The sequence below is a fragment of the Triticum aestivum genome, chromosome 1A (genome assembly GCF_018294505.1).
Source record: "Triticum aestivum cultivar Chinese Spring chromosome 1A, IWGSC CS RefSeq v2.1, whole genome shotgun sequence".
NCBI lineage: Eukaryota > Viridiplantae > Streptophyta > Magnoliopsida > Poales > Poaceae > Triticum > Triticum aestivum.
In genome coordinates this window covers 534,323,384-534,395,472 of record NC_057794.1, presented here as the reverse complement: position 1 = coordinate 534,395,472, position 72,089 = coordinate 534,323,384, and the positions used below count along the sequence as shown (strand labels likewise).

The 72,089-nt window shown below is 44.0% G+C and overlaps 3 protein-coding genes across 3 annotated transcripts; 1 reads left to right on the top strand and 2 right to left on the bottom strand.

The window, feature by feature from the left end:
- Nucleotides 1–20,292: 20,292 nt before the first annotated feature.
- Nucleotides 20,293–21,299, bottom strand: LOC123179748 (transcription factor BHLH133-like). The gene is made up of 5 exons (XM_044591624.1): nt 21,030–21,299; nt 20,887–20,949; nt 20,635–20,700; nt 20,492–20,557; nt 20,293–20,388 (listed from the first exon to the last, which is right to left on the bottom strand). Exons 1-5 carry the CDS (start codon nt 21,297–21,299, stop codon nt 20,293–20,295), a joined length of 561 nt encoding a protein of 186 aa, XP_044447559.1.
- Nucleotides 21,300–22,877: 1,578 nt separating this feature from the next.
- Nucleotides 22,878–48,204, bottom strand: LOC123043851 (uncharacterized). The gene is made up of 7 exons (XM_044466473.1): nt 47,703–48,204; nt 47,397–47,607; nt 47,229–47,309; nt 24,022–24,123; nt 23,912–23,943; nt 23,286–23,532; nt 22,878–22,973 (listed from the first exon to the last, which is right to left on the bottom strand). The coding sequence occupies exons 1-7, from the start codon at nt 48,158–48,160 to the stop codon at nt 22,878–22,880; spliced, it is 1,227 nt and encodes a 408-aa protein (XP_044322408.1). The 5' UTR covers nt 48,161–48,204.
- A 5,035-nt stretch (nt 48,205–53,239) lies between these two features.
- Nucleotides 53,240–66,783, top strand: LOC123179738 (probable LRR receptor-like serine/threonine-protein kinase At1g05700). The gene is made up of 13 exons (XM_044591613.1): nt 53,240–53,342; nt 53,422–53,983; nt 63,305–63,795; nt 63,905–64,043; nt 64,217–64,288; nt 64,384–64,455; nt 64,549–64,629; nt 64,729–64,889; nt 64,984–65,255; nt 65,500–65,626; nt 65,859–65,927; nt 66,004–66,196; nt 66,285–66,783. The coding sequence occupies exons 1-13, from the start codon at nt 53,240–53,242 to the stop codon at nt 66,781–66,783; spliced, it is 2,841 nt and encodes a 946-aa protein (XP_044447548.1).
- Nucleotides 66,784–72,089: the final 5,306 nt, after the last annotated feature.

Below are 72,089 nucleotides of genomic sequence, written 5' to 3'. Positions count from 1 at the left end.
GATGCTTCTTCCCATATTTCACAAATATTCCAAAAATATTCTTCGTCCATTTTTATTCCGTTTGGACTCCGTTTGGTATGGGGTTTCTGCGAAACATAAAACATGCAACAAACAGGAACTGACACTGGGCACTAGATCAATATGTTAGTCCCAAAAATAGTATAAAAAGTTGCCAAAAGTATATGAAAGTTGTATAATATTGGCATGGAACAATCAAAAATTATAGATATGACGGAGACGTATCAGCATCCCCAAGCTTAATTCCTGCTCGTCCTCGAGTAGGTAAATGATAAAAAAATAATTTTTGATGTCGAATGCTACCTACCATAATCTTGATCATATATCTAATCATGGCATGAATATTAAGACACGAGTGATTCAAAGCAATAGTCTATCATTTGACATTAAGACAATAATACTTCAAACATACTAACCAAGCAATTCTGTCTTATCAAAATAACATAGCCAAAGAAATCTCATCCCTACAAAATCATATAGTCTGGCTATGCTCCATCTTCACCACACAAAGCATTCAAATCATGCACAACCCCGATGACAAGCCAAGGTTCATACTTTTTAATGCGCTTCAGCCTTTTCAACCCTCACGCAATACATGAGCGCAAGCCATGGACATAGCACTATGGGTGGAATATAATATGATGATGGAGGTTTGTGTGAAGAAGGCAAAAAGGGAGAAAGTCTCACATCGACGCGGATAATCAACGGGCTATGGAGATGCCCATCAATTCATGTCAACGTGAGGAGTAGGGATTGCCATGCAACGGATGCACTAAGAGCTATAAGTGTATGAAATCTCAAACTGGAAACTAAGTGGGTGTGCATCCAACTTGCTTGCTCATGAAGACCTCGGACATTTGAGGAAGCCCATCATCGGAATATACAAGCAAAGTTCTATAATGAAAATCCTCACTAGTATATAAAAGTGATAAGTCAAGAGACTCTCTATATGAAGAACATGGTGCTACTCTGAAGCATAAGTGTGGTAAAAGGATAGTAACATTGCCCCTTCTCTCTTTTTCTCTCATTTTTTTCTTTCTTTTTTTGTTTTGGTGGGCTTCTTTGGCCTCTTTTTTTATTTGGGCTTCTTTGGCCTCTTTTATTTATTTTTAAAGTCCGGAGTCTCATCCCGACTTGTGGGGGAATCATAGTCTCCATCATCCTTTCCTCACCGGGGCAATGATCTAATAATGATGATCATCACACTTTTATTTACTTACAACTCAATATTACAACTCGATACTAGAACAAAGATATGACTCTATATGAATGCTTCCGGCGTTGTACCGGGATGTGCAATGATCTAGCATAGCAATGACATCAAAAAACGGACAAGCCATGAAAACATCATGCTAGCTATCTTACGATCATGAAAAGCAATATGACAATAAATGCTCAAGTCATGTATATGATGATGATGGAAGTTGCATGGCAATATATCTCGGAATGGCTATGGAAATGCCATGATAGGTAGGTATGGTGGCTGTTTTGAAGAAGATATAGGGAGGCTTATGTGTGATAGAGTGTATCATATCACGGGGTTTGGATGTACCGGCGAAGTTTGCACCAACTCTCAAGGTGAGAAAGGGCAATGCACGGTACCGAAGAGGGTAGAAGTGATGGAAGGGTGAGAGTGCGTATAATCCATGGACTCACATTAGTCATAAAGAACTCATATACTTATTGCAAAAGTTTATTATCCCTCGAAGAAAAGTACTACTATGCATGCCCCTAGGGGGATAGATTGGTAGGGAAAGACCATCGCTCGTCCCCGACCGCCACTCATAAGGAAGACAATCAATAAATACCTCATGCCCCAACTTCGTTACATAACGGTTCACCATACATGCATGCTACGAGACCTGCAAACCTCAACACAAGTATTTCTCAATTTCAAAATTACTCAACTAGCATGACTCTAATATCACCACCTTTATATCGCAAAACTATTGCAAGGAATCAAACATATCATATTTGGTGATCTACAAGTTTTATGTAGGATTTTTTGACTAACCATGTGAATGACCAATTCCCGTCAACTCTCTAAATGGATATAAGTGAAGAAAGAGAGTTTAATTCTTTCTACAAAAGATATGCCCACGCTGTAACAAATATAAGTGAAGCAAAAGAGCATTCTACAAATGGCGGTTTTCTATGTGAAGAGAAATAGGCAATCCAAACTTCAAATGATATAAGCGAAGCACATGAAGCATTCTATAAAGCCATACTCAAAAGATATAAGTGAAGTGCAATGGGCATTCTATAAATCAAATAAGGACTATCTCATACCAGCATGGTGCATAAAATAAAAGTGAAAACTAAATGCAAAAGACGCTCCAAGATTGCACATATCGCATGAACGAAACGAATCCGAAAACATACCGATACTTGTTGAAGAAAGATGGGATGCCTTTCGGGGCATCCCCCAGCTTAGACGCTAGAGTCTCCTTGAATATTTACTGGGGGTGCCTTGGGCATCCCCAAGGTTGAGCTCTTGCCTCTACTTCTTCTCCTCACATCAAGACATCCTCGATCTTCGAACACTTCATCCACACAAAACTCAACAGAAAGCTCGGTAAGATCCGTTAGTATAATAAAGCAAATCACTACTCTAAGTAATATTGCAATCCAATTCATATTTTGTTTTTGCATTGTAGCTACTGTAATATAACTTTTCCATGGCTTAATCCACTGATAGAAATCGATAGTTTCATCAAAACAAGCAAACTATGCATCAAAAACAGAATCTGTCTTAAACAGGACAGTCTGTAGTAATCTGAACATTCACCATACTTCTGATACTCTAAAAATTCCACCAAAATTATTAAAAATAAAAAACATTGTATAGAAAGACAGTGCAAAAAGTTTCGGAACCGTTTGACGTTCCAGTAAAAAATGTAAAATCATGCACTACAGCCAAAGTTTCTGTCCTGCACCGCACAAACCACCAAGCATTGTAAACATCCTAAAGGCAAACCTTGGCTCATTATTTTTATTTTTAAACCTTATAAAAGCACACAATAGAAATAAACGACTCTCTAAAACTTCCGGGTTGTCTCCCTGGCAGCGTTGTCTTTAAAGCCATTAAGGTAGGCATATAGTGCTCAAGTAATGGATCCACCCGGATCCCAAGGTATATCAAAGCCAATTTTAATTAACAATGATTTGTAATTTATTAGTGAGCACAAAGTAACATATATCATGTAATGACGAAGTCTCACTCTCTTTCTATGCATCGGCATGTCATAAAAGAACAATTCATGCACACAAAGTATAGGCCAATGCATAGTATAAACAGTTTGTTGCAATTTTTTCATGTTGGAAACATAAAGAGGCGGAGATGTAGTTCCTCTCTCATAATAATTGCAAGTAGGAGCAGCAAGCACATGCATATTATATCTATCAAAATCATCATGTGTAATAGTAAAACTCAACCCATCAATATAATCCTTAATAAGGGTAAACTTCTCCGATATAGTGTAGTTGGGAGAATTCAAAAAGATAATAGGACTATCATGCGTGGGTGCAATAGCAACAATTTCATGTTTAACATAAGGAACTATAGCAAGTTCATCTCCATAAGAATAATTCATATTGGCATCTTGGCCACAAGCATAGCAAGCATCATCAAAAAGGGATATTTCAAGAGAATCAACGGGATCATAACAGTCATCATAGCAATCATCCTTCGGTAAGCACGAAGGGAAATTAAACAATGTATGAGTTGAAGAGTTACTCTCATTAGAAGGTGGGCACGGGTGATCAATCAGCTCTTCCTCCTTTTGTTCTTCGCTCTCCTCCTCATCTTTTTCATCCAATGAGCTCACAATGTCCTTAATTTCTTCTTCCATAGACTGCTCCAAAACATTAGTCTCTTCTTGGACAGCGGAGACTCTATCAATAAAATCATAAATATCGTAATTGAATTCATAATTCTCATAGCAATATTTAAGTATAGCAAAATTTCTAGGTGTGTAAACAGGATCATCAAGATTTTCACACTCTTTAAACAAAGATTTGATTTCATAAGCACCCATAAAAGCAACAAATTCTTCTATTTGTTTCACATCATAGTAATCATATATACTATTAGCATAAGATGCCAAGGTTTTATCATCATTAATTTTGCATGAAAAGGGAAGGTGTGGAGCCTTCATCCTAGAGCAACAAGTATAGTAATATCTCAAGCATAGTTCCCGAGCATACCAATGCAACATATGAATTTGATCCCATAATAGTTTCCCTTTTTGAGTCAAGCGATAATCCCTAAAGTATTCACATTGATCCAACGTGTCTCCCATTACATAATTGAATGGGGTTTCCTCAGGATTATCAAAGTAGTACATAATATTTTTCACATAACCAGCATCGAGGGTTTTAGGAGGTTCCCCATCTCCATGAGTAGCAAGTAAACCTAACTTTTTGGTATTGCGTGTTGCATATCCATAACTAAAGATAAAGAACAACTTAGAACAACAAATAAAAATTACTTAGTGATAAAGCAAACAAGCATACACGAGAATATTCACCCCACGCTATAACTCCCCGGTAACGGCGCCAGAAAAAGGTCTTGATAACCCACAAGTATAGGGGATCAATTGTAGCCTCTTTCGATAAGTAAGAGTGTCGAACCCAACGAGGAGCTAAAGGTAGAACAAATATTCCCTCAAGTTTTATCGACCACCGATACAACTCTACGCACGCTTGACATTCGCTTTACCTAGAACAAGTATAAAACTAGAAGTACTTTGTAGGTGCAACGAGATAGGTTTGCAAGAATATAAAGAGCACGTAAATAAAAACTAGGGGCTGTTTTAGGTAAAGAAGCAATAAAGTTAGTATAGCGAGTGTGGAAAAGCGGTGGTAGGAGTTGCGAAATTGTCCCTAAGCAATTGACTACTTTACTAGACCAATAGCAAGTTTTATGTGGGAGAGGCCACTGCTAGCATGTCATCCCTGACTTGGAATTCTATGCACTTATGATTGGAACTATTAGCAAGCATCCGCAACTACTAACATTCACTAAGGTAAAACCCAACCATAGCATTAAGATATATTGGTCCCCCTTCAATCCCGCATGCATCAATTTCTATGCTAGGTTGAAGCTTCTGTTACTCTTGCCCTCCAATACATAGTCCTATCAACATACAACTAACCCTAAATGGTGTGATCCACGCGCGCGCTCATATGATGGCACCAATGGACAGCAACATAACCACAAGCAAATTAAACCAATCGCAGCAATTCACGAATTACCGATAGGACAACGAGAATCTACTCAGACATCATAGGATGGCAACACATCATTGGATAATAATATGAAGCATAAAGCACCATGTTCAAGTAGATGGTATAGCGGGTTGTGGGAGAGTGGACCGTTGTAGATAGATGGGGGAAGGTGATGAAGATGTTGGTGAAGATGACGGAGGTGTTGGTGTAGATCGCCGTCACATGATGATGGCCCCGGCGGTGTTCCGGCGCCACCGGGAGAGAGGGGGAGAGAGCCCCCCTTCTTCTTCTTCTTCCTTGACCTTCTCCCTAGATGGGAGAAGGGTTTCCCCTCTGGTCCATGGCCCCCGTGGCGGTAGAGGGGCGAGAGCCCCTCCGAGATTGGATCTGTCTCTCTGTCTCTCTGTCTCTCTCTGTTTCTGCGCTCTGGGATTTTGCCCTTTCACCGGTTCTTATATATAAGGAGATCCGTAACTCCGATTGGATTGAAACCTTCGCCCAGATTTTTCTCCGAAAATTAGCTTTCTTGCGGCCAAAGAAGAGCAGCAACCGCCTTACGGGGGCTCCACAAGGGTCAGTGGCATGCCTAGGGGGCAGGTGCGCGCCCTGCCTCATGGCCCCCTCCGGCACCTTCTCGTGTTGATTCTTCTTCCCATATTTCAAAAATATTCTCTGTCCGTTTTTATTCCATTTGGACTCCGTTTGGTATGGGGTTTCTACGAAACATAAAACATGCAACAAACAAGAACTGGCACTAGGCACTGGATCAATATGTTAGTCCCAAAAATAGTATAAAAAGTTGCCAAAATTATATGAAAGTTGTATAATATTGGCATGGAACAATCAAAAATTATAGATACGACGGAGACGTATCAGTATGCGATGTATGTCAGAGAGTGAAGGAAGAACATCAGAAGCCAGCAAGATTACTGCAGCCTATGCCGATACTCGAATAGAAGTGGGAAAAGCTTGGCAGGGATTTCATTACCGGATTACCCAGCACCCGATCGGGATATGATTCTATTTGGGTAGTAGTGGATCGTTTGACCAAAGTGGCTCACTTTATCTCGGTGAAAACCACTTATACGAGTGCAAAGTTGGACAAGATATATGACCAGGATCGTATGTCTGCACGGAGTTCCAAGGACCATCTTATCAGATAGAGGAACCGAGTTTACCTCAAAGTTTTGGCACCAGCTGCACCAGACTTTGGGTACCAGGCTAGAGTTCAGTACAACCTTTCATCCGCAGATAGATGGATAGACCGAGAGAGTCAATCAGATTCTGGAGGACATGTTGAGAGCTTGTGCGCTAGATTATGGATCTAGTTGGGATGATAATTTGCCTTACGTAGAGTTCTCATACAACAACAGCTACCAGGCCAGTTTGAAGATGACACCTTTCGAATCGTTGTATGGAAGGAGGTGCAGGACACTGTTGATGTGGGATGAAGTTGGAGACCGTCAGTTATTTGGACCAGATCTGATCAAAGAATCCGAAGAGAAAGTAAAGTTGATTCGAGACGGACTGAAGGTAGCTTAGTCGAGACAGCAGAGTTATGCAGACTCAAAACGCAAGGAGGTAGTCTATGAAATCGGAGACAGAGCATATCTCCGAGTGTCGCCTCTGCCAGCAGTTAAATGTTTTGGAGTTAAGGGAAAGTTAGCCCCGAGATGTGTAGGACCATAGCGAGTTCTGGAGCGTATGAGAGAAGTGGCCTACAAGTTGGAGTTACCCGAAGGATTGTCCGGAGTTCATGATGTGTTTCACGTTTCCCAGTTGAAGAAGTGCCATGCTGAGATGGCCGATATTCCTCTGAGAGATACAGTGCCCATGGAAGCAATTTAGTTGGATAGTGATCTGACCTACGAGGAGAAACCTCTCAAGATTATCGAATATGCCACCTGAGTCACACACAACAAGGATATCAAGTTTTGACAAGTTCAGTGGAGCCACCATACTGAGGATGAAGCCACCTGGGAACAAGAGGAAGATCTACGGAAAGACCACCCACACCTATTCTCTAGCCAACCCAAATCTTGAGGGCGAGATTCATCTTAAGAGGGGTAGGTTTGTAACATCCCAAATTTTCAATTTGGAATGTTATACATAGGTCATCATATGCATATCATATTTTATTTGCATTTTGGTTTTGATCCTATAAATTGTAAGCAACTCAAGGACGCAAGGAGAGAGTTGGGGATTTCATTTATTTTCATATTTGAATTCTTTTCTCAAATATTGAAAACATGATAAGTTTGGTTTTAATTATATTTCCTCTCCGAAAATATTTCCAATATTAAAAATAAAAGAGAGGAGATAATATGACTTATCCAAAACAAAAGAAATATGTGTGGGGGATGTTAAAATCAAACAATTATTTTATTTGTTATTTATTTGAATTGGAAAAAAATTATGCATTTTTTACATTGCATTTTAGGCCAAGAAAATGTTCACTATGTTCTAAATATTTAATTTAGACGGTGAAAATTGTTTTTAACATTTTTAGAATTTTTTAATATTATTTAGGATTTTTCCTTTTCGGCGGAATTATTAATAAAAAAATTGCGCCCAACTAGGCCAACGGCCCAACCGAGCGGGCCTAAGCCCAGCTGCCACCGCCGCCTTCCCTGCGCGGGAGCGCGCCGCCGCCGGACTCGTCCCCGAGCCGGACTCCGCCTCGCCCCGCCGCCTTGCCCCCTCCCCCAAGCCGCCTCGGACCCCCTGCCTCCTATAAGTACGCCGCCACCCCGCCGCCTCCCACCTCGTCCCACCTCGCCACCTTAGCCCCGCCACCGAGCACCCGCCGCCGCCCGTGCTGCCTGTGTCGCGCTGCGCCGCCGCCCGCGCCATCCCGTAGCCGTCCCGGAGCCCCGCCGCCTCGCCGCCTTGGACTTGCACCGCCGCTTTTTGAACCCCGGCCGCCGCCGCCGGTTTTTCCGATCCGTCCCGGTTTTTTTAGAAACCCTAGTTTTTTTTTGGATCAGTTCAGTTTTTCTCCGGTTTTCTCGGATTAGGTTAAATAACGAACGTCCGTTCGTTAGTTCGTTTTAACGAACAAATTTCACCCGTTTGCCTCTGTTAGCGAACGTTCACGCCGTAATCTTTTTCTTTTTATTTAATTTTTTGGCCAGGGACCTATCTGTGATTATTGTTATCGCAGATTAGCCCCTGTTCTTCAAACCCTCACAACTTTTTAACCATTCGTCCAAATCTAGTGAAACCAACGCCAAAATCTTCGTCTCGAGCCTCGCTTTCCGGTTAATCAACTTGAAAATGGTTTTAACAATTTAAATTTGGTTTCAAGCAGATTTGAATTCGAAACTCTTTTGACCGTAGTTTCAGTTCCGTAGCTCCGATTTGACCGATTCTTTTTGGAAATCGAATCTCTTCAGTTGAACTTTCAGATTGGATCTTCTTATTTGAGTTTTACCCTTACATCTATGCTTGAGTGCTTATGTATGATATTGTTTGTTTGCGATAGAATTCTCGGAGTGCGAAGCGTGCTACTACGAGTCTCTAGGGTTTGCGGATCGTCAACAAGGCAAGTAACACATTCATCATACCCTTTATTACCCAGTTTTTATGCATTAGTTACAACCCTCAAACATTGCATGATTAGGATGTGGTTAACATGTGGGTATTGGGAAGTAGATGATGAGGTAGAACATGTTGCCCTTTTATTCTCAAACCCTTGGGAGTTACTTCTACGTTATGCTTATATTGCTACGCTATGCTCGTAGACGGGGATTGGGTTTGAGTGTATCCATGACAGATATGAGATTGTTAATTAATGGTTAACTTAAGGTGGCTAGTTAAACACACATCTGGGTGGATTGGTTACCGGGCACCTGGAGAATCCAGTGTTGTCCTAGGATATCCCAGAGTACCCATGTGATCATCCTATGGTTCGCCACCCAGGCTCGAAGAGATCATAAGATTATTCATGCTAGAAACTTCTGTGTGTAGCCACAAGCTATTATGGGCTCTAGCATAGTTGAGTAGGTTGCATGACCTCTTTCAGTGGTGGGCTCGCGGATGTAGGGGAAAGTAGGTGTAACTGTCCATCCAAAGTAAAGAGTTAATGTTTCTGAAAGGCTGTCTCGGCCATCCGTTTCTCAAACACCATGAAGTGCGAGAAATCCAACAGAGGAGATCGAGTCTTGTGCGGAAAAGTGCCCAAACCTCTGCAGAGTGTACAAACTAATCATGGTTAGCCGTGTCCCTGGTTATGGACATCTTGAGTATCTGGTTCTTGGATTATCATGTTGATCTCATCACTCTAAATTAATTTGTTGGGTTTTCATACTGCTTAATTGGGATTGAGTTGGAGGAACCTTCTCAATCTTTAACAACTACCATGATAGTTAAACAAAATATATTCCTTTGTTGTAGGAAAAAATTGGCTTTTCGCAAAACATTATAACCATAGAGCCTCCATCGGCGTCATATGCATGTAGTTATAGCATTTATTCTGTTCATTGCTCTACTTTGTTATATTGCCAGCATATTCCATGTGCTGACCCGTTTTGGGCTGCAACATATCATATTGCAGACTTTTCAGACGAAGAGTAAGGTGTGCTAGGTCGTTTTCGTGCACTCAGCTATGCCGTTGGAGTTGATGGACTCACTTTATCTTCCAAGCCTTCCGCTGTTGTCTTTTAGATCGCCTTAAGCCATATTATTTGTAATAAGTTCTCCTTTGAGACATTCGATGTAATAAGTGTGTGATTGCACTCTGTTATAAATCCCTCGAAGTACTGTGTGTGTCGGCATTACCGATCCAGGGATGACACTTATGCACAGAGATTTGACTATTTGAGGTCAGATCGCTACATGCATGCTCTAGCATCGTAAGCATATACACTTCTATTTTTTTTGGAAATGGAGGCGTAGCCTCGGCCGCTGCATCATAATGATGCACGCATCCATCTTATTAAAAAATCCACGAAGTATCACAAAGTCCTAAAAGTATTACAGCTCGCAAGTGGAGCGAAGCAAATGAATAAAAGAAAAGTACATGCTGACAATCACAACCGGTACGACAATATGAAGGATAAACTTCCTAGACTCCTATCCTGTTATGCGACCGCCATCCGAACCGGTTGAATATAGCCCATGCTACCATCTCCCACTGGTTGCACCCAGTAACCAAAGGCTCCCTGGAGTCCATAGGAGTGAGCAAGGACCACGTACGGATCCATGCGGTAGCTCTGAAGATGACCTACAAGAAAGTTAAAGTGTGTTATCTGTTAAAAATTAAATCATTCCTACAGTTGCATATAGCCCATTGAAGCGCACATATTCCAATCCGAATACGAGCCGCAGTAGTATGTTCAACCCCAGCTAACCACGTTCCAAACAACGACTCAATGTCAAATGGAGGATTAATGTTGAAGGCTATATGAATCGTTCTCCAAACCAATTTGATGAGTGGGCATTCAAGGAATAAATGTTGTATTGTTTCATCATGATCACAAAAACAACAACGTGAATTACCTACCCATCTATTCTGTAAAAAAATCACATACACTTTCTATTCTTATCTTCCTCTAGAAAAGGAGAAAGAAGTATATCATGATATATTTTGGCAAACGAGAGCATCCACACGACACAATGATGAAGAGAGTTCAGGGTTGTAATATGGGTTTCTCTCGATTTTGAACGATGTGCAATAGAGAGCTAAGGGAGGAAGAGGATGAGTCCATCTGTCAGAATACAATCAATCTGTTCCCACTTAAATAGCTGCTAATAGACAGACCGTGTCGCGCACAGTGCCGGGGTACGTGTCATGAACGCACATGTGGCTGGGTGCAATCAACAGGGAGGTTGAGCAGCACACGTTGGAGGCCAAGACGCAGCAGGAGGCGCGGTGCAGGAGATTCAATAACAGCATCAGACGGCGCACTAGGATGCGGGCCAGTAGGCGGCAGGGTTGGCAACCTTCCAGCTGGCATTCCCGTGGAGTTTGACGCCGGCCTTCGTCAACCTGACCAAGGAGGAGGAGGACGACGACGCCTAGATCTACCGCTACTGGCTGGCTGTTTATTTTAATATATTTTTAGTTTTAGTTAATGTAAGACTAGATTTCTTGCTGTTCCAAAATCCGGTATAAAATGTGAAATGCATCCGCCCGTGTTGGACGCACCTACAGGCTGACGGACAAAGCCTGACATCGGTGTCCTCCTGGCCGACCCAAACAGACAAAAGACTGAGAAAATCCTTATTCGTTTGGGTCGGTGAGTTGGAGTTGCCCTTACTACAATGGACTTTTTCACTAAGAATGGAGAAAAATACAGACATTTCTCAGGATGTTATGAGCATTAGATACAAGGCCGTTGGAAAATTTGGTATTTGGAGCATCTAGACAAATTCCTGTAGAAACCACCCTGTAAAAATGGTTTTATTGGTTGTTTGTATAATTTAGAGAGAATTCACAAGTGAGATGTTTTCTCAATCCCCATGAAAACTTCCCCTAAAAGTTTTTTTATGGTGGCGCGGCTGTGGCGGATAACAGATGGTGGTTGAAGGCAGTGGAGGGCGGGTGGCGGTGTCAAAACCGACGGATCTCGGGTAGGGGGTCCCGAACTGTGCATCTAAGGTCGATGGTAACAGGAGGCAGGGGACACGATGTTTTAACTAGGTTCGGGCCCTCTTGATGAAGGTTACCCTACGTCCTACTTGATTGATATTGATGAGTATGAGGATTACAAGAGTTGATCTACCACGAGATCGTTGTTGCTAAAACCCTAGAAGTCTAGCCTATACGATTATGATTTCTCCTATGGACTAAAACCCTTCGGTTTATATAGACATCGGAGGAGCCTAGGGTTGTACAAAGTCGGTTACAGAGAAAGGAAATAATACATCCGGACGCCTAGCTTGCCTTCCATGCAAAGGAGAGTCCCATCCAGACACGGGGAGAAGTCTTCTCTCTTGTATCTTCATAGCCCATTAGTCCGGCCCATGTCACGCAGGCCGGACGCCCGAGGACCCCTTAATCCAGGACTCCCTCAGTAGCCCCTGAACCAGGCTTCAATGACGATGTGTCCGGCGCACAGATTGTCTTCGGCATTGTAAGGTGGGTTCCTCCTCCGAATACTCCAAAACAGCCTTCGAACACAGAAAACATGTCTGGCTTTGCAAAATGAGTATCACACACACATGTAGAGAGTATAATATTTTATGAGTCCAATCCACTGACAACTTTTGTGGTGTGACATCATGTCACAGCCCGATCATCATTTCGAACCGTTTTTAGCCTCCCGCTCCACCTTTCAAGATGCGGCTTTATCGGCACGTCTTGTCGAAGCAGAGATCGTGTCCCCTTATTGCGGGATTCTCATTAATACGAGCATGGGTAACCCAACTTTAAGGCCTATGAGGAGGCATTTGATATTCATCGCCTTTATAAAGGGGCACAAACCCGTCTTTCTCCTCTACGCCTAGATCCTCCTCAACCTTTCCAACCTCGAGTTCCAGCACCCAGGTTTCTACTTAATTGCTCCAAGCCTCCCAGTCATGTCCGGACCTAGCCCTCAAGGCCGATGGGTGGCCTCCTCTGTCACAGAGGAGGATATCGCGAAGCTCCGGGCGGCAAGATACCTGACCACGGAAATCCTCCACAGGCTCCCCGCTAAAGGATAGGTTATTCCTACTCCCAGATCCGATGAGAGGGTCATATTCATCTCCCACTTCCTCTGGCGGCTAGGGTTCGCTCTCCATCCCTTCGTTCGTGGACTCATGTTCTATTACGGGCTAGATTTTCACGATCTAGCTCCAGACTCCTTTCTTCACATCTCAGCGTTCATTGTCATGTGCGAGTCCTTTCTCCGCATTCCCCCACACTTCGTCTTATGGCTCAAGACCTTTACTGTGAAGCCGAAGGTAATCGAGGGGAAGCAAGTAGAGTGTGGTGGTGCTACGGTGAACAAGCTCACCAATACTCTTTGGCCCAAAGGCTCTTTCACGGAAACTTCCAACCTATGGCAGCGGAAGTGGTTTTACATCATTGAACCCCGTGGTACCAAGTGGGCAGCTACACCTGTGTTCCGATCTGGCCCTCCATTACGGCTCGCATCATGGGTTAATAAGGGGCTGGACTGGGGATCAATTGACGAAGTGCAGACGCTACAAAGCCGCATCCGGAGCCTCCTCGAAAAGGACACCGACCTCATCAATGTAATCCAGGTAATGCTAGTCCGTCGGGTCCTGCCGTGCTAGCGACAGCCCCTCCGCATGTGGGAGTTCAATCCGGAAGGACCACGGACCCTTCAGCACAAAGGAATGTGGAAGTTATTCTTCGGGACACGAAAACAGTGGCCGGATATCACCGAAGACATCGGCCTCGACTGCAACCATCCGAGTACCTCGGTAAGCACTCGACTCCCGAACACAGTTTAGTTAAATATCCCGTAATACTGAGAAAACAATCTTCAAACAAGGCTAGATAAAGAAGGTAGAACGAATTAGTTGTTCGGCCCCTCTTCCCGAAGACTCAGCTAATCCTGTGTTAACAAGGATGCTGGCTCCGGCACCATATCAAGTGCCGGCGAAGGAGGACAAGGAGGAGACCAAGGAGGCCAAAGGTGGCCTCCATTCTAAAGGTATGCCAGACACTATGTCCGGGGAGATTGGAACCCCCTCTTCCGAAGACAAAAGAGAAGGAGAAGCTGACATCCCTTTCCCCCATGGGAAGAAAAGGACCGTCTCCGAAGATTTGGAGGTAAAGGCTCCTAAGAGAGGGAAGATGTCCCTGTCAGGCGGTTCGGGTTCGGAAGACGACGTTGTCACACAGTTCCTCCGTAAGGACAATCCCTTAGCCGAATCGTAAGTGAAAAAAGGTGTCCTAAACATATCCCGTTCCTTTCTGGTTACAAGGGTAACATCTAAAATATATGTTTGCAGTCCCGCACGCAGTCTTCCTCAATAGTCCTCCTCCTCGGGGGATCTTCTTCCGGAGATGATGGAAAGCGAGACGCCTCCACAGACCTTCTCGCCCGATAGGACAGACGACTTCAAGGTGTCGTCCCGGAGGATCTCTCTCAATAAACAAGTGGTGCGAGGGACAATGAAGACCACGCCCGAAGGTGATACTTCGGTAGTCCATGGTCCGGGGCGTGCGGCCCCTTCGGGGACCAACAATAAAGGCCCCGGACTATCCGGTTTACAGCCGGAGATGACTCTAGGGTCGAGTAAACATATCCCTTCGAAGGGAGTCCGTACTCCCACAACCACTTCTAGGAATTGTGAAGCGTCGGATACATTGATGGACATGTTGCAACATGTGTCCATCTCAGAGGAACATCGTACCTTAATGGGTACAGTAGTTGGGAGGATTCTGTCCGTGAGAAGCGGATTGAATGAAGCCTTCATGGGCCTGCTAAGAGGCTTCGAGGTATGCAATGTAATATCTTCAATTGCACTCTACGTGCAAAATGCACCTGTGTATAGGTAGTAGCCCCTGAGACTCTGGTTGGCGTCCAAAGGGAGGCGATCAGAGGATAAAAAAAGATATGCCCAGGAAATAATCTAATTAATTGGAACACAGGCTGTTACATCCATGGCGACTGCCCATGCCACAGAGGTTGCAGGTCTGAAGCAGAAACTTGATGTGGCGGATGACGACATCATGCTTATTAACAGGCGGCTCGACGAGGCGCAAGGTATGTTTTGGGGCCGCCAGTATATGTATGTATAATATTATGAGCACGAAGCTGAGAATTATATACTAAGATATGCATAACTGCAGATAGTGCTACCGCGGTTGAGACCCTTCGGGCTGAGCTCGTCCGGGCCAAGGACCAAGTCAGGATGAATAATGCGGTTGCCAAGAAGGCAACTGCTGAGTTATAGGCCGAATAGGCTGCTCGACGTCAGTGCGAGGAGAGAATATCTACCATGATGCGCGAGCTAAAGGATGCCATTGTCCGATGTGAATTTCTCGAGAAGGATAACAAAGCCAAAATGGCCGATCTCGACAAGGCCTTACAAGAGGCGAGAGAAACACGGTCTGAGTCTAGAGCGTCTCAGGAGGAGATCTGGCAAGCTGGGGAGATAGCGGCCGGTAAGCCCTTCTTATTACAGACTAAATTCGGCGACCCAAAGTATGCCCCGCTTAATCAAATGTGGAGTTCTCCAGATGCATTCTTGGACTTGCCGAAGAGTGTCTCCGATGCAGCGCAGTTTTTCCAAGCGCAAGAAGGACATGCAACGGAGAAGCTTTCCTGGTCGCAATTCAGCATGCCAAAGCGTCCGCTGTTGCTGAACGAACAGATGGCCTAGTGGGCCGAGCTCCACAAAATATACGGATCTGCCATGAAGGACGTCATGGTCCGGCTATGGCCGACTGAGACAATTCTGAATAGTTATTTTGGTTGGTGCATCGACTTGTTGATGCGGTGCAGCGTATCGACACTGTTAAGCGGTCAACGTGCATTGAAGGTGCACGGATGGCCCTTGCCCGCGTCAAGACGTACTGGGGGAAGATGAAGGCCACCGATATTGCAGCGAAAAGTCCACCCGGGGGCAAGGACCATGACACGCCGGAGCATTATTTTGAGGATGTCCTAGAGGGCACCCGCTTGGTAGAGGGTCAGTGCTCGAAGGATATGATATTCGAGTGACTGTATCGAAATTGTAAAAATAATATTATCATATATTATAGGCTATGCTTTTTGCCTGAAAGTTTTGGTTCCTCCTGTACAGCCATTTTTTGTATAATCTGAAAGTTTACCAGTCGTCGGCTTCGGCCCCCTCGCATATAATACGGGGGTGTTCGGAAAAGCACTTGATCACTCTTGACCCAATGTCTTGGTCCATGAAGGGGGTGTCAATGCAGCGAACTAGGTAGTAGGACTATAGGGCTTTAACACTTTCACTTAGCCATAGGAGTTTGACAGTGGGTCTACGATATAGCCCCTGGTATATACGCGGTTATCCGAATATTGTGCGTTACATAGGTGACCAGAAGAATGGTCCTTCGTGTAATACGGAAGGAATCGTGAAAGATTCTGATAAGTCACCGAGTGGTTGACCAGCTCTCGCCGCACATGACAGTCAGTTTTCGACTTTCTCTACTGAGGGGCTTGACCAGATGAATTGGAAACACAATCGCAGTAGTTCTCTCTTTACTACCTTAGCCGATAGGACGGAACATAAGGTAGTAAGCACAGGAGCCGGGCAATCCAACTATTGACCAAAGACACGATTCGGAGCTGATGCATATAAGGCCAAACTCGTGAAGTTTGCTGTAAAGCTATTCGGACTTGTCGGCAACTCATACGTTGCCATATCGAGCCCCTGGCAATTTGTGCCGAGGTGCATGCGGGAAACAACCGAAGAAGCAAAATTCAGTTCTTAGAAAAAAGCAAATACCGAATACAGACTATGTTCACTGGAATCTGATTGACACGTCAAACGCAATCTTGCAGATTACAACGCCACTACCCGGGCTATTTAACATGCCGGGGGTCGAAGGCTGAGGAAAAAAGGCACTTTACAGGTTTGAAATAAAGAGTGCGGTCTACAAAAAATCATTTGGACCTCCTGTCGCACGTCTGCGTTGCCTTGCCTCAGCGAAAGGACTCCTTGGTAGGAATGGCCTTTGGTTATCTATACGAAGCCGAACTCAGAAAGAGTCCATAAGATGACTAGGCTTTGAGTCACCTGTGGTAAAATATAAAAAATAGTTAGAAAAAGGGAAAAAGGCTATGGGAGTGCGGACCGCATTGTAGGCATGTTCGTATTGTGCCTCCGTCGATGACCAGGGTATTTTAAGTGCATAATTATGTATGCACGGTACAAACTTCGCGGCTATATGAGGCGAACGACGGAGGCCGAATTGCTAATCCAACTCTGAGATTGATCGGTCCTGTTTAATAGAGACCGGCGGCTTGATGGCCGATGAGATATGCGGCTTGATGAGGCCGCTTTGTACTTCAGCTGCAATAGCCGTAGTATGCTCCTCTGTACGGAGGGTGCGTTCCGTATTTCCGTTTATCGTGATGACGCCGTGTGGACCGGGCATCTTAAGCTTTAGATAGCCGTAGCGTGGGACCACATTAAAATGAGAAAAAGCAGTATGCCCGAGCAGTGCATGGTAGCTGCTGTGGAACGGGACAATATCGAAGGTCAAGCCTTCGCTTGGAAAGTTGTTCAGTGAGCCGAAAACAATTTCCAATGTAATTGAGCTGGTCTAGTGAGCTTTTATGTCGGGTAATGCTCCCTTGAAGGTAGTTGTGGTGGGCTTGATTCTTGAAGGATCAATGCCCATTTTGCGGATAGTGTCTTGATAGAGTAGATTAAGGCTACTGCCGCCGTCCATAAGGACTTTCGTCAGATGGAACCCGTCGACAATTAGGTCGAGGACCAGAGCTGCCGAACCTTCGTGACGGATACTGGCTGGGTGGTCTTTGCGATCAAAAGTGATCGGGCATGCCGCCCATTGGCTAAATTTTGGGGCGACCGACTCTATGGCGTAGGCGTCCCGTAGTGCGTGCTTGCGCTTCCTTGTAGGGATGTGTGTCACGTATACCATGTTTAGTGTTTTTACTTCGGGGGGAAATTGCTTCTGACCCCCGGTGTTTGGTGGTCGAGTCTCTTCGTCGTCGCTGTCACTGGGTGGCCCCTTCCCCTTGTGTTCGGCATTAAGCTTGCCGGCTTGTTTAAAGACCCAACAACTTCTATTGGTATGATTGGCTGGTTTATCGGGGGTGCCATGAATTTGGCAGGGCCAATCCAGTATCTTGTCTAAATTGGATGGTCCGTCTCTATTTGCCTTGAATGCCTTTTTCCGTTGACCGGGTTTGGAGCTGCTGAATCCGGCGTTGACTGCCGTGTCTTGCGTTCCTTCATTATTATTTCGACGCTTGTGTTTATTGTGTCGTGGCTTGCCGTTGCCGTCTCGAACTTCGAAAGTGCCCAGATAACTGGTGTTGTTGCTTCTATGAGCGAGTCAGCTGTCCTCTCCCACGCAAAAGCGGGTCATCAAAGCGTTAAGGGCTGCCATGGATTTTGGTTTTTCTTGACTGAGGTGGCGGGCGATTCACTTGTCTCGGACGCTATGTTTAAAGGCTGCAAGGGCTTCGGCGTCCGGACAATCGACAATTTGGTTCTTTTTAATTAAGAACCTAGTCCAGAGCTTCCTGGCTGACTCCCCGGACTGCTGGATAATGTGACTTAGGTCATCGGCATCCAGAGGCCGGACATATGTACCTTGGAAGTTATCACGGAAGGCGTCTTCCAATTCTTCCCAGCTGCCAATGGAGTTCTTTGGGAGGCTATTTAACCAGTGCCACACTGGTCCCTTTAGTTTTAGTGGGAGGTATTTGATGGCATGAAGATCATCACCGCGGGCCATATGAATATGGAGAAGAAAATCCTCAATCCATACCGCGCGGTCTGTTGTCCCGTCATATGATTCGATATTCACGGGTTTAAACCCTTCTGAGAATTCGTGTTCCATTACTTCATCAGTGAAGTAGTTTGTTTCCTTGAATTCCTTAGAAGATAAAGAATTTATTTGGAGAGTTTTGATTCACCTTGGCATCGTTGGATCAAAGGAGTGAATGGAGATCAATTGTTGAGGGAGTAGTCTTGTGATGTAAAGTCTTCATCCATGTGTTAGTCGGTCCTAGAAAGTGGTAGAGGGAATTTCCAACGTTAATTACCTTCCATACTCCATCAACAACGTCACGAGATTGCCAACGTTAATTCCCATGAAGGGAAGGGAATCACCGCCGTCATCAATCACCACCACCATGGCCTCCTTCTTATACTCAACTTGTTCACCATGGTGGGTGATAATGACCTCCTAACCTCTGCATTATTTAACATTATATTAATTAAGTCGTTTGTTGGTCAATGGTAGTGATTGGTTTTCTTCCGGTTATCTTGTGTGATGTTTATGCATAGATGATTATTGGTGTTGGTAGTGGCTCAAGACGTCTACAAAGTACTTCCTCTGTAAATTAATATAAGAGCATTTAGATAACTACTTTAGTGATCTAAACGCTCTTATATTAGTTAACGGAGGGAGTAGAACATATAGGATTTAAAGTGAGTAGATGTGGCGGGGCTTCAGGTTACCGTGGTAACTTAAAGCTAACCCTTTGTCCTAGATCATAGACCGGGGAGTAACGAAAGACCCATCCACTCTTTGTCGCACCACGAGGAAGCCCTTAATGACCACCGTAGACCGACGTAATGTTAGGTGGGTTTGTAGTGGTGTGAGGGGTATGTGCATGCGGCAACATGGCTTGCCTAGCATTGGCTTGGCCCTCTTATCTATCGCACTAGTTAACCATTGTGCCTACAAACTAATAATTACTAGATCTTGTTAGTTTAGTTAGTCTTTTACTTCTTGCTTTCAGCTTACTTGTTCTTAGTTTAGTTTACTCTACAGTTCCATGCCTCGATAGAATATAGCACGAGTAGACTACTAATTCCAAGCTCTGGTTTGCATGCGAACGCGACTAGATGCCGTGACAACTCTAATTCTGTTAAGAGGGAGACGACTCTTCTTAACTCCTCACGTTCGATAAATACTTGGTTAATACATCCGTGAAAGGTAATACGTTTATTCGTGCACTTGCGGTCATCACTACAACATAGTAGAAGGTACTCCTATTCCATATTATTTAAATTTCTAGTTTTATCATTTGGACGGATGCGTTAATTGGCTGATTGTGTGGTATTAGTAAAGGGTAAAACTACTTTTTTTTCTAAAGAATAAGTTATATAAATTGCCACTCTTGATTCTGTCCCCTTGTATAAGTACAAAGTAAGAAGTCAATTCAAAATTAAAATCAATATACAACAAACCCGGTTTAAAATAGAATTTATTATTGACACTGTTCAAGCAATCAAGAATAGAAAAAAATATAATCCTGGATAAGGAGCTACAATACTGAATAGAATGGAAATTCAGGTTAAAGTCCACGAGACAGATGACAATGCTACGACAAATGATTCAGAAAACTTGAGCCGCAGGTCCTTCCAACAAATTATGTACCATCCGCTGAGCCAGCAGTTTGTTTGGGGTAGTCATTCATGAGCCAGAGAATCCAGATGGGGGAGCCTGATGTTGACGCCATCGTAGGCGAGAGGAGCGTACCTCCACATTTCATCGGAGCTCAAGAGCTGTGCATGAAAAAGATGAGAAGAAGTAAGGGCGCGCACTTGCACACTGACAACTGAAACATTTGTTCACCTGTTGGCTGTTGCTTCGTAAGTGAATACATACCTTGATCTGCAGATGCAGAAACTTGACATACTGGACTGCTTCCTCCAACATTGTGCTTATGTCAACCTGAAAAAGAAAACGATCAACACAATTGGCATTGGCAAGTGCAAATGACCAATGAATGGCAAATAGTAAGAACTCACCTTTGTGCCGTTAGGGATCAGGTGCTGCAGTACTCTCAGCCTCTCATTGATCTTATGCCTTCTTCTCTGTTCCAAAATTGCGCATTGTGATAAAATGTTTAATACTCCCTGCGTCCCAAAATAAGTGTCTCAACTTTGTACTAACTTTAGTACAAAGTTATACTAAGATTGAGACACTTATTTTGGGATGGAGGGAGTAAGAGATTCCCCTAAAGCGAAACAAAACTAATAATATGTAAGTAACTATCAAACCTTTGCATAGTTACTTTGTGAGTCCATTGCAGCTCTTGACTTGTTACCGCTCTTCCTTGCAGTCTATAGAATCAATTGCAACAAAAATAAATAAGAAGAAGAATTATAATGTCAAAATGGACGAAATGCAGGACTTCACTTACCGAGAGAGCCACAGGGACTTCATTGTGATGATCGCTCTGTTCATCCACTTGCATCTTTCTCTTGATACCAGTGTTCCTCTCATTCGCTGAACCGAGGTCATCCACTAGGAGATCAAAAGAAGCTGTTGTGCTATCATTTTCGGAGGAGCAGAGGTTTGCATCAGAATCACTGCCGCACCAGAGCACTGACTGCAAATGCGCAATCATCTCCGACTCGTCACAGATTGCATCGAGAGAACCCCAAATTGATGAACATTCTGCCGCCTCCATTTCTTCTGATCTCTGAATTATCTGGCGTGGTATGGCTCTGAGGAATCCTTTGGCTAGTACTAAGCATACCTAGCAGCTCGTTTATATATACCCTGAGGAGTAGAAAGTCTTTGTTATTGACATTACATGGATTTGACTTGAGAATACCAGCAATCTTTCAAGAGTTAAAATGCAGAAACATCTTGTCAGAAAGATGGAGAGGATAGATAATATTTGATTCAACGTGTTGGGAAGTGGTAGCCCCCTGGGAAGTCATAAATGCTACGGTGCAGAATATATTTGGTGTGATACATGAATCATAAGTACTTGGGGTTAGTCAACGATGCTTATGGATTACAATTAGGAGGCTACAACAGCAGCAGCGCAGACTAATGGAACTTTGGCGTATCGCATGAATCATGACGCCACAGTTCTGCTTTTATGTCTTATATTGTGATGCCAGCTAGTTGTTTATCACAAGGTCAGAAGAATCCAATTGATCAGGACGGTGCAGATCATGCAGCAGTCCTCAAGCGCATAGATACAAACTGACTTCTTACCCGAGGAAGGAGATGAATTTGCTTTCTGTTAAGATTTGTAAGGCCATCTACAACGCCGGGTGCCTGACTTGGCACTTACAGAGGAAAAATAAAATTAATATTAGAAAATTAGAAAATATCTAAGAGCTGTACCTTTCCAACGCCAGACGCTAATGGTAACTAAACTGCATATGCGACACACGCGGGGAAGAAAATCCTGACACCTTCCCAAGCGCCCCATGTTGGACATGGCCTAAGACCTAGGAAAATCGTATATATTTGGTTTGTTTCTTGCAGTGCAACCAGGATGAGCCTCCCTGATTTTGTAAGGCAATTCCATGCTTGTGGACTGGAATTGTACTAGAAGCAAAGGCGCACTTTGCCGTGCTGTTTGTTTTCTGCCTGTGGATGAGTTTTCTTTTCTTTTTTCTTTTTATGTTTGTTCTATGCTTGAAATCTCACATCTAATCAAAAGGAAAACAGCAAGACATCCCCATCAACATCACAGCTTCTTCTAACCAGTCCCAAAATTTCAACATGTATGCTGCATATGCACCAGCGAGAAATTCAACGATAAACAACCAGCCCATTTCAATCAGGTCTTTGGTTGTATCACTAACTTCAGCAAATTTTTATGTACACTGATCACAAGATAACCCACTAACTTTGATTCTGTACAATGCTCTGCAAATAGTAGCGCCATACGCTCACTCGGTCAGTCCCTTGCAAACATTCACTACCACCTAATTTAGAGTGTCATATTGCAGGGTCTGTCAACGATGACATGAGATTGTATTGTTCCTTGACTTCCACGCATGTAGGATTTTCAACGACGTCGAAGAGAGAAGGGAGGATGAGGTTCCCACTTAAATCACTGCTTATAGACACCCGTTGTGGATAGTTCGATAGTAGAGTATGTCGCTATTTCATTGGGTTCACCCATGTCATGGTCCATGAAGCTCCTAGACTTACTCTAGAGTCTAGAGACAACCCATTACAGGAGGTTTGTACATGCTGTCTAGAGACAACCTATTGTACCTGCCCTTGGTTATATAGCATGCTAAGATTTATGATAACTCAAAGCATAGTCCCAGATCATCCGCACCGCAGACTCTAGCATCCCTTTTAGAGTGTCCCCTTCTTGATTGCCGCCGTCCTGGTAAATGGTTAAGGAGACATTGTCATTGTGCTGTTCAATCCACTCAATTAGAAAACACGACGGTAATAATTCTAATTCCGAGTAGCCATATGTTGGTAGAAAAACAGAATATTAGGTCTGCAGATGACATGATAATTCCAATTCAGAGTTTCCATATGTCAGTACTAAAACAGGATATTAGGTGTGCGCATCAATGCAGAGAATTGTTGTTTGGACATCAGGTCAAGCAAAGCAAGCATACAATGCAGGTACGTTACACATGTAACCAAATAATTGGCTCACGAACATCACACATTATCGTGTACTAACCTGCAGTCTCTTGGATATGCCAGCTAATTTGAAGCTAACTTCATTGGAAACCTCTCCAGTGGAGCTCCCTTGGACAAACCGGCCAGTATGCCTTAGATACATCTTGGAGGATTTATTCCCAAAAGTCTTGTAGTTTGTACGCCACACTCCAGCTATGCTGAACCTCTCATCTATCAACTTATTCCCAAGTGGCCGTCTAAACCCCCCTCTGGCATTAGGATCTACAAGAGCTGAAGAGACTAAGGGCCTGTTCGGAAATGGCCCAGCTCCTCTGAATCCTCAACTCCCGCTCCTCCACCCAAAATGCTGCTCCTTCTAAAAAATAGCACTAAAAAAAACTGTTCGGCAACAGCTTCGCTCCCGATCCAGGAGGAGAGGCAGAACTGCATAAACGAGCGACTCAGGCGCGGCCGCTCCAACCGTTTTCCACTTGGCGGTGGCAATTCTTCCGTAAATCTTATCAACTCTGTGATTTTCCAGATCTGAGATCCTGAAAACTGTAGCTCCGTGGAATTGCACTGTAGCCTGCTCCGCTCCAGATTTTCAACTCCGCAGAGTTCGGGCGTTCGGCGCCGCTCCACCGGCTCCACAAGCGGAGTTGAGGAGTGGAGGGAATCCAAACACACCCTAAGCTCTTGATGGCATTTTCCACTTCAGGCTGCAAGCGTTATCCAGATGAGTCTGCAGAAGATATGTTGCAACAGAAAGGACAGAGGTAGTTCCAATATGAACTCACGTCTATTAGGATCCTATTCGTATTCAACATCAGCCTTAAATCAAGATCTTTCGACAGGCAGGATACGTCTTCCAATAAGGGTTGTATCTGGTTCAATTCAATCTGCACGAGAAGTAACAATGGAGACGAAAGAGAAAGAAAACTATTTTTAGCTAGTAGTGGCTTGTATAATGAATAGTACTATATTTGAACAATTTAGCAAAAGCCACAGTACTTAAGTCACATATTAGAATCTAACCAACTGACACTATACATGGTATAAATGAAAATTTACCAAGGAAAATGCTAAGCCCAGAAATATCTGCAGTAGAATGAAAAAACAAGGAAAAATGAATACTAATCACATCGAGCTACAGAAAACATCAGCCAGTGAAATAATCTCGCTTTAAAACAATTTCAAGCAAACATAGTTGCTTTTCCATAACAATGCTATGAGGCTGAGCTTTATTGCTGCAGTTTCTTTAGTTAGAGAACATAATGAGTTTAGAGCTAACTGCCCAAGTGATAGACTACAAACAAGAGACACGGATGGTTTAGAGAAACAAGGAACCACCGGCCACTTGAGGAGCAATCAGAAGACTACATATAGTGGGCGACTTGTGTGTAAAGACTGGATACATATTTACACATGCATTCATCTTAATGACGATAAAGGGTTTCCCCCCGCTTTATATTATAAAGCAACAGTCCGAGCATACAACCGGCCATACAACAAAGGGAAAACAAAAGAGCAACAACAGTAAAGATACAAGACACCGAACGAGCCACTAACGTCGTCAAATGCAACAAGCACAAGCCTGAGCATCGAGGCCCTCGGTGAACCCGATCCTGCACACGACACGACAAAGACAAGGTAGTGCCCTGCAGCAGGAGGAGGCCACGCTCCGTCAACTCCGCCGAGGCCCATAGTCGATCAGCCAGCCGTCTCTACCTTCGAAGAAGGCCCCCTGCCCTCTCGCCCCGGACCATAGGACGCCACGCCGTCGGCAGGTAAAGCCGCTCACCCCGAGCGGAAGGCCGAGACCAACGGATGCCGGGGAGAAGACTACGGGCACAGCCACCTCTCCTCGCAGCGCCACACCCCATACATCGCCACCGCCGTTGCCGGATGAACGTCAACCGAAAGCAGCCGGGCAGGAACATCACTGAAGAAGACAGCCCCCCTCCTGCACCGAAGCCACAACCACCCCTCTGCCGACCAAAGGTGGTGCCTTCAAGAAGAATAATGACGCCGGCGCGCCATCACCACCCAACTGGAGAGTTTGCGCTTTCGCACAGGTCACGGAGGTGGGAGGTGTGGGAGGGACCTCGATGCCGCCCCCCAGAGGAGAACGACGCCGGAGCGCCACTGACATCGTGGCTGCAGCAGCCAGCCAAGGGTTTCCCCCGATCCAAGCCCATCCAACCCTCCATCCCCAACTGACCGCCTGAGCCAGGCGCACGGGTACCGGCAACACAAACCAGCGGGGCAGGAAGAGGCACAAGGGAGGAGGCCATCACTTCAGATCCGCTCAAGGGGCCAACGGGGAGACCCTAGGAGCCAGCTCCATGTCCACCACCGGCCCGCCGCCCACGTGGCCAGGCACGGCCACTACTAGGAAAATGCTTATAGATAGAAGTTTACCAGTAGCGCCTGTTTATGACCCCATGCTACTAGTATTTAGTAGTAGCGCTGGGCATAAAACACGCTACTACTAATATATAACAACAGCGTTTGTTTGCTTGGGCCGCGCTACTGTTACATGGGCCGCAGGGCAAAAGCAGTAGCCCACTTAGTTGTAGCGTTTGTTTTGAACGGGCGCTACAGCTGGTGGGCTTAGCAGTAGCGCCAGCCTCTAAACAGCTACTACTAGAGCAAAAGAAAACCGGCCCGAGCGCCCGCGTACCCCCACACCCCCTCACACTCTCACAGTCGATCCCCTCCGCCTGACGACGCAGCCGCGGTTAGGGTTCGTCCCCGGCCGCCTCACCCCCGTCGACGGTGTCGTGCGCCGCCACCACGCACGGTCACCTCTCGCCTACTCCGACGCTCCAGCCCCGTAAGCCCCCCTCGATCTCCTCCTCCCTGCGCGTGCCACACTAGCTAGGCTCCAATCGATTTGTCGCGGCGGCTCGCCATGTTTTGGGATTTAGGGATTGCACGGTGGCTCCGCGCTTCGATGCGACATGCTCCTCGCGTGATTGGGGAGAGAGTAGAGAGAGGGGTTAGGTGAGAGAAGTAGAGGCTTTTTGTTGCTCACCGAAACTTAGGAGAGAGTAGAGAGAAGTAGCTAGAGAAGTAGAGGCTTTTAGCACATATAATTGAAACTTGGGTTTTAATTCTTGGCTGCTACCCCTGGAGGAGTGGTGGCGGCGGCGGTGCCTAGTGTTCTAGGGTTTAGAGAGGGGGCGTCCATGTCGTGACTATTGTTTCCGACATTTAGGATCATTGATGTAGTACTTGTAACTACTTGTCATTCCTTCGCTGGAACAACCATAGTGCTCGACCGTAGAATCGTGAGCATTTTTTTAGCTCTGATATGACAACAACGGTTACGGTTTCAATTCTTGGCTACTACCACTAGCTTCTTTGTTGATGCACATAAAGATATAACCAAGAAGCCCTCACTACTGTTATGTGGTTTCATGGAAAAATCAATGCTTGATTCGATACTCTCTTTCAGGTTGAAGAGAGTATCTGTATGTGGTGATGCTCAAATTGCTAAGTTCTTATGATGCTGTTAGTGAGCCCATTTTTGGTAAATTTCAGAAAAAGAAAACACAGATAGATAGAGAGTTGCATCTGATTAAAAAGGGGGGTGTTTGCCTTTTATAGTTTTAATTATTGTGCATCTGATGCCAAAGGTGGAATGGATGTTTACTTATTGTGTTCTAGAAGATTCTAAGCTGGTTCAACTTTTGGATGTGGGAATAGATAAAGTGTTCCCCTGGACTGAACTTTACGTTTACTTTTTAGTTGTTATTTTGCTTGCCATGTGAACTCTAGCTATGAAAACTTTATGTTTACTTTTTGGATCGTTAATCCTTTAATCATATTGCTTTAGGGAAATGGAGCCACCACCACCACCACCACCATGTCAACGGTTCAAGTCAAGGTGCGCCAGCAGCCTTGCAACTGGCATGCTATTTGGCATCTACTTCGAGTCTAGTTTTCTTCATGCGGCGGTAATAAATTATATGAACCTAATAACTACTATTTTGTTTTTAGTGTTATTGGCAATAATGCATCGTGTATATATCATTTTGTACACAGATCATCCCATGCAATGTGAGGTCAGAATTCAACAATCTGACTGGAGACTCTGTGACCTTTGAGGCTCCTGGGGGCCCCTACACTATGGAGATCGAGAAAGGACAAAAGATGACGCAGGTGGGAGGAGATGGATGGGTCCGTTTCATCGACCACATGTGTATCACCGGTGGTGAGTTGATCAGCTTCTCCTTCAGAGCTGAAAGATCCAAGCTAGTCGTGATTTATGTCAACAAAGCAGAAGATTATGAGGATGATGAGGATGATGACGACCCACTCGGTGACGCTATCGTAGCTCAAAGAATGAAGTTGAGCGAGGAGGAGGTGTGCGACCTATGGGACATCATTCCGCCACGTGCTGACTTCGTCGGGGTGCCATTCGTGACCCGCTTGACAAGTACCATGGTCGATCGACATATCATGGTATGTTGCATTTACTGTAGTTTTTAGAGTAATTTGATGATATGCTTTATTGTTATACTTAGTTTAGAGTCCGATGATATATATGCTTAGTGAATCTTATATGCTTTATTGTTATACTTAGTTGTAGGTGCATCTAGTGCCCCATAGTGATTTTGGTGTATTGAAGACTTATAGGTTAAGGGACTAATGCATTTGTGAGTGTACACAGGTCTATAAGTCTATGAGGAGTTTGATATTTATAGGAAAAGTCGACCCCTAAAAATGAATATCTTCGACTGAAGATTTTGGTATTTCTGTAGACTTTCATGAAGACTTTGAAAGTGAAGAAATTGGTGTGTCCGTGAAGACTTGATATTCATGCGAGGAATATGAAGCTTGAAGACTTTCGTTTTCATAGTTTTGTTTCTTTCTTTCTTGAGTCATAGGAAACACCGTACTGTTAAAGGGGGTCGAGGAAATACTAAGGAAAATTTTCCATGTGATGCTCAACTCAAAATCCTACACCTACCAATCCCTTCGAGTGAAGCCATTGGAAATCTCATACAGTTCAGTCAATTTCTTTAGTGACAGAGACGAAGTTCTTCTGGTCTCTGAGGAATTTGTCCTGACTGAGGAGTTAGGAATTCGCCAGTGCGGATTTCCTACACAGTGAGGAACATGATAGCCCTGAGGATTTTGCTACTCAAAATTCCGACCGTTGCTGTGCTATGCGCCAGCTGTCCCAAAATATCTATCCATCTAACGGTCATATCATTGAAGGGCATTTATATCTTATCATGTCGGGCTGCTCCCTAGGCTATAAATAGCCGCCCCCTACAACCACTAGCTGGTTGGCTGCTCCGAGAGAAACCGACACTTGTCATTTGAGAGCAACCCATCCTCTGAGGACTTTGAGCGAAAATCATCAAGTGAGGAAAAACCAAAAACCCAAAACCCAAACACCTACAAACCCCAAGTGATTGAGCATCACTGAAGAGGTTGATCCTGAGTGGATCCGACGCTTGTTACCTTTGAAGATTGTGCTTCTTCCAGACGCTTAGGCGTCATGGTCTAGAGCATCCAGACACTTGTCTCTGTGAATTGTTTGTGTGCCAAATATATGTTGATGATATTATCTTTGGCTGTACTGACCAATGTTATAGTGATGAATTTGCCTATATGATGAGTGAAGAATATCAAATGTCTAGGATGGGAGAGTTGAAATTCTTCTTAGGTCTTCAAATTTGTCAACAACACAATGGCATATTCATATCTCAGGAGAAATACCTCAAGGATGTACTGAGGAAATTCGGCATGCAAGATTGCAAAGGCGTCAAAATTCCTATGCCCACAAATGGCCATCTGTGCACTGATGAAAATGGTATTGACTTCGATCATAAGGTATACCGCTCCTTGATAGGTTCCTTATTGTACTTATGTGCATCTAGGCCAGATATAATGCTTATTGTTTGTATGTGTGCCTGATTTCAAGCTACACCGAAGGAATCACGCCATAAGGCTGTGAAGCATATTCTTCGATATCTAGCTCACACACCAACACTTGGATTATGGTACCCCAAGGGCTCGGCTTTTGATCTTGTTGGATATTCTGACTCTGACTATGTTGGTAATCGTGTGGATCGCAAGTCAACATTTGGTACATGTCATTTCCTCGGACGATCTTTGGTCTGTTGGTCGTCGAAGAAACAGAGCTGCGTATCACTATCTACTACTGAAGCTGAATACATTGCCGCTAGTTCTTGCTGTGCCTAATTGCTATGGATGAAGCAAACCCTCAAGGGCTATGGCGTCAACATGAAGAATGTGCCTCTCTTCTGTGACAATGAGAGTGCCATCAAGATTGCTCACAACCCAGTTCAACACTCGAAGATAAAGCACATTCAGATTCATCATCATTTTCTTCGTGATCATGTGTTGAAGAACGACATTTCTATTGAGCATGTGAAGACTGAAGAACAACTAGCCGATATCTTCACAAAGCCCATGGATGAGAAGAGATTTAGCAAGTTGCGGTGTGAGCTAAATATCCTAGAATCTTTGAATGTTCTTTGAAAAGGACACTCATCCTAACACTTATGCAAAATTGATGACTTAGATGTGCAACACATGAAGAAACGTTTTTCTTCAATCAATGAAGAATAACACTCTTAGTGTGAAGAAATTAACGAAGAATTTGATTCTCAGAACCCTACGATAATTGTACGCGGTGTCTGAAATCATCATTCTTATACGGTGGGTCACGCCACCACCAAAAGTTGAAATTCCTCAATTATTCATATTCTTCAACTTTGCATAGTCTTCACTGGTTCCGTCATTTTTCTTCATTGGCTATATATATATATATATATATATATATATATATATATATATATATGAGTTTATGTCCTCTACAGCATTCATTTATTGCTATTTCTTCAAGTTGGTTTTCTACTAAGTGAATGTGATCGGACCCTTCCCCTCTATGCTTTACTCAACCCAATTTGTTTATAAATTCTTCATGTGCGTTCTATTTGAAACTCGTTCAAAATCTTCACCATGTCCTTGTCAGCTGAAGAAATTGCAAACGGAACTTTAAAACCTATCTTATCTAAGTTTTCGGCTTTGCCGCTCAAACCGTTCCGCATCCCACGATACACTTATCCACTCACCCACGATCTAACACGATCTCCACCTCTCACTACATGGGTGACACATGTCATGCGAATGAGAAGGGTCAGGGGCACGTTCTTCCAATTTCTTCGGGCGAGCAGTTTTTCACTGTGGCTATAAATACCCCTACTTCCCTTCCTCACTTCTTTTACTCCGCTCGACCTCTCTCTCCAGCTCGAGCTTCTCAAACCCTAGCGTCGCCGCTACTTCATCGCCGCCGGTGAGGAAGAGCTTCACTGCCTCGACCTCGTCGCCGATGTACTCGCGCCGACCGCGGAAATCTTCACTCCGCCGCCGAGTAGCCGTCTTCCTCTGCCAAGTTAGGGCGTGGAAGATCTCCACAGACGAACTTCACATCTCCTCACTTCAGTTCATCGTGTTCTTCGTCCAGGGTAATTAAAAGTTACTTTTAACTGCCCTCGTTGATTCGAATGATTATCTACAAAATCTTCAAATGTGTTTTTCTTCACATCTGCACACACTGAACACCTCACAAGTCATCTGTTCTTGATTCGTTTCTCTAAGCATTATTTTTCTTCAAGATTCCTCAATTGTGTGGATCTTCGATCTATTCAACTCTACACCTAAGACAAAGAACGCTTAGTGAAAATCTTCAAGACTCATCTGGTCAAATTCCTCAAACTTGTTCTTTTTGAAAAACCTTCTAAGAACGCATATGACCTCTCCAAATTCCTCGCAACTATACTCTATTCACAGGTACACATGTCAGCTGCTGAATCACTAGGTTTTCATCAACTTAACTCATTTGCAGCGTTCTTCAAAGAAAAGTTGCATACTTCTTCAGAGAATTCGATTGTTCAAATTCCTCAACTGAAGAAAATGGCTGATGGTAAAAGGCCACAGAAGGGAGGAAAGAGGCCTGAGGTAAATACAGCGTTTGAGATCCCTGATGACATATATGATGGGTACTGCACACCTACTGAGGAAACCAAGAATGAGCGCAAAGTGCGCAAACAGAGTATAGAGAGGAGATGGGCAAGAGAATGGAGGGAGTACAGATATGTCACTCCTAAGTACATGAAGAAATTCGCACTCAATCCTCCATGCCCAAGAGCTCCATTGGCACCTGGCCAAATAGCAGATCCCACCAGCCTCAAGCGCGGTGAGGACTATCCTGATGAATGGGCCAAGCGCCAAACCAAGTTGGCTAAGCAAGCCAGAGAAGCAGTGAGGAAATTCAATGAAGACTCTGCCGCTGCTGATGCCTCTGCTGAGGCCTCTGCTGTCAAGCCAAAGAAGGCTATGTCTAAGAAGCCTGCACGCAGGCCAAGTTCCTCAGAAATGCCCTCACGGACAGAATCATCAAAGCCCTCACGGCCAATTCCTCTGCTGCTCATGTTCCTCCAAAGTCCTCAGCTCCTCCACCAAACCCTTCAGCTGTTTCGACCAAATCCTCAGCACCTGTGCATCTCGCTTCGTGCCAAAGGACTGCCGGCATCTCCATTACCTCAGGTGTCTCAGCTAGTTCCTCAGCTGCACCAAGTTCCTCAGCTGGCCCCTCACTGCTGAAGACAAAGGCCACTGTTGGACGAGGTCCTCGCCCAAGTCCTCAAAAAAGCAAGTCTCTTCCGAAGTGCCGTCTGATGAAGACGAAGCTGATGATGATGAACTTGCATAAATCATTAGAGACAGGCAAGTCAGAGCCGCTAGAGTCAAAGGATCAGAAGTGCAACTGCTTTTGGATCCCAAGCTGATCCTCGACTACATTGATGATTGGCACATTGACCCCAACACTCCCTTGCCTGACTTCAAGCTGACTCCTGGCCAGAGTCACATGCTGACCCACTTCATTCAAGAAGAAAAGTGGAAATTTAAGAAGGCCAGGCAGATCAAGAAAGCGCAGTACAAGAAAGAGCGCTATCTGAAGAAAAACGTTGTCTCTATGACAACTGAAGAACTTGTCGCAATTCAGACTGAGATTAAGAAACTCAGTGATAACTTTGACGCATATCGCTCTGATTAGCTTGGAGCCAAGGTTCGTTTTGTGAAACTTGCGAATAACTTACTTCCAATGTTGCAGCCCCAACGCAACAGGAAAATCCTCAGGCTACTGAAGAAAATGCCAGCACCGCTGATGAAAATCAGGCTGCTGAAGATAATGTGAGTTCCAGGGCTGATGACTGCATTTCAGCCGCTGAAGAAATTGCCAGGGCACCAACTTGTGGTGTGCCTGAAGAAACTGAAGAACTCAGGGCAACTACATCAGCTGTGCCTGAAGAAAATCAACCAGATTCCTCAGCTGCTTCTGCACCAACTTCAACTCCAATCCTTCCATCTGCATCAGATGTGAAGAAGACCAAGGCTACAGCGTGCTGTAGTGAAGAAAAGGAAAGCCTCAGCTGCTTCAGATTCTTCAGCTCCGAAGAAAATGAAGCCTATGACAAGTTCATTTGCAAATCCGATTGATGTTGTTCCCACCTCAACCAGACCATCAAAGGACCTTGTTCCTTTTGATGAAGAATATGTGATCCCCAGCGGATCTGATGAAGAAACTCCTTTTGCTGCTTCGTCTGAACCATCGGATAAAGAAATTGAAGTGGATGTGATCCCTTCAACACCTATCATCTCCTCGCCTATGCCTCAGTTCATAGCTGAAGAGGCTGGCGTTGAAGAAATGAAAGATGAAGATGTGGACATTGGCTGCTCCACACCCATAATCAGTGATGAATTCTGGGAAAGTCAGCATGCAAACTCACTAATGTTCACCCCTCTACAGCAAATTCCTCAGTCCCCCACACAAACTGTACACATGGGCTCTGAAGAAACTCATCCCAATGCATCTGTCCATGAGGAAATTCCAGCCACTAGCGTTGAAGAAACTGCTGCTGCTGAACACCAACGACGCAGACTGCCACTGAGGAGGAACCAGAAATTCCTCAGCCTGAAGAACCTGCGATTGAGATTCCTGAGGTCGTGATGCAACTCACTGACACTCCTCTGCCGAAGCCAAAGGATCCTTTCTCACGCAAGCAAAAGTTCAAGGATGATGATTTCTTCGGCGAGCATGTATTCTTCGAAGATTACAACCCATATGACTCTGCTCGCATTAGGAAGAGGCGTTTCTGGACTGCTAGTCAAGCCAATTTCTATTCCTCAGTGCTGTTCAACAAGGAGAAGATCTTCTACCATGAGCATATTCCTCACGTGGATATCGAATCTCTGCCGTGCTTCGCAACAGTCCTTAGTGTTCTTCACGATGCAGGACTGCTCAACTTTTGCTCTGACATCTGCGATTGGAATGAAGAACTGATTCTTCAATTCTATGCAACGTTGCACATCACCGGATATGCTGAAGATGTGAATTCATGGGTGCTGGACTGAATGTCTGAAAACACTCACTACACTGCACCAGCCTCTGAATTGCTTCGTGCTCTACCACTCAGTCCTCCCCTTGAAGAAGCTCGCTGCATCTATAGTGAAGTTGAGCTCACACATCATTACATGCAGGTGCTGATGAAGCCTTTGAAACCAGGTCAGGCACCTCGAACCAAATTCCTCGTGAAGGAATTGTTGTACGTGCCCAGAACTGTCTATCGTATTCTTACGAGGACAATCAGTCCCATCAAAGGCCATGACTCATCTGATGAGGAAATTTTTGGCATCATGAAGAATCTAGTATTCAACATCGTTCATGGTATTCCTGTCAATTATCACGATTTCTTCATGAGGACTATGGCCAATGTTGCACTGTCTCCGTTTGAGCTGAAGCCTTATGCACCTTGGATTATGAGATTCCTCAGGACAAGGTCATCACTCAACTACAAAGCTGATTTCCAGAATCACCTCAGCTACTTGCCCACAATTGAAGTCCTCAAGCAGACATATTCCTCAGTTGATGGAAAGGGCAAGGCACCAGCTGTAATAGATGAAGGCATTCATCCATTGGATGGTCAGTTTCGCAAAGCTGCATCTTATTCCACCAATGATGACTCTACCACACATGACTCCGCCAATGCACCTAAGTCCACTCCTCAAGCCACTGCTCCGTGCGTGATGACTGACCGTGAACTTCTGCTTAGTCTTCACCAGAAGGTGGATCGAAATCACAAAAGGGTTAAGTGTTAATTTGGTTCATTTCTTCACAACATGACTGCCACACACAATGCAGTGAAGAAAAACCACTACTGCCTCCATCAAGTCTTCGGTCGCACCTGGGCAATCCTGTCACATCTGTATGGTGAAGAATATCTGAAGAACATTGGTCTCAAAGAAGATTTTGACTGGTCTGCACCTCCACTGAAGAAATTCAAGAAGGTCCAAGTTCCTTCTTTGTTGGCCAGCTCATTTTCTTCATCGCGCGACACTGATGAACATGAAGATTTGGACGACACTCCGGCAGGCCCTACATCAACAAACGACCCCAACAACGCTGGTGCTCCTTCATCAACATGATTATCTTCAGGGCGTTAGTCCTCATTTTCGATCCTTTTGGTCATTCGATGACAAAGGGGGAGAAATATGAGTTAGTCTTCAAGCGGGTCTACTATATGGGCGTTTTTTTATTTGCTAAGTTACAACTCTCATTCTTCTGAAACTTTATTGGATCGAGTTGTAATCTTAAACCCGATGGTGCTCTGATACTTTTGATGCACTGTGCTCTGATACTTTTGATGCACTATTTTGCATGCTTATTCCTCATTAATATTATTGCACGCATCCTGAATTTCATCTGGCACCATATTTCATCATGCATTTCAAATTCTTCATATTATATGTTAAATGCGTGTATGAATTATAAGATATAGGGGGAGATCCCCATAATTCAACTCTTCAAGTGTGCATTGCTTCAAAGGCAAATTCCTCACTGTGCACATCTTCAAGGGGAGTTCTTCTATATCTTGGAATCTAATTCCTCAATATCAGTAGTTACACTTCATATGTTTATTCCCGTTGAAAACTTAACCTATATTGTCATCAATCACCAAAAAGGGGGAGATTGTAAGTGCATCTAGTACCCCTTAGTGATTTTGGTGTATTGAAGACTTATAGGTTAAGGGACTAATGCGTTTGTGAGTGTACACAGGTCTATAAGTCTATGAGGAGTTTGATATTTACAGGAAAAGTCAACCCCTAAAAATGAATATCTTCGACTGAAGATTTTGGTATTTCTGTAGACTTTCATGAAGACTTTGAAAGTGAAGAAATTGGTGTGTCCGTGAAGACTTGATATTCATTCGAGGAATATGAAGCTTGAGGACTTTCGTTTTCATAGTTTTGTTTCTCTCTTTCTTGAGCCATAGGAAACATCGTACTGTTAAAGGGGGTCAAGGAAATACTAAGGAAAAATTTCCATGTGATGCTCAACTCAAAATCCTACACCTACCAATCCCTTCGAGTGAAGCCATTGGAAATCTCATACAGTTCAGTGAATTTCTTCAGTGACAGAGACAAAGTTCTTCTGGTCTCTGAGGAATTTGTCCTGACTGAGGAGTTAGGAATTCGCCAGTGCGGATTGCCTACACAGTGAGGAACATGATAGCCCTGAGGATTTTGCTACTCAAAATTCCGACCGTTGCTGTGCTATGCGCCAGCTGTCCCAAAATATCTATCCACCTAACGGTCATATCATTGAAGGGCATTTATGTCTTATCATGTCGGGCTACTCCCTAGGCTATAAATAGCCGCCCCCTACAACCACTAGCTGGTTGGCTGCTCCGAGAGAAACCGACACTTGTCATTTGAGAGCAACCCATCCTCTAAGGACTTTGAGCAAAAATCATCAAGTGAGGAAAAACCAAAAAACCAAAACCCAAACACCTACAACCCCCAAGTGATTGAGCATCACTGAAGAGATTGATCCTGAGTGGATCGGACACTTGTTACCTTTGAAGACTGTGCTTCTTCCAGACGGTTAGGCGTCATGATCTAGAGCATCCAAGAGGAATTGTGGATCGCCGAGTGACCAAGTTTGTGAAAGTTTGGAAGTCGCCTGAAGACTTACCACGAGTGATTGGACGAGGTCTGTGTGACCTTAGTTCAAGGAGAATACGGTGAGGACTGGGTGTCCTGAGCTGCATGTTCAGGACTGGGTGTCCGGGACTGTGTGTCCTCGAGTTTAAATACTCAGCCGCTCCAACCAGACGTACAACTGAGACAGCAGTTGGAACTGGTCTACCAAATCATTGTCTTCACCAAGCTTACTGGTTCTATTTCCTCAACTCTTTCATTTCCTCATAACTGTGTTGTGTGTTTGTTCATATATGTGTTTAAAGACTTTGACTAAAGACTTTCTCAATTTCCTTAGTTTAATTTCTTCAGTCTGTTTGTATTCATCCTGTGGTATCCTATGATTACGCTTCATGTACTCTGTGCCTGTCTTCATTTCATCATGATGACTATGCTTGTATTCTGTTATGTTTACTTTTGAGTACTTATTCCGCTGCTAGTAGTTCTTCGCTAAGGAATTTCCTCACCGGCAAATTCCTCAATGAAGAATTTCATAAAAATCGCCTATTCACCCGCCTCTAGTCGATATAACACACTTTCATTAGTGTAGAGTCTGATGATATATATGCTTAGTCAATCTTATATGCTTACTGAATCTTATATGCTTTATTGTTATACTTAGTGTAGAGTCCGATGATATATATGCTTAGTGAATCTTATATGCTTTATTGTTATACTTAGTGTAGAGTCCGATGATATATATGCTTAGTCAATCTTATATGCTTAGTGAATCTTATATGCTTTATTGTTATAATTAGTGTAGAGTCCGATGATATATATGCTCAGTGAATCTTATATGCTTAGTGAATCTTATGTGCTTAGTGAATATTATATGCTTTATTGTTATACTTAGTGTAGAATGTGTGAGGCTACTTATTAATTGATATGTTTTTCTTATTCAGAAATTTCCAAAGAGCCTACTTGAGAGTTGTGGTATCATGCCTGATGAAGAAGGCTCTGCTGCAATACGCCTTACCGCAAGGTGCTCTGTCACCACTTGTGCATACGACGTGGACACGGACGGTCTCACACACTTCAACTCGGTTGGGTGGAAGAGCTTCCTCGTCGGCAAGAATCTTCATGTTGGACAGGCAATCCTAATTACTATCAGGAACACCCATCGCCCAGGCTTGAGGATGATGGTCGTCATCGACATCATCTAGAACCTCATATGCATGCGTGTGGCTGTTGAACCATATATATGCTAGTATGACTACCTAGTAGACTTATCAACTATGATCTATCCATGCATTGTTGACTACTATATGAGTTTGTGAGATTGTGTGGTTATATTAAATGTGGTACTGTCGTTAATGTTTGTGAGATGGTTCTGTGAACTTAGTTTATTTGCACTGAACTTGTCTTGATTTCCATGAATATTGCACCTGACTGCTTTTTATTTTATTTTTATTTCTATTTGCCTAGTTGTAGCGTAGGGAGAAAATAAGACGCTACTACTATGTGATGATAGTGGTAGCGTTGGTGGAGAAATTGGTGCTACTAATGAGTATTTTAGCTGCAGCGCTTGTTTAGAAACGCGCTACTGTTAAATAATAGTTGTAGTGCCCTAGCAGTAGCGCGGGTGCCCGCGCTACTGGTATGTAAAAAACCAGCGCCACTAGTAAGCTTTTCTCTAGTAGTGGGCGCCCATCCGCCTCTACAACGGCCACCCATCGCAGGGGAGCCCTTGTGCCTCCCGGAAGTGGCCGACGCCACAGATCTGGCACAACCTGACGCCAGCACCGCCGCGCCGCCGCTCGACCACGCCGGCCCGCGCCAGCCATCGTCGGAGCAGGGAAAGCCAGTCACCGTCGCCGACAACGCAGACAAGGCTTCGCCCTTCCGAGCGAGCCAGTGGCGACGAGGGAAGAGGTGGGGGAGTGAAGGAAATATGCCCTAGAGACAATAATAAAGTTATTATTTATTTCCTTATATCATGATAAATGTTTATGATTGATGCTAGAATTGTATTAACCGGAAACGTAATACATGTGTGAATACATAAACAAACAGAGTTTCACTAGTATGCCTCTACTTGACTAGCTCGTTGATCAAAGATGGTTATGTTTCCTAACCATAGACATGAGTTGTCATTTGATTAACAGGATCACATCATTAGGAGAATGATGTGATTGACTTGACCCATTCCGTTAGCATAGCACTTGATCGTTTAGTTTGTTGCTATTGCTTTCTTCATGACTTATACATGTTCCTATGACTATGAGATTATGCAACTCCCGTTTACCGGAGGAACACTTTGTGTGCTACCAAACGTCACAACGTAACTGGGTGATTATAAAGGTGCTCTACAGGTGTCTTCGAAGGTACTTGTTGGGTTGGCGTATTTCGAGATTAGGATTTGTCACTCCGATTGTCGGAGAGGTATCTCTGGGCCCTCTCGGTAATGCACATCACTTAAGCCTTGCAAGTATTGCAACTAATGAGTTAGTTGCAGGATGATGTATTATGAAACGAGTAAAGAGACTTGCAGGTAACGAGATTGAACTAGGTATTGAGATACCGACGATCGAATCTCGGGCAAGTAACATACCGGTGACAAAGGGAACACCGTATGTTGTTATGCGGTCTGACCGATAAAGATCTTCGTAGAATATGTGGGAGCCAATATGAGCATCCAGGTTCCGCTATTGGTTATTGACCGGACACGTGTGTCGGTCATGTCTACATTGTTCTCGAACCCGTAGGGTCCGCACGCTTAAGGTTTCGATGACAGTTATATTATGAGTTTATGAGTTTTGATGTACCGAAGGAGTTCGGAGCCCCGGATGAGATCGGGGACATGACGAGGAGTCTCGAAATGGTCGAGACGTAAAGATCGATATATTGAACGACTATATTCGGACATCGGAAAGGTTCCAAGTGATTCGGGTATTTTTCAGAGTACGAGAGAGTTATGGGAATTCGTCGGGGAGTATATGGGCCTTATTGGGCCATACGGGAATAGAGGAGAGAGGCCAAAAGGAAAGAGGCGCGCGCCCCCCCTCTGGTCCGAATTGGACAAGGGGTGCGGCCCACTTTTCCTTGTTCCTCTCCCCCTCTTCCCTTCTCTCCTACTCCAACAAGGGAAGGAGGAATCCTACTCCCGGTGGGAGTAGGACTCCCCCCTTGGCGCGCCCTCCTCCTAGGCCGGCCGCCTCCCCCCTTGCTCCTTTATATACGGGGGCAGGGGGGCACCCCATAGAGACAACAATTGATCATTGATCTCTTAGCCATGTGCGGTGCCCCCCTCAACCATAATCCTCGATAATATTGTAGCGGTGCTTAGGCGAAGCCCTGCGACAGTAGAACATCAAGATCGTCATCACGCCGTCGTGCTGACGGAACTCTTCCCTGACATTCTGCTGGATCGGAGTCCGGGGATCGTCATCGAGCTGAACGTGTGCTAGAACTCGGAGGTGCCGTAGTTTCAGTGCTTGATCGGTCGGGCTGTGAAGACGTACGACTACATCAACCGCGTTGTGCTAATGCTTCCGCTTTCGGTCTACGAGGGTACGCGGAGAACACTATCATCTCTCGTTGCTATGCATCACCATGATCTTGCATGTGCGTAGGAAATTTTTGAAATTACTACGTTGCCCAACAGTGGCATCCGAGCCTAGGTTTTATGCGTTGATGTTGTGCACGAGTAGAACACAATGGGCGATATAAGTCATACTGCTTACCAGCATGTCATACTTTGGTTCGGCGGTATTGTTGGATGAAGCGGCCCGGACCGAGATTACGCGTACGCTTACGTGAGACTGGTTCTACCGACGTGCTTTGCACACAGGTGGCTGGCGGGTGTCAGTTTCTCCAACTTTAGCTGAACCAAGTGTGGCTACGCCCGGTCCTTGCGAAGGTTAAAACAACACCAACTCGACAAACTATCATTGTGGTTTTGATGCGTAGGTAAAAACGGTTCTTGCTAAGCCCATAGCAGCCACGTAAAACTTGCAACAACAAAGTAGAGAACGTCTAACTTGTTTTTGCAGGGCATGTTGTGATGTGATATGGTCAAGACATGATGCTAAATTTTATTGTATGAGATAATCATGTTTTGTAACCGAGTTATCGGCAACTGGAAGGAGCCATATGGTTGTCGCTTTATTGTATGCAATGCAATCACGCTGTAATGCTTTACTTTATCACTAAGCGGTAGCGATAGTCGTGGAAGCATAAGATTGGCGAGACGACAACGATTCTACGATGGAGATCAAGGTGTCGCGTCGGTGACGATGGTGATCATGACGGTACTTCGGAGATGGAGATCACAAGTACAAGATGATGATGGCCATATCATATCACTTATATTGATTGCATGTGCTGTTTATCGTTTATGCATCTTATCTTGCTTTGATTGACGGTAGCATTATAAGATGATCCCTCACTAAATTATCAAAGTATAAGTGTTCTCCCTGAGTATGCACCGTTGCGAAAGTTCTTCGTGCTGAGACACCACGTGATGATCGGGTGTGATAGGCTCTACGTTCAAATACAACGGGTGCAAAATAGTTGCACACGCGGAATACTCAGGTTAAACTTGACGAGCCTATCATATAACAGATATGGCCTTGGAACACGGAGACCGAAAGGTCGAGCGTGAATCATATAGTAGATATGATCAACATATTGATGTTCACCATTGATACTACTCCATCTCACGTGATGATCGAACATGGTTTATTGATTTGGATCATGTGATCACTTAGAGGATTAGAGGGATATCTTTCTAAGTGGGAGTTCTTAAGTAATATGATTAATTGAACTTAAATTTATCATGAACTTAGTCCTGATAGTATTAGCATATCTATGTTGTAGATCAATAGCTCGCGATGTTGCTCCCAGTTTATTGTGTTCCTAGAGAAAAATTATGTTGAAAAATGTTAGTAGCAATGATGCGGATTGGATCCGTGATCTGAGGATTATCCTCATTGCTGCATAGAAGAATTATGTCTTTGATGCACCGCTAGGTAACAGACCTATTGCAGGAGTAGATGCAGACGTTATGAACATTTGGCTAGCTCGGTATGAAGACTACTTGATAGTTTAGTGCACCATGCTTTACGGCTTAGAACCGGGACTTCAAAAAAATCTGAACGCCACAGAGCATATAAGATGTTCTAAGAGTTGAAATTGGTATTTCATATTCATACCCATGTCAAGAGGTATGAGACCTCTGACAGTACTTTGCCTACAAGATGGAGGAGAATTGCTCAGCTAGTGAGCATGTGCTCAGAATGTCTGAGTACTACAATCACTTGAATCAAGTGGGAGTTAATCTTCCAGATAAGATAGTGATTGACAGAGTTCTCTAGTCACTATCACCAAGTTGCTAGAACTTCGTGATGAACTATAATATGCAAGGGATAACGGAAACGATTCCCAAGCTCTTCGTGATGCTGAAATCGACGAAGGTAGAAATCAAGAAAAACATCAAGTGTTGATGGTTAACAAGACCACTAGTTTCAAGAGAAAGGGCAAAGGGAAGAAGGAGAACTTCAAGAAGAACGTCAAGCAAGTTGCTGCTCAAGTGAAGAAGCCCAAGTCTGGTCCTAAGCCTGAGACTAAGTGCTTCTACTGCAAAGGGAATGGTCACTGGAAGCGGAATTGCCCCAAGTATTTGGCGGATAAGAAGGATGGCAAAGTGAACAAAGGTATATTTGATATACAGATTATTGATGTGCATTTTACTAGTGTTCATAGCAACCCCTCGGTATTTGATACTGGTTTAGTTGCTAAGAGTAGTAACTCGAAACGGGAGTTGCAGAATGAACAGAGACTAGTTAAGGGTGAAGTGACGATGTGTGTTGGAAGTGGTTCCAAGATTGATATGATCATCATCGCACACTCCCTATACTTTCGGGATTAGTGTTGAACCTAAATAAGTGTTATTTGGTGTTTGCGTTGAGCATGAATATGATTTGATCATGTTTATTGCAATACGGTTATTCATTTAAGAAAGAGAATAAATTGTTGTTCTGTTTACATGAATAAAACCTTATATGGTTACACACCCAATGAAAATGGTTCGTTGGATCTCGATCATAGTGATACACATATTCATAATATTGAAACCAAAAGATGCAAAGTTAATAATAATAGTGCAACTTATTTGTGGCACTGCCATTTAGGTCATATTGGTGTAAAGCGCATGAAGAAAATCCATGCTGATGGGCTTTTGGAATCATTTGATTATGAATCAGTTGATGCTTGCGAACCATGCCTCATGGGCAAGATGACTAAGACTCGGTTTTCCGGAACAATGGAGCGAGCAACAGATTTGTTGGAAATCATACATACTGATGTATATGGTTCGATGAATATTGAGGCTCGCGGCAGGTATCATTATTTTCTGATCTTCACAAATGATTTAGGCAGATATGAGTATATCTACTTGATGAGACACAAGTCTGAAACATTTGAAAAGTTCAAAGAATTTCAGAGTAAAGTGGAGAATCATCGTAACAAAAATAAAAGTTTCTACGATATGATCGCAAAAGTAAAATATTTGAGTTACGAGTTTAGCCTTCAGTTAAAACAATGTGAAATAGTTTCACTACTCACGCCACGAACACCACAGTGTAATGGTGTGTCCGAATGTCGTAACCATGCTTTATTAGATATGGTGTGATCTATGACGTCTCTTACTGATTTACCGCTATCGTTTTGGGGTTATGCATTAGAGACAGCTACATTCACGTTAAATAGGGCACCATCTAAATCCGTTGAGACGGCACCGTATGAACTATGGTTTGGCAAGAAACCTAAGCTGTCATTTCTTAAAGTTTGGGACTGCGATGCTTATGTGAAAAAGTTTCAACATGATAAACTCGAACCCAAATCGGAAAAGTAAATCTTCATAGGATACCCAAAAGAAAATGTTGGGTACACCTTCTATCACAGATCCGAAGGCAAGATATTCGTTGCTGAGAATGGATCCTTTCTAGAGAAGGAGCTTCTTTCGAAAGAAGTGAGTGGGAGGAAAGTAGAACTTGATGAGGTAACTGTACCTGCTCCCTTATTGGAAAATAGTTCATCATAGAAATATGTTCATGTGACTACTACACCAATTAGTGAGGAAGCTAATGATGATGATCATGTAATTTCAGATCAAGTTGCTACCGAACCTCGTAGGTAAACCAGAGTGATATCCGCACCAGAGTGGTATGGTAATCCTATTCTGGAGGTCATGTTACTTGACCATGACGAACCTACGAACTATGAGGAAGCGATGATGAGCCCAGATTCCGCGAAATGGCTTGAGGCCATGAAATCTGAGATGAGATCCATGTATAAGAACAAAGTATGGACTTTGATTGACTTTCCCAAAGATCGGCGAGCCATTGAGATTAAATGGATCTTCAAGAGGAAGACGGACGCTGATAGTAGTGTTACTATCTACAAAGCTAGAATTGTCGCAAAAAGGTTTTCAACAAGTTCAAGGTGTTGACCACGATGAGAATTTCTCACTCGTATCTATGCTTAAGTCTGTCCGAATCATGTTAGCTATTGCCTCATTTTATAAAATCTGGCAAATGGATAAACAAAACTGCATTCCTTAATAGGATTTATTAAAGAAGAGTTGTATATGATACAACCAGAAGGTTTTGTCGATCTTAAAGGTACTAACAAAATATGCAAGCTCCAGTGATCCATCTATGGTGCAAGCATCTCGGAGTTGGAATATACGCTTTGATAAGTTGATCAAAGCATATAGTTTTATATAGACTTGCGGTGAAGCCTGTATTTACAAGAAAGTGAGTGGGAGCACTACATCATTTCTGATAAGTATATGTGAATGACATATTGTTGATCGGAGATAATGTAGAATTATTCTGCAAAGCATAAAGGAATGTTTGAAAGGAGTTTTTCAAATAAAGACCTCGGTGAAGCTGCTTACATATTGAGCATCAAGATCTATAGAGATAGATCAAGATGCTTGATAAGTTTTTCAATGAGTACATACCTTGACAAGATTTTGAAGTAGTTCAAAATGGAACAGTCAAAGAAGGAGTTCTTGCCCGTGTTACAAGGTGTGAAGTTGAGTAAGACTCAAAACCCGGCCACGGCAGAAGATAGAGAGAGAATGAAAGTCATTCCCTATGCCTTAGCCATAGGTTCTATAAAGTATGCCATGTTATGTACCAGACCTATTGTATACCCTGCCATGAGTTTGGCAAGGGAGTACAATAGTGATCTAGGAGTAGATCACTGGACATTGGTCAAAATTATCCTTAGTGGAATAAGGATATGTTTCTCGATTATGGAGGTGACAAAAGGTTCGTCGTAAAGGGTTACGTCGATACAAGTTTTGACACTGATCCAGATGACTCTAAGTCTCAATCTGAATACATATTGAAAGTGGGAGCAATTAGCTAAAGTAGCTCCGTGCAGAGCATTGTTGACATAGAAATTTACAAAATACGTACGGATCTGAATGTGGCAGACCCGTTGACTAAACTTCTCTCACAAGCAAAACATGATCACACCTTAGTACTCTTTGGGTGTTAATCACATAGCAATGTGAACTAGATTATTGATTCTAGTAAACCCTTTGGGTGTTGGTCACATGTCGATGTGAACTATGGGTGTTAATCACATGGTGATGTGAACTATTGGTATTAAATCACATGGCGATGTGAACTAGAATATTGACTCTAGTGCAAGTGGGAGACTGAAGGAAATATACCCTAAAAGCAATAATAAAGTTATTATTTATTTCCTTATATCATGATAAATGTTTATTATTGATGCTAGAATTGTATTAACCGGAAACATAATACATGTGTGAATACATAAACAAACAAAGTGTCACTAGTATGCCTCTACTTGACTAACTCGTTGATCAAAGATGGTTATGTTTCTTAACAATAGACATGACTTGTCATTTGATTAACGGGATCACATCATTAGGAGAATGATGTGATTGACTTGACCCATTCCGTTAGTATAGCACTTGATCGTTTAGTTTGTTGCTATTGCTTTCTTCATGACTTATACATGTTCCTATGACTATGAGATTATGCAACTCCCGTTTACCGGAGGAACACTTTGTGTGCTACCAAACGTCACAACGTAACTGGGTGATTATAAAGGTGCTCTACAGGTGTCTTCGAAGGTACTTGTTGGGTTGGCGTATTTCGAGATTAGGATTTGTCACTCCGATTGTCGGAGAGGTATCTCTGGGCTCTCTCGGTAATGCACATCACTTAAGCCTTGCAAGTATTGCAACTAATGAGTTAGTTGCAGGATGATGTATTACGAAACGAGTAAAGAGACTTGCAGGTAACAAGATTGAACTAGGTATTGAGATAACGACAATCGAATCTCGGGCAACATACCGATGACAAAGGGAACACCGTATGTTGTTATGCGGTCTGACCGATAAAGATCTTCGTAGAATATGTGGGAGCCAATATGAGCATCCAGGTTCTGCTATTGGTTATTGACCGGAGACGTGTGTCGGTCATGTCTACATTATTCTCGAACCCATAGGGTCCGCACGCTTAAGGTTTCGATGACAGTTATATTATGAGTTTATGAGTTTTGATGTACCGAAGGAGTTCGGAGCCCGGATGAGATCGAGGACATGACAAGGAGTCTTGAAATGGTCGAGACGTAAAGATTGATATATTGGACGACTATATTCGGACATCGGAAAGGTCCCAAGTGATTCGGGTATTTTTCGGAGTACCGGAGAGTTATGGGAATTCACCGGGGAGTATATGAGCCTTACTGGGCCATACGGGAATAGAGGAGAGAGGCCCAAAGGAAGGAGGTGCCCCCCCCCTCTGGTCCGAATTGGACAAGGGGTGCAACCCACTTTTCCTTGTTCCTCTCCCCCTCTTTCCTTCTCTCCTACTCCAACAAGGGAAGGAGGAGTCCTACGGTGGGAGTAGGACTCCCCCCTTGGCGCGCCCTCCTCCTAGGCCGGCCGCCTCCCTCCCTTGCTCCTTTATATACGGCGGCAGGGGGCACCCCATAGAGACAACAATTGATCATTGATCTCTTAGCCGTGTGCGGTGCCCCCCCTCCACCATAATCCTCGATAATATTGTAGCGGTGCTTAGGCGAAGCCCTGCGACGGTAGAACATCAAGATCATCACCACGCCGTCGTGCTGACGGAACTCTTCCCCGACATTCTGCTGGATCGGAGTCCGGGGATCGTCATCGAGCTGAACGTGTGCTAGAACTCGGAGGTGACGTAGTTTCGGTGCTTGATTGGTCGGGCCGTGAAGACATACAACTATATCAACCGCGTTGTGCTAACGCTTCCGCTTTCGGTCTATGAGGGTACGTAGACAACACTCTCCTCTCTCGTTGCTATGCATCACCATGATCTTGCGTGTGCGTAGAAATTTTTTGAAATTACTACGTTGCCCAACAGGGAGGGGGGCTCGGGAGCCGGCGGCTAGGGTTTTCCCTTCGTGTCGCTCGCGGGAGCGGCCGGGAGGGGGAGGGGATTAGCAAATATCAGGTCTGCATTCATCTTAATTGCCCAAAAAGTTCCTTTGAATTAAGACAAGCATGATAATTGAGAGCTAAAAGTTAGCATCATACATGGTGTCAATGAATACTAACTTATAGGTTACGTATCTTTACAGTCTTGGGGTTCTCGATTGTCAGGCACAAAAGAATAAAACCATGCGCAATCCTGGTATTTCACGCTGTTTAGTATTCCCTCCGTCCGAAAAAGCTTATCCCTTAAATGGATGTATCTGGCATCAAGTTAATGCTGGATACATTCATTTGAGGAACAAGCTTGGTACAAGCTTTTTCGGACGGAGGGAGTATTATACTATTTAGCAGGGATCCATAATTCCATATACAGTCGATGAATTGTAGTGCTAAAAGTTTAACTGTGACCCTGAGTTTTGAAAATCAAATGTACAGGAAAGGACAGCATGGTAAGCACACCTTGCAGATTGCAAGCTTCCCATCTTCTTGCACAGTGCATTTGCAAGACATCTTGGAAACCATTCCCTGCTTGTCGACCACCTATCAGATATTTATAGGCCGCAAAGTCAATCACCCTCGTCTAAACACCAACCAGGGGATAATTCTCAAATTGTTAGATGCATAAGCCTTGACATGGTAGTGCTCTTTTGTTGAAACGAACTCCAGGCCCATCGTCTTCACAGCGAATCGCTCCATATCATCCAAGAAATCACTGGGTACATTCGTATAGAACGTTTTACGGACCTGGCTATTGGATCCTTCTGCCCCTGCCTCTGCGAGGTCGCGGACGTCGTCCAGGGAGACGAGCGATCCATCAACACAAAAACTGGGTGGTGGCGCGCGTTAATCACAATGCGATGTGAGTATGTGACACGAAGCAGAGATCCAAGAACTGGGATGGAATAGTGAGATGGATAAAAGAAGACTCACCGTTGGAAGAGGACCTTGCCCACCCTTGCCACCAGACAGAGTTTTGCCTCCTCGTCATCCCTCGCCACATCGTGCGTCCTCGCCCTCGCCCTCTCCACCGCGTCTAGGAGGTCCGGCAAGAACCTCTCGGTGATGGCGACGGCCGCGACCTCGGCCTCCGTGGAGCTGGAGGATGGGGAGGAGAGGGCAAGGACGAGGGGCTTGGCGCCGGACATGCGCTCGACGGTGTAGCAGGGGGAGGTCTCGAGGCGGACAGATTCAGCGTCGTCGGAGAAGGGCGGGAGCGGGGACCAACGGGAGACGCAGTCTGCGGCGTGGATGATCTTGTTGGACGGGGGAACGTGGTGACGCCCGCGAGGGGAGGAGATGGAGAGGGAATGGAGGGAGGAAGTGGGCGGGGAAGGGATTGGGGCGGGCTCGGAGGTGCTCGAGTGGCGCTTGTGGGGATGGACGTAGGCCATGGCGGATGCCCCGATTGGCCGGCGGCGAGGTCAGAAGGGGAGAAACCGAGAAAGGGAAGCTTAGCCGGCGGTTGTTGACTGAACTCTCGGAAAAGGGGAAGTTTAAAGACCAACTTTAACGTACGATCCCAAACCCCAAACGACGGAGGCGAGGTCAGAAGGGGAAAAGGTGGAAGTTTAGCGATTGATTGAACTCTTGCCTCCAAGGAGAAAAGGAGAAAAGAGGGAAGTTTAAATGCCAACATCGACGCACCACCGCTAAACGGACGTTCGTTTTGTTTGGATTTCGTCTGTTTAGGGTGAACAATCCAAACCGAGCACGTACAACGTGGCTGACACATTATACATCATGTTGGTCATTTACCCTTAATTTAAACATAAAAACGATAAAACAAATGAAACTTAGACTTATATAATATATTAAATCCAAATTTAGTTTAGAAGTACTCCCCGCCGTCCATTAAACTTGAATTAAAACCACTGTTCAAAATATCTTTCGATATTCCCATAAATCAGCCGATTTATCGCGTACCATTGTGAGACCGATAAGATAAATCGGTAATAAATTAGCCGGTATGACGATAATTGGCCGATATGCCGATAAACCGGACGATTTATCCTTTATCATGGTTTGACTGATAAATTCCCGATAAGCGATATCCCTAACATTAATTAAAACTAAAGAAAACAAAAAAGAAACCTTAATGTAACCCCAGATCGGCTTCTCTCGTCGCCGCCGCCGTCGTCCTTGATGAGGTCGATGAATGGCGGGGCTGCCACAGGCCGGCCGGTGCCGCCTGGGGCGGGCCATGTACCGCCAGAGGTGCATGCGACACCTGCAGATGCTCATGGAGTGGTGACCAGGGTTCGGGGCCCATCCAGGAGGCCAGTGCGGACGCTAGCTCCGACGTACAGGGCGGCGTCGACATCAAGCTCCAGGACTGCCCCACCAAAGTTGGATCCTAGGTCACGGCCGACGGCTCCAGAACGGCGCTGTCATCTGGCTCCAGGATGGCCACATCTCCCGTGCCCAAAAGGGCAATCTGCACGTCCAGCCCATCCCACTGGCTGCACTCTCCGCTCCCCTCATCTTCTCTGCTTCCTTTGAAATCCATCATGCATGTCCCCTCCCGTCATGGCCAAGTCCCTGCCACGACTCTGGCAGCGAACCTGATACCCATTGACTGGGACGACCTTATTAAGGACGGGGACTCCAAAACTAGCAGCAACACGCGGGCAAGAGGAGCTCGCCATCTACCGCTCGCATCGGGACACCGACGGGAGCTTGAACTCCATTGCATCTATTGTGTTTGTGTCGAATATTTTATACTAGTTGGGTTACGCTTGGACTTGGTGTTGTAGTGTGGGTAGGATACTTGTAGTGTCGAAGTCGGACACGTTGTACTCTTGGCCTCTTATATATGAGGAGGCACCCCACGTTGTAACCCATGACGACTAGATAGCGACAGGCTCGCAAGAGGGTGCTGGCGGCTTGTGCCGGCGCCCGGATGGCCGGTGTTGCGGTATCTCAGGGAGGAGCGCCCGTGGTCATTGCCCCGGGGAGTAGGCGAGTTCGCCGAACCTCGTTAACAAATCTCGGTGTCGTTGTTGTGCTTTGATTGCTTGTTCCTTATTGGATCGATCGCGTACCTCGGATTAATTCTAACAAGTGGTATCATGAGCAAGGTTCGATGAGACTACGGATCGATATCTGGAAGATCGAAGCAATTGGTATCGGCGTAACACGTTCGCTGCGCAGCAGGAGGATCCGACTAAAGCGGCGCGCGGGGCAGGCATCCAGGGCGGTGGCGCAGGTGTGGCGCTAGGCGACGCACGGAAGCAGCCAGGGGAACCACGCGGCTGGCCAAGGTGTGTTGGGCCCTATCGAGCGGCAGGCCGGGAGGAGGCACTTGGGTCCAAGCGTTGGAATCTGTTCGGTTGCTCGGGTATACACGCACACGTGGTCACGTCGGACTCTGGTGGCAGGCAGGAACGGGACGTATACACGGAGCTTGAAGTCGATGAGGCGCAGGGGTGGGCTGATGATCTACCATGGAGTCATGTTGAAGGTGGAGTTGGAGTCTGACGGAAGACTTCATTCGGTGCTGATTGAGGGGTTACGACGTAAGACGTCAGAGAGTCGAAGCCTATTTCAGCGGAAAAAGTGAGTGACATGCAGTTCGGACTGGAGCCCAGTGGTCTGATGGAAGCGTGAAACTCGTCATCGGTCGGTGATGATCGGTGGTACTCTGCAGTGGGGGTTGAGTGGTGTGGGCTCGCGACCCTTGAGACTCGATCGGGACAGCGGAGGCTCGACGCAGTAATAGCGGCGAGGCGTGCGGTACGCACGGGACATGGAGACGGGCCAGGGCTCTGGTGGTCATACATGTGGTGAGACAACTGCAAATTTGACTTGGGATGAGTAAAAGCAACGGTGAAATCTTTTCAAGTTTTAGACAGACGGTCAAGAAAGGAGCGATGATGTTGAGTTCAGGTAACTCTTGTGTGACACCCAATATGTGAGTTGTTCATTTTCACGCAGGTCGGTGATCAGTGTGTGATGGCGTTGGACGGATACTCTGGAAGTTGGGAGCACAAATTAGAGTAACGAGAAACTTAATTTTGCTCGAGTGTTGACTGTGGTCAAGAAAAGAAAGGACTACAAGTTGCAGGTGGAGTCACATGGAGTCTTTGGAGTAGCAGCGGTTCTCATGGGATAAGCTCAAGTCCAATGTACATGGAAGTTTGACGCATTGACGAATTCAAGGTGGTGGAGAATATTCGCCAAGGTGGAGTTTGTTAGAGTTGTGTCGAATATTGTGTACAAGTTAGGTTACAGTTGGACTCTGAGTTATATTGTGTTTACATAGGATGTGGAGTCGTGTCCTAATAGGACACTTGTATCCTAGGCCTCTCATATATAGCAGGGATAGGCACACGATGTAACCTATGCCAACATAATAGCACCGGAACGCAGGGGAAGCCAGCGGTTTGTGCCGGTGTCCAGGGCGACCGGGTGCGGTATTGTAGCGGTGTCATGGGGAGGAGCGCCCATAGTCAAGCTCCGGAGATGTAGCCATATCGGTGAACCTCGTTAACAAATCTCGGTGTTGTGCTCGTGTGATTGCTTGGTCCTCAAATGATCGACGGTATGTCTCGAATTTATTCTAACAGCATCTACTGCTAGCTCCTGCGGGTCCCACCAACGGAACGTAGGACACGATCGCCCATCCGATGCCCCGCCCGTCCCGCCCCATGCCGCTCTAGATGAGGAGCATGGCATTCGTCTCACATTCCCCTCCGGAACCAGCACTACCCAGGCAACGGTGTGTGCTCGTGCCCATGGCCCCTGTGCGCATGTGCATGCCAGAGTTAGAGGCAAAGGCGGCCCGACACGAGCGACAATGGGGAGCGGGTGCGGCAGAGCCTGGCTCTTTCTGCCAGCGTGCACTCTTCATCCCCGTCGACCAGAGGAGGCGCTCCTCCTCGGGGTCATGTGGCGCTCGTTAGCCATGGCGCAAGAACCCGAAGGTGCTCCTCCTCGGGCTCAAGGCGTCCGAGCACCTTGTGAGGGAGAAGGAGAGTGCGAAGTCGACACACGACGCGCGGGAACAGGCCCGCACCATCCGTCGCCTATCAGGCTACAACTCCTTGCTGTTTGAGAGCAACACCACCACGACGACGATGACGATGATCCTCCCGCCGTGTGTGTGTATACGAAGGAGATGGACCGTCGCGCCACCGACCTCAAGGGCAAGGGCCCGAAAATGGTTATCTCCGCCTCACCTATATGAATATTTTGTATGAAGCAGAATCCGGTGAAACAGTCTATCTATATTTCTCGTTCAATCTTGGTGTTGATCTACGTATGTTTTACGTTGTTGCATGCATTGTACGAAATTGGGTATTCGGATATGGGGAATGTGATTGTGGACAGGAGGAAATGGGGACCGTTGAGTTACTGCCAACGGGCGTGTGTGGACGCATCCACCGATGTATAGGGATCCTTCGTGATAGAAAAATGTGAATGTGCACGAGAGAGTTTGTGGAGTGAATAGATTTGCCAGACGGGGTCCATCCGGAATAAAACCTCCTACGAATCAATAGGGCCCTTTAGGGGGAAGGAGGTATCCTTTTTGTTAAAAAGATGGATTTTTATTAATTCAAAATGAAGCATCAAGGGAGAAGCACAATGAGCATACATCCACCTTAGTATAACTACCATGCACAAAGCTAAAACCAACACTTTAAGGCAGGGGCTAGGTGCTTTGAATCCTTGTTTGTATAACTTTGTGTTGCCCCTTGTCTTCATCTTGTTTTGGTCGCTTCTCTGTATGTTGCTTAGGACTTGGTACCTGTTTCTTTTTCTTCTATAATGATCACATGCAGTTCTCTTGCATGGTCCAAAAAAAAAAAGCTAACACCAACACATACAGATGAATAATCACACTGGCAAGTAGCAAAATCAAACAAGACGGAAGTTATGGCTAGGTGAAGTAAAATTTAAAAACTGAGACGTTCAAAACAATGGCTACAACCGCCCCATATCCGCACTAACCATATATTGACATCACAAAGTACAAGAGATGGGAGTTGACTTGCTCAACTCCATTGCCCTTTTCATCTAAGGGTCTCAATTCAAACGATTATCAGAGGAATATTAGAGGACTCTAACCTTTAGATCGGCGCAAAAGTCAGGAGAAAAGGTATGAAGACCCGAGCCCGGAACTGGTCTTCCAAGTCGTGCGCCCGGCCAGCAAGCACGTCGCCTTGCTGTAAAGCAAGCCAACTCTCGCCCAATGTGATACCCGCTTCTCACTGAATTCTTGGCACCACAACAAGATTTCAAGAGAAGGTTAGGGTAGGGTATACCCGTCAGTAACCCACCGTGCAAACTTCCTCGTGTGCCCCCTCGAGTCGGACGCGTACGTACGGCGCCGTGCAGGCTGTGTACTGGTAACAACGATGTGCAGCGGACGTTGTCAATCATGGTGGTGTTGATGTGATCATTACGCCGGGGTTTGTCAACCGAAAACCAACAAGGTATATTAGGCCCCATTAACTGCTCTTGCATATGCAATGGAGCAATCAACGGCGGCAAGTCCATGGCTACTTCTTCTCTGCCTCGCCGTCGCTGCCACGGGCGGCGCACTCCAAGCTCGTGCCCAGCCGGACGTCAACGGTAAGCTCAAAATCCCTAGTAAGGCTATTCCACAATGTAATTAGCTCACGGGAGTTCGTCCACGTACTGTCAATGGCAGGTTTCATAAGCATTGACTGCGGGCTCGCCGGGAAGACGACGAGCTACGTGGACGACACCACCAAGCTGTTGTACACCAGCGACACCGATTTCATCGGCAACGTTGGCTCCACCCACAACATCTCCGCCCAGTACATGGTCAGGCCGACGCACCTCTCGAGACGCTACCACAGCGTGCGCAGCTTCCCCGACGGCGTGCGGAACTGCTACACGCTCCGGTCCCTCGTGCCCGGGGGCAAGTACCTCCTCCGTGCCTCGTTCATGTACGGCGACTACGACGGCCTCGGCAGTCTACCCATTTTTGATCTGCACGTCGGTGTCAACTATTGGCAGACCGTAAACATCTCAGAGCCAGATCTTGAGGTGACCGCCGAGGCCGTCGTGTTTGTGCCGGACGAGTTTGTTCATGTGTGCTTGTTGAACACCGGCGCCGGGACGCCCTTCATCTCGGACCTGGAGTTGAGGCCGCTGAAGAAGAAGTTCTACCCGCAGGCAAATTTGACGAAGGGTCTCGTTCTGGAACACAGGCTGAACCTCGCGCCCCCGGACACCAGCATCGTCAGGTGCGGAAAAGATTTTCAGTTGTTTTACTCTGTCCTTTTCCTGTTAGAGAACTATACTATTAACTGTGTACATACAATTCATGTTAATAATAAGTAAGATATTAACAGTATTGCACAGTAATTTAGTGGACAAGATATACTTGAAAAATATATTAGGCAAGATATAAAGTTCATATTAACGTTAGGTACTAGGATATAATTACTTTGATCATCCTGACTTTGATACTAGGTATGATATTAATTAGTTTTTTTTTGAAAAGGAGGTTGACCTCCGGCCTATGATATTAATTAGTGGAGGACGCTAAACATTAGATAGACGTAGACCATAGGATATATGCGGTTGGATGGGGGAGATTTGTTGGATCTCTCTACACTCACTCTTTTTATATTGGTATAGATATAGAAATAAAGGATCGCGCATCACTGCACTGTATTTTTACATCCCCTAAATTTTGTCTGAAGTCAGAAGTAAAACGAGAACATAAGAAAATAACATATTATGACTTATATTTTGGTTTTCTTATGCCAACTTTTAAGTATTCAATCAATATGAACATAACTATTTGTATATCAAACTTATTTTTTTATGAAACGGTCATAAGCTTACTGCGGGTGCAAAATAACGTACTATGCGCCCTAGGTGATGAATAACATTACTATAGATACAGATATAGAGGTATAGATATTTTCGATAAAGATAGAGGTATAGATATAGATAGATTAATTAATGAAAACATACTCGACTAATTATGAAAATCTCAATCCCTCATCATATGTTACAAAAATATCCTGCTAGGTTTTCTGACCTGACTTAGAATATGGCCCCAATATACATCTCATGTTGCATTAGAAAGCTAACTTGAGCGAATGATCATTTCCCCGGGTAGGGAGGATCGAACGAACATTTCTGCTCACTAAACTAACACTCAGCAAACGCTCAAGAATTACCATATGAAAGCTTATAAAATTGTTTGTAAAAAAATTGCGTGTTCTATAGTATAATTTTGTCATGTTGTGTAAAGATTGACAGAAATCGCCATGCTGCAAAAGAGTGATTTCCATGCATTTTTGGAGATTTGCCATAATTGTAGCATGAAGAGATTTGCCAGCCAAAAAAAAGAAATGAATAAATTTCCAGCTCAGGGTTTAGCATGCGGCCCAAAGGAAATTACGACCCTACATGAACAAAAAAACGTGAGAATTGTCATGCTCTACAAACATAAATTGCCGCCCCAAATTTGTTTGCTCAAACTGCCATCCTAAGTGAACCAATTATTGTCGGCATGACGCAGTTAGCTCAGAGGGTGCATTTGGAGTGATAAAAATAGGAATTTGTGCACGGGATCCGACGGCTCATAGGGAGTTCACATGGAAAACCAATAAATTTGATGTCAGTTTTATATCATTCGAGTTTAGAATATGTGTACATGCGATTTGGGGCCCGTCGACCCGATTCGTGGTAGTAAGAAAACGTGTTTCACGAGGTGTCCAACGCACACGCTTCGAAAGGCATGAACATGTGTGTTGGTGGGCTCTTTACACAGACTTTATTTTAGTGAATTGTGTACACAGTAGGATTTTTTTTACAGTAGCCCTGCAAGAAGAAAAATTGCTAGAATATTTTACAGGCACACAATATACACATTCATTAGAAGAGTTGCCAACATTAAATGGCATGCAAAAATGTCATGTACCCTGCACACCACATATCATGTAGCCAACATGAGCAACCAGTTCAACCCTTGTGCAGTTTTTCCAAGTATCCCATGTGCGATGCCTTAAAAGTATCCACAAATCTAGGGAGTAATATCACTCGCCCAGATTGCTATATCCGAACGGGCGACTTTCGGCGTGGCGGAAGTGGTGCCTAGGTTTCAGCAACTGTGAATTGGCTAAATCAAAAAATGTTTGTACCCTTCTCTTTATATAGACGTCTCTGTAATGGGTTTCAAAGTTAGAGGCTCATTGGGACTCTGCGCCTACTCTCATTCAGATCCTACTCTGAATTAGGCTCCAACCCCTTAAGTGCGCAACCCTTTATGTTCATGCACGTTTGGACATGATCCAAGTACTCCAACTTGGTCACTAGTTGGTACATGACATGCCAATTCCAAAAAATCACATAAATATCATATCAGTTGAACATTCACAATGTTACCCACATGCCACTCCATTTGCCTCATGATAATTGTCAAGCTCAATCTTGACCTCTCTTTTCTCGATCACATGACTTGGAATCCTTTATTAGGTCAACTCTTTAATATTGAGTAACATGGTCATGCATTTCTGGGTCCGATCACTCGAAATGCACAATGCTATCTCTGTCATTATAGAGGGGTAATTTTATCTTGATCCACCACGCCTCAATACATGCTTTATAACACCACAATTATAGAGTAGCGTTCGGTAACCCTAAATAGGTCACTACACATCCAAAGTACATGCAGTAATCTCAGGTCTAAGGACATATCCTACACATTGTAAGGGGCAACTGCAAAACATTCCCACTATGCATGTCTCATGTTGGGTCTGTCCAACCCCATGTTCTCTAGCGTGTGTTCACATTATTGATTCGACATCTCCTTGTCCATGACCTGCGAAACATGGTAATGAACCAATACATGTGCTAGTCTAATATTCATATGTGTCCTCACATCAATTCCATAATAGAGAATACTTAATAATAATCATTCAAGCATAGAATTTCATAAATAAATCACATTATTACCAATCAATACAAATGTTATTTTTCATGAAATATTTGGAACAAAAAAAATCATGGATTCACGATAATAGAATAATCGCTATGAGTACCTCTAGGGCATATTTCTAATAAACGGTTGTGGCAAATACATAAAGAAAATGAACGAAAGAGTGCTATTTTCCTAATATATTATATATTTAAAATAAATGATGAGTTAACCAAAAGAAAAATAAAGAATTTAGTTTAGAAAATCCCACATTAATTAGAAACATCTACCCATTAATTTAGGAGAGCTTTAATAACAGCCCTTAGATTCTACTCCTATTTGTCTATTAAAAGTAAATAATGGGTTGGCCGGAAAAAAATAGCTAGAAAATCTCACATTTGTTAGAATCATGTGACCATTAGTTTGGAAGAACTTTAAACAACTACCGTTAGAGCATCTACAGCCGGACCGGGCTAATCCAACCCCTCAAATGTCCGCGGACGCGCCCGGGCGTGTCCGCGGACAGTGACTGCTCACGCCTCTAATATTTATTTCTACAAACACACACATCAGATCTATATTATTAGATGGAACGTAAACTGATCTTTAAGCGGAGCTCATCCGGCTCCGCCATGCCCATGTCTAGCTGCTGACTGCGGTCCCCAGAATGTTCGTCCGGTCGTGTTGGAAAGGTATAGTAGGGCATGGGACACGAGCCGGCTCATCGGACTTAACATGCCGCCGTCTCTCATGCCTTGCTCTTCCTCGTCGGAGCCCAGAACCCGAACAGTGTCGGTGGACATTAGATCGATGATGGATCCATCCTGGGATGAGCCGGCAACATCCACCATGACGCGGTTGTGGTGCCCGGATTGCCACACCATACGGGGTGCTAGAGAATGCGACTGCCTCGCCGACGTCCAACACCATCTCCCGCGCCCGCTGCCTCACACGGTGGGCATGCTGCACCATGTTTTCGTTCGACGATGCCCATGGTGTGTCGATGGCCTCGAGGCGCCAACGGAAGGGTAGGGCGCCTGCCACCACGTCCGGCGAGCCAGCGATGCCACACCTAGCGCTGGATCCATGGGCTATTTCGGTGGACGCAATGGTTTCCCGACGGAAGGAGTCCGAGCGCCGCCTCGCACGGGCATCCTCTCGGGAGCGGTGGAGCGCAAACTGGACGGCCATCTCCTCCTCGGGGCTGTGTGGGATGAGCTCTGTGTCGAGCAATCTGGAGGTGAAGGTCTCGGATTCGCTGCCCGCCGTGCTGGAGACGGCCGAAGATCGTCGGACGAGAGCTTGGGTAGCGGAGGGGAGTTGAGTGAAGTGGGTAGGGTTTGGTCCGGCGAGTGGATGAGGAATATATTTAGGGTAGGGTGGGCCAGCAAGGGCCGGGTTCGACATGTCGGACGCCCCCGGGCGCCTCATATCTGCCCCATATTTGTGTTGGATATGAGGGGTGCCGATTAGTCCGGACGTTTGAGGCGTCCTTATGAGTCAAATTTTCGTGAGAGGTAAATGACTGGACCGTCTGACCGAGCGTTTGAGATGGGTTTGAGACACCTGACTGTAGATGCTCTTAGAAGTTCATAACCATATGTGGACCCGCACATGAGCTGATACCTTCACAACATGTATATTATACGCAAATATTTGCAATCTCATCGATCCAGTCGCACATGCAGATCCATGCAACAAAGAGAAGTCGCACACGAATGTATGATGTTAACAAAAAAAAGTTGCACATGAACATAATCAATTTGCACACGTATGCAACATTGTACAAGCCAAACACGTCCGTTGCACCTTCCATGCTTGCAAGTAATAGCACATATTTCGTTGCGTAATTATCTAATCATGGATGCGCACTCGATCGCTCAAATGAGCGGCCGGCCTCACACGCTTCCATATGCAAAAACTTTGCACATCTCTCTAGTAAGGGTTGTTTCGCCGGGGTGCTAGCAAGGAAAAACTACACATTCACAGGGATACGGGAGAAATTTGCACATCACTGTTAGGCAGTTGGATAGAACAACATTCGAAGTTGCACATCCACTGTTAGACAGCTGACCGAGTTAGCAAATAGTGAAATCCACACATCCATTAGCAAAGAGAAAGTTGCACATCAACTAATAGTGAAATCTGAACTATATTGTCCACTCGGGAGCCATACCTAGCAAGTGCCCACTAGAACCGTCTAGTTCCTTCTCCTCCCGTGCACATACCTTATACTAACCAATCTAATTTCCCCTAAAAAAAATAACCAATCTAATTCATCTGTCCATCACGTCCGTCATATCCCTCTTCAATCAAACCTTATGCTTAATCAAATGACCTCCTAAATACAACTAGGGAGCTGATTGGTTATGCTCCGATAGTCTGAGTAAGAACAGCCTGCACCATAAAAGAAAAATGGATAGCCTACAAAGGCAGCTAGCGGCTGCCACAAAGTAATATCCATCAACAACACATTAACCAGTTCCAACTATGTCGCCTTGCATCCGATACAGAGTACTTATTTCTGTTGAGCATGAATAATTTTTAAGAATATGCCTCTAGAGTTTGATACTTATTGACTAATTGGCCTTTCACTTATACTACCTCCTTTTTTAGTCTTTCACTTATACTAGCTAGATATGCCCACGAGAGAGCGAAGTTTTGGTGGACGGATGCATTGGAGGGTTTTATTTCAAATGATTAAATAATGATATTTCCAAGTTTAAATAAATCATTTTTTGGTGAAAACTTATATATATATTCACTAGGGATCTGTAAAATTTCGTTTAATAATATTATGATTTGCAAGCTGCACAAAAAAAGACCCGGCACAACAACAAAAGAGAATGGCCCATGTTTGTTTACATATTGTTTTTTGGTCACCGGCACGTATGAAAGTATATTGTTATGAAAACTTCCCTAAACGTGTTATATATCTATTTGTGTATGTACACAATTTATTGATTTTTTTGTGATGTAGAACTACATTATTTATGTTCTTCGATGGACACGTCCACAGTTTGCACTTTTCGAGCCCATGATCTCTTCTTGGTGCCTACTATTACATTCTTCCAATATTAACATGAAAGAATTAGTACATCCCATGATATCTTCTTCGTGCCTACTAGTACACCCTTCTAATATATATTTTGTATTAACATGAATGAATTATATAGGATGACCAAGCCGCCTATTTTTTTAAGTTATTGTGATAAACATGTTTGCTAAGTAATACATCAATTTATGACTATGTAAAAAATATATGTTGCACTTGTAAATAAATGCATGCAACTATTTGTCTTTGTTAATACAATAAAGTATACGTGTCCAATACGAGTTAGTCTTCCCACACACAAAAAAACATGAATTTGTCTTGGAAGTTGAACCGGTGGGAAGCAACTGAATTTGAGATTAGGGGCACGGTTATCCATAACATGTTGACATAGTTGGTGTCAAACACAATATATTATCAAATTCTAGTGTGCAGAAGATCTTTTTATCTTGGTGGAATGTCATTCAAGAGAAATTGCAAGTTAATGTTCAATCCATTGAGTAGCAATACGAAAAATTTAGCACTTCTGCGATCTTTATTCTGGACTAATGAAGAATATTGTGTTGTTGATCCAACATACTTAATTTTTGTTTTTTAAGTTTAAGTAAAGACTAAATAAATCGCCATATAGGCAGAAGCGCATATATAGTTTTCTCACAAGCATTGTGGAAACACAATGCAGAATAACTTGAGGATAAATACTTCAGTATTTATCTACTAAAATCGAGGCAATATGTCCGAGACATTAAATATCCGTCAATAATGCAAGAGATGTTAAAGTGGTTATTTGGCACACATATTTTTTTCAAGGGAAATCCCAAGAGGAATTACTATTATTGTAAGCATTGAAGCTTAACTAAAATGTAGGTCTGAAGCATTATTTATTAAAGGAATACAGTTCAGATTTTGTAATGTGCATGTTAAGACAATGTGGGGATTGTTGTGGCATGCGCGATAATTTGCAATGCATATAGTAGAAATACCAAAAAAAATTAGCAATGCATTTGCAATGTTTATTATGGGGCGCAAACAAAGATATCGTGTTGTTCTTTTTTTTTGCAAAAAACACCTAGATCTATTATAAAAGTTTACTAGAACTACAAAACACTTCAAACATAATAAAAATCATATCGAGATTGCTACCTCAACTAGAACGAGCCACCAACATGCTGCATTGCTGGTATTGTTTGACCTCCATACTTTGTAAATTGTGGAAGTAAGGACACAAAAATGGATACACATTCTAATGTATTTATAGTTCTTTAACAAATAGTGGACGAATATAATGCAAAATCTTGATAGATAAATATTTAGTAGGTAGATGTTAATGTTGAAAATGATATATCCCATATTTTTAGGTATCACCTATATTAATAAAATGATATGTTTTTATGGAAAAATTTACTATCTACTCATCATTTGTCATGGCAGTATAATGAACACCAGAAATAATAAAAACCACAGTCAGATTCGTAGACAACCTAGCGACGACTACAACCACTTGAGCGAGCCAAAGGCGTGGCGCCATCATCGCCCTCCCTCATCGGAGCTGGACAAAACTTGTTGTAGTAGATAGTTGAGAAGTAATCATGCTAACGCTCCATAGGATCAGCGCACCAGAACAACAACCGTCAATGATGAAGAGAAGCGTAGATAGAAAAGATCAAACTTGTAGACATATGAACGAACACGAAAGAAAAATGGATCCTCGGAGATCCATCGTAGACCAATACTGACCGAATACCACATGATCCGTCGGAGACACACCTCCACACGCCCTCCAACGGTAGTAGACGCACCACAAGGACGAGGGCAATGCAGGGAGTAGCCTATGCCATCTTCAGGGAGCCACCGCTGCCACACCTTCTTGAACAGGACACAAACCCTTATCGGCCTTGAAAAAACATGTAAACATGAAGTAGGAACCCTCCCACCGGCAAGGGCCGAGGTCCTCCACGCCTCCATGGACCTAAGGCAACATGAGATGAGGCAGACTGGCGGCGGCGCCGATGAGAGGTCGAGAAACCCTAGCCGTCTGTGAACTCATTTGTTAGTTAACTTATTATCTTTTTTTTTGCGGGTAGTTAACTTATTAACAATATAGAAAGAAAGAAATACCATAGTTTAACTGTTGACTGCTCCGAAGACAGGTACGAGGATAAACACTGAGGGCAAGACATCATATGCTAAAATAACAGTTTGACGCATAAATGTTTCTATAGGAAAATTAAAAACTATTACATTTAGTAGTGAAAGTTGTGAAGCTTGCAGAAACATGTTAGATTTCCGTACCAAAATAATATAATATGGATAATACAAATGAGCAATTTGGATTTTTTATTGCATACATTACGACATATCAGTTTGCAGGCCTACATTTGAGAGAAAGTACAAGTTACTCTATTTTGACAACTATTAGCAATATATTTTTTCCATACTTACGTTATGAGTGCACACACAAAATGATATGGATATGCATCATTTATCCTGTATATAAAGAAATTGTTCTTGAATAGGTAGCAAGCCATGAAAAATGCTAAAAATGGATAAAAATGATGATAGTATGAAACTATACAAAGAGAATAGCATATACGAATTTTAAGAAGAAATTATTTAGGTTACTCATGGAACTGATACATATAATTAGTACTACAACTTCAGATGAACTTTTGGATTTTTGTAACTAAAGAGTAATAATTTTTTTACAAAAATAAAATCTATAGAATACAACTAATCTGTACAACAAGACAATTTGGGTGCATAGTTTACAACGAGGTAGGTCACTGAACTATCCTAAAAGACAAATAGCAGGTTAGTATGCAATTCTAGTTGTTCCAACATTACAATTTTATTCACCCCACCATGCTAACAGTTCCAATGAATAGGTGGACCTGTATCGCCCATCCTACATATAAGCTATACATAATTTATATGTTGAAGTAAACAAAAAATTGGTCAGATGTGAATACATAGACAAATAGTTTGGTCACAAATACATAGTTGTTATAGTACGAATAATCTCATAAACACATTTTTAGTTGGTTATTCATGAAAATTGAAACCACGTATATCTCACTTCGGCCACTCAAGCGTTCCACCACATATATCTCACCGAGCTTTGCCGCGTCTGGGGAGGAATTGGGGACACTAAAATAACATGGATTGTGTTTCTAGAAAAATGGCATGGGTTGTGGTGGTTAAACCTGGGTGATGTGTCAGTTTGGTCAAAACCGTGTCCACCTCAGATGAAAACCCCCCGAAGTGGTATACGGGACTAAACTAATCTGGTTTGAGAAGTTGAGGGACTAAGTTTTGCTGATTTTGGAAGTCAGGGAGCATGTCTATATTTTTGTAATAGTTGAGGGACAAAAAAGTTATACTTTTCCCATATTTGATTCAAAGTAGTAGTTTAACTATATGCATTGCACTAGAGAAAATCATAGATTTTTCTACCACTATCTAAAGCTTTAGTTTACTTGTAACATTCCTAAATCAAAGGCCAACGATGTTAATTGTTTAATGCGAACTGCTTTGTGGGGGGTTTGTTAATACAAACCACAAACATGATTGATTGATCAGGTACCCTGTAGATCCACACGACCGTGTATGGCTCCCTAAGAGTGATGCAAAAATGTGGAGCAGCATATCAACTACGGAGACGGTGCAGAGTGATGGCGATGTCTTCGAGGTACCATCGATGGTGATGCAGACGGCAGTCACGCCGCTAAATGCCGCCATGAACCTCGAGATCATTTGGAGCCCCAACCCTCAGCCCCAGAACCAGTCCCTAGGATATCTCATCATCATGCATTTCTCCGAGCTGCAATTGCTTCCTAGCAACGCCGAGCGCCAGTTCTACATCAGCATTAACGACATGCAGTTACCCGAACCTGTTAGCCCACACTACCTTGGCACGGGCTTCGTGTCCAATGGAAATGCACGTTACCGAGACAACAAGTACAACATCTCCATGTACGCCACCGCCAACTCGACGCTACCACCTGTAATCAGTGCCGTCGAGTTTTTCTCCGTCATCTCCGCCACCAACATTGCCACTGACTCCCAGGATGGTACGTTCCTATGCAAATAACTGACATGTAGCTTATGATTAATTCTTTAGGCACACAGGTCGAGCACACATGCTAATCAAAACATGTTGTGATTAACAATTAACTGCAGTATCTGCCATCATGGCGATCAAAGCGAATTATGAGGTGCAGAAGAATTGGATGGGTGACCCATGTGTTCCAAAGACTATGGTCTGGGAAAGGCTGACATGCAGCTACACCAGTGACAACTCTCCAAGGATAATAAGCATGTAAGAATTGATTATTCATATATCTATATGGAACAATGGTCCGTTTTTGAAGGGAATGCTTTGTCTGGTCTGTTAATAAAGCATGAAGTGCAAAATTAATGGAGATATATATATCAGGTTACATAACTACCAAGTCTAGTGGATCTGATACACTCGATATTTGCACTTTGCAGAAATCTTTCCTCTAGTGGCCTCAATGGTGATATATCCTCTTCTTTCACGAATTTCAAGGCCGTCCAGTACTTGTACGTGAATGGTTTTGGATCTATTTTGGTGACATTTTACTTGCTGCTTGTACCAAAAAAGATTAGAGAACAGATCTTGTTTTTTTATGTTGCAGGGATTTGTCAAACAATAACTTGACAGGCTCAATACCAGGCTCCCTTTCGCAATTGACATCATTGACAATTTTGTAAGTAGGCCGACTTATCTTTTAGTCTATTTTTTGCGACCTCATGTTAAATATTTGAGTCATGTATACAGTACTAGTAATTTGTATTTATAGAGATTTGTCAGGCAACCACCTCAATGGATCAATCTCACCTGAGCTCCTCAAAAGGACTCAAGATGGCAGCCTGAATCTAAGGTACCCCCTCCCACCCTACCAATTCCAATTCCAATTCTATGTAACTCGAGTAATTAATTACTATTTGTCATTAATAATCTCCAATTCCTTTTCTGGTAGACATGGCAACAACCCAGACATTTGCACTGACGGCAATTCATGCCAGCCTACTAAAACGAAGAACAAGTTGGCCATCTACGGTGTTGTCCTTATAGCTGTCATTGTGGTGCTGGTATTAGTGGCAGTAGCGCTCTTTTTCTTTCTAAGACAAAGAAATCCAGGTGAGAATTTAGCATCAGCGCATCAACTATCTGATATGCCTCCCCATCCTTGAATAGTCCTAATGTTTGTCATTACATTTTGCCGCATGTGAAGAATCTATGAACAACTCCGTCAAGTCACATAAAGAAATGAAAAACGATGGGCATAGGACAGAAAAGGATGGCTATGGGAACAGTCCACTTGGATTGGAGACTCGTCAATTCACCTACATCGAACTTGAGAGAATAACCAACAACTTCCGACGAGTGCTTGGCAAGGGAGGGTTTGGTAATGTTTACGAAGGCTCACTAGAGGATGGTACACAAGTAGCGGTGAAGATTCGGTCAAAGTCCTCCAATCAAGGCGACAGGGAATTCCTCACGGAGGTAGAATTTACATAACTGCACTCCCGTTTCTCTGTGTTTCTTGCTTCGCTATATTTTACAAGTCTTGAAACTTCGCCATAATCATGCTGTCGGAACACGAACACTAGTAAATTTTCAAATTATAAAGAAAATATTTTACCATTGTTCCTCTAAAATTATTAATAAAGTAAGTTTCTAGGCATGCATTAGTATCAGGAAATTGTGAAAATAAATTTGTGAAGTATTTTTCGGGTCACTTGTGTAGGTTCAAATTTTAACCCTCATACATCACAAGAATCTTGTCTCCATGATTGGATACTGCAAGGATGGGGAGCACATGGCACTTGTGTACGAGTTCATGTCAGAGGGGACCCTAGAAGAGCACATTTCAGGTACACAAGTTGCTTGCTGGTATGTATGTATGTATGTATGTATGTATATTAGGTTGATGTAGAGACTTCAGGTAATGAAAAAAATCAGTTTTAAAATAAATGTATTCTATCATTGCAAGGTGATCGGTGCATTTTAACTTGCTCTTTTCAAACCAACAATATTTAACTATTACTAATCTATATGGTGAACTGAATAAGTAGTCCGACATTCACAATGTTGGATCATTCGCAGGAAAAGGCAACAATGCGGTATGCTTACCCTGGAGACAGAGACTCCGAATTGCAGTTGAATCCGCTCAAGGTATGTGCTTGAAAGCAGAGTTTTCACCTTTATTGATAAATTTTTGTGTTTTTCAATCTTGACTGCTGGTGTGCAGGGCTGGAGTACCTACACAAGGGGTGCAATCCACCTTTGGTTCACAGGGATGTTAAGGCCACAAACATCCTGCTGAATGCCAAATTAGAGGCTAAGATTGCTGATTTCGGCCTGTCCAAGGCTTTTCATCACAATGATGACACACATGTTTCCACAAACAGAATCGTTGGTACACCAGGATATGTGGATCCAGAGTATGTTCCCTCTCCCTCTGATTTGAAGTCTTTGTGTAGCATGCCATGATCTGCGTATGTATTAGGTAAACTTGAAATGTTTGTGCAGCTACCAGACAACATGGCGGGCCACAAGCAAGAGTGACGTGTACAGCTTTGGCATCGTGTTGCTTGTGCTTGTCACTGGGAAGCCACCCATCTTGCGCACCCCACATACCATCAGCATCATCGAGTGGGTGCAACAACGGCTAGCACAGGGAAACATCGAGGGTGTGGTGGATGTGCGGATCCATGGTGATCATGACATAAATAGTATGTGGAAAGCCGCTGTTATTGCGCTGAAGTGCACCACTGAGGCATTGGCAGAACGGCCCACCATGACCGATGTCGTTGCTCAACTTCAAGAGTGCCTCAATCTAGAGGAGGAATTGGCTGACGGTGGGTCTGACAGCGGCATCTACAACGGCACCAATAGCGATGACATAAACTGGACAGATGATGCTTACTCTACAAACAAGTCTACAAACTCAAGTCAGAGAGCTGCACTTGAGAAAGAGCATAATTTTGGCAGGGTCCCAACAATGGACACCGGACCTGCCGTGCGATGAGAGGTGTCTACCATGAGCCATATAATTATATTTGACTTGTTATGAGGAATCTATATGAGCATGATAATGTTATTAGATTAAGTTTTTCTAGTTTAAATTTTGTCACCTCCACCCAACTACCATAATTTCTTATAAGTTGAAAGAATTGTGATATTTAGCTTCCCGCCTACCGTACCTCGACGGTTTATCTGCAGCAAGTTGCGCATGCCTTCGGTTTTACTTCCCTACTTGTTCTTCTAACTTGTAACCTTGATTAACGTTTTCATTATAGAATAACCATTTTTTACATGGGGAGGGGGGGGGTTGCACCGGTAGGGGGGAATATATCCAGTGATCCTTGCTGCGGAGAGACCAACTTTTAAAATTTAATCCAAGTGTTAGAAAAACAATATCTTTTGCTCAGTAAAAACATTTACCATGGGAGGCTGGGAACCATCGTAACCGCGTGGCAACCGATATGTTTACCCGATAACTAAATCCTTGACCCTGGATCATTGGCTTGTTATCATCTTTGCCTTCCTGTCTCGTCGTGCCGCCACAACTTCTTGTTTACCTAGTCATCTCCCTCGTTGTCTCAAGGCATTTGGTGAGCTCCCTCTAGCGTTATTTTCCGGGATGCTCCAAGCCGACCAATGGCCTAATATTCTATCTACTAATATATCCAGTAACATATCATCAGATGCCTTCATTCGGCGACTGTGTGTGATTGATTTTGACAGTTTGTTGCCCTTGTCAAAACCGTCTTGAGATCTTTGGTCCTTCGAACTCCATAAGGCGGCCATCCTTGTTGTGCGGTGGCACTGGGTCATGAGAAGGGGCATAGTAGAAAAGAAAATAGCTTTCATCCAGGAATAGATCAACCTCTAGCTTGAAGGTACATCATCACATTGGTACGGAACAATGGATCATGTATGACCCAAAACAATACCACTAGAATCCGCGGTGATTAGGGGGTTTCAATGCAAAATATAATGAAAAACTTATAGAGCATATCAGTCGGTGGCTCCTTCGCTCCTATCACGACGACATGGGGTCTCCATCTGTGACGACACTTAATCTAAGACTATACGCTGCACATGGATTGGGACGGGAGCTTATCCCTCGCTGACAAACGGCCTCATCCTCCCCCTCCCCCTGTTGCCATTATAGCGCCCGAGATTCCCCTCTAGCTTGAAGGTACATCCAGGAATAGATCAACCTCTAGCTTGAAGGTACATCATCACATTGGTACGGAACAATGGATCATGTATGACCCAAAACAATACCACTAGAATCCGCGGTGATTAGGGGGTTTCAATGCAAAATATAATGAAAAACTTATAGAGCATATCAGTCGGTGGCTCCTTCGCTCCTATCACGACGACATGGGGTCTCCATCTGTGACGACACTTAATCTAAGACTATACGCTGCACATGGATTGGGACGGGAGCTTATCCCTCGCCGACAAACGGCCTCATCCTCCCCCTCCCCCTGTTGCCATTATAGCGCCCGAGATTCCCCTCCTCTCCTCATGTGTGTGTCGACGCCTAGTTGCCTGACATCTTCCCCCTCTCCTTACGCGCTGGCACCACACGGTACATTTTCTTCTTCTCTTCCATTGACGAGGCCTCGTGCAACCTCTAGCTCCTCTCCTCCATGATGGTAACTAGCCCTCCTTCGTCCTCGCCCCTCCCACGAGCGATGAGCGATTACGTAGCCTTTTCCTCGTCCTAAATACCAGATCTACTTGAGGAGGAGGTGTTGGTCCTCCCGTATTGCGCCGTGCCATCTTGTTAGAAGTATGCGCGCGCGTGTGTGTGCGTGCGTGCGTGCGTGCGTGTGTGTGTGTGAAAGAGAGAGCACGCCGCCCGTGTCTCAACCAGATAAGGTTAGGTCATAAGATGAGCCGGGCTTATATAATGCCTAGGCGCAGGTACATGAGCAAATTGAAACGTGCGCGATGTCTGACTCACATTGCACAGACAACAGAAAACGCATGGGGCAAACCGGAACAACGGTGTGCAATGTGCTAAACAGGCCATTTTGGCTTTGCACTTTGTGGATGGACTGGCTAGCGCAAATGTGAGTACTTAATGTATCACACATTTGAGCCCTAAGCGGACCCCTTAACCGTCTAAAGCTTGAATGGTGGCCTCCTTGCATGGCATGTTTGATGCACGATTGATGAGGCACTCACAAGACGTCGTTTGTGAGCTATGTGGCGTGTGTGTTTCCGTGGTGGTGATAGTGGTCTAGTGGATTTACTCTATGCTCTTATAGGTGTTAGATAATAACGAGAAATAAACAAGATAAAGAGACTCAGATTTTTACGTGAAAACCCTTGCGGGAGAAAACTACGGACGCACGAAGGCGCAATCACTATGAGGAGGAGTATTACAAGCATGAGACGACAGGCCGTCTGAGGTGCGACTACATGGGGTATATATGAGGGGCAACACACAGGAGTCCTTGTAGGACAAGTAAACGAGTTATACTCGTACGCGTCGGTACCAACGCAAAAGGCCCACACCGTATGTACTACGTCTAGTCCAATACGGTACTACAATTTGGATCACAATTTAACAATCTCTACCTTGAGCCAAATTCCCTCCAGTAGTCGAAGAAAGTGAATAACTCCATCCAAATCAGCTTAAACATCTTGTGCGTTAAAGTCCATAGGACTAGTGAGAAATACCAACTAAGCCTGAGCAAAGCTCAAACTTATTGGTCGGAACTGGCTTTGTCATCATATCAGCAGGATTATCATAAGTACTTATCTTGCATACCTTCAAATCACCTTCAGCAACAACATCTCGAATATAGTGATATCTGACATCAATGTGCTTTGTTCTCTCATGATACATTGGATTCTTTGTAAGATATATAGCACTTTGACTGTCACTAAATACGGTAGGGCAAGATGAGTCTCCACAAAGCTCAGTGTATAAACCTCTCAACTAGATAGCTTCTTTGCATGCCTCAGAAATAGCCATATACTCGGCATCAGTAGTGGAACAAGCCACAATAGACTGCAAAGTTGCTCTCCAACTCACAGCACAACCACCAATGGTAAAAACATAACATGTGAGTGATCTTCTCTTATCCAAATCACCAGCAAAATCAGAATCAACAAAGCCAACAAGTCCATCTCCAGTTTTCCCAAATTGTAAATAAGCATTAGAAGTACCTCGCAGGTATCTGAAAATCCACTGAACTGCTCTCCAATGCTCTTTTCCAGGATTAGCCATGTATCTACTAACAACACTCAATGCATATGATAAATCCGGACGAGAACAAACCATGGCATACATAAGTGACCAACTGCACTCGAATAGGGAACTCTAGACATGTACTCAATATCTGCATCTGACTTAGGACATAAAGCTGATGATAATTTGAAGTGTGCAGCTAACAGAGTGCTTACTGGCTTGGCATTATGCATATTAAAACGACGAAGAACTTTATCAATATATCCCTTCTGACTTAGATATACTTTTCCAGATAGTCTATCTCTGGATATTTCCATGCCAAGTATTTTCTTTGCTGCACCCAAATCCTTCATCTCAAATTCATTACTCAATTGCTTCTTTAGTTCATTAATATCTGACATACTCTTTGCAGCAATAAGAATATCATCAACATAAAGAAGCAAATAAATAGTTGAATCTTTGACAGTTTTCAAATAAACACAACTATCATAATTAGACCTTTTGAAACCTTGAGAGAGCATAAAGGTGTCAAATCTCTTGTACCACTGTCTTGGAGATTGCTTCAATTCATAAAGAGATTTCTTTAACTTACAAACAAGCTTTTCTTTTTCAGGAATAACAAAACCTTCAGGTTGTTCCATATAAATATCCTCTTCTAATTCTCCATGTAAAAATGCAGTTTTAACATCCAATTGTTCAAGCTCAAGATCATGCTTGGCAACAATACTGAGTAAAGTGCGAATAGAGCTATGCTTCACAACAGGAGAAAAGACTTCGTTATAGTCAATACCTGGAATCTGACTGTAACCTTTAGCAACTAACCTTGCTTTATATCTTGTCTCATCATTAGGAGAAACACCTTCTTTCCTCTTGAAAACCCACTTGCAACGAATAGGTTTCTTCTCTCTAGGCAATTTTACTAAATCCCAAGTGCCATTCTTTTCAAGTGATTCCATCTCATCATGCATAGCGGTCATCCACTTATTACTATCACCAGAAATAATAGCCTCGGAATATGAAGAAGGCTCAGAATTACCTTCAATTTCTTCTGCAACAGATAAAGCAAAAGAAACAATATTGCACTCTTCAATTAACCTGTCTGGTTTATTAATACCCCGCCTGACTTTGTCACGTGCGAGATTCCAACTGGGTGGAACAATAGGCTTATTTGGAGTGGGAGTGACATTATCATCATTAACGATGGGTTCATCATGTGCATCAACAATTTCATTACCAGATGTATCACCTTTATCAATAACATGCTCCACCTGATCAGTAGGCTCCCGAACAATAGGTTGTTGTTCACTCTCAACGGGAACATTAGTAGATGAAACATCATGTAACATAGAAGATTCATTAAAGATAACATTTCTGCTAATAACAACCTTCTGGGTTTCAGGATTCCACAATTTAAAACCTTTAACACCAGACTTATAACCAAGAAAGATGCACTTAACAGCCCTAGGCTCCAATTTTCCATTATCAACATGAGCATAAGCAGTGCAACCAAAAACTCTCAACTGTGAATAATCAGCAGGTGAACCAAACCATACCTCAATTGGAGTTTTCTTATTAAGATCAATAGATGGTGAACGGTTAATGAGATAACAAGCAGTGGAAGCGGCCTCAGCCCAAAAACGCCTATGCAAACCTGCATTGGACAACATGCAACGAGCTCTGGAAATAATGGTCATGTTCATACGCTCAGCAACACCGTTTTGTTGAGGAGTATAAGGAACGGTGTAGTGTCTGAGAATGCCTTGAGACTTGCAATAATTCTTAAATTGCTTAGAACAGAATTCCATACCATTATCAGTGCGAAGTATTTTCACCGTCTTTTCAGTCTGCCTTTCAATCATAATCTTCCACTCCTTAAATGTTGAGAATGCTTCATATTTATGCTTCAAGAAATAAGGCCAAACTTTTCTCGAGTAATCATCAATAATAGTCAGCATGTAACTAGCACCACCTAGTGACTTTCTGCGAGATGGTCCCCATAAATCAGAATGCACATAATCAAGAATACCTTCGGTTGTATGAGTCGAAGTGTTGAACTTCACCCTCTTGTGTTTGCCAAAGATACAATGCTCACAAAATTTCAGTTTACCAGGTTCATA

Coding starts and splice junctions, on each gene's coding strand:
- LOC123179748 (XM_044591624.1), bottom strand. CDS start 21,299: ATGGAGGCGGCAGAATGTTCATCAATTTGGGGTTCTCTCGATGCAATC. Junction 20,950..21,029: donor AAGTCCCTGTGGCTCTCTCG/GTAAGTGAAGTC, acceptor TTGATTCTATAG/ACTGCAAGGAAGAGCGGTAA. Junction 20,389..20,491: donor TTCTGCATCTGCAGATCAAG/GTATGTATTCAC, acceptor TTTCATGCACAG/CTCTTGAGCTCCGATGAAAT.
- LOC123043851 (XM_044466473.1), bottom strand. CDS start 48,160: ATGGCCTACGTCCATCCCCACAAGCGCCACTCGAGCACCTCCGAGCCC. Junction 47,608..47,702: donor GTGGGCAAGGTCCTCTTCCA/ACGGTGAGTCTT, acceptor TGATTAACGCGC/GCCACCACCCAGTTTTTGTG. Junction 24,124..47,228: donor GGAAGCTTGCAATCTGCAAG/GTGTGCTTACCA, acceptor CTTCTCGTGCAG/ATTGAATTGAACCAGATACA.
- LOC123179738 (XM_044591613.1), top strand. CDS start 53,240: ATGGAGCAATCAACGGCGGCAAGTCCATGGCTACTTCTTCTCTGCCTC. Junction 64,289..64,383: donor TTCAAGGCCGTCCAGTACTT/GTACGTGAATGG, acceptor TTTATGTTGCAG/GGATTTGTCAAACAATAACT. Junction 65,928..66,003: donor TGCAGTTGAATCCGCTCAAG/GTATGTGCTTGA, acceptor GCTGGTGTGCAG/GGCTGGAGTACCTACACAAG.